Below are 71721 nucleotides of genomic sequence, written 5' to 3'. Positions count from 1 at the left end.
CTATCTCCCCATGTTCAGTGCCAGACCAGAAATATATCTTTTTCTGTGTATTTCCCCTCAAGCTAGTTCCTCCATACTCCCAAGTATTTTATTGCTCTTCTCTGAGCTTCACTCAAATCATCAATACCTTCTTGTTAATGTGATACTCAGAATTTTCATGTGTTCAAGGCAGATTTTCATAAAAAAGGAGTCCCACCTCTTTGTTCACACATATGGTACCTTTTTCTTGACAGCTCAAGCACAACTCATGCTGTTCTGTAATCAAGTCACACTCCAGACTCACATATTAATTTTTAATCCCTTCCACCATCATTATTACCATCAGTAAGTTCCTGATTTGATACCCCCCGCCCCCTGATCTTGCCTTTTGCTCGTATTTGTTTCCTTCACTCTACTATCCTGTACAAATTCTTTTGAAGTTCTGTTTAGTCCAAAGCAAAGACATTAGTTTCAAAGGTTATAGGTTTTGCTCAAGGCCCCTATTCAACAAAGCATTTAATTACATGCCTAACTTTCACCACTTGCTTAAATCCAGTTGATCTCAGCAAGCAGAGATGAGCTTAAGCATACATTTTTTAAAAAAAAGTTGGGTGTGCAAGCCAGTGCTCTGCTGAGCCAAATCCTCAGTTTCTGTAATCACTTGGATGGTTTATTTTCCCTATTTGGCAAGAATTGGCAGCTCAATGTTTTAAGGTTACAGGATTTTAAAAATGAAGCTTCAAGAGAGTCCACAACTGTCATCATGCTTTGTTTCTTTCTTAAAATAAAAAGAAATAAATACCTAAGTAAATATGCCCCAGTGCAGTAATCATTAAACTTATAGGATTAAAATATGCAGTAAGTAACTCTATATTTTCATTTCTGCAGTACTCTCTTAAAAAAAAAAAAATCCCTGTGAAAAATTTCAAAAAGTACATGTATCTCAGCAAGATTTGCAGCACATTCCCAGTAGGTCATTAGCCACAACCATCATTGTATAGTTAAATGGAGACAACAAAAGTGTCCATTTCTTAACTGTTATCTACCAAATGCCTTTAAAGGGAATGGACATAACTCACTGTTCCACAAAAGATGATCTGTAGTGGGGAGAAGGGAGAAGAAGGTACTAGTATTTGGTTTCGGTCATGGGTTGACTATTTCCATCAGTGGCCAACCCATATTACAGCAGATGTAAATTTTGCATTCATCACCAGCAGCAAATGCAGTTGGCATAACAGGAGTTTCATGGAGTATTTAAAATCACTTCCAAATGTCTTCCATTGTTTACACAGAGAATACTTCATGACCTTTCTCTCCCCCTTGTTTTTTTCTTTGTACTTTTTGTTTTCTTTGCCTTCTCTCATTCTGCTGCCTGGTAAACACAGGCAGAGGCTAAGTGGGGACTGCAATTAGGCTGCCATATCAAGCTTCATCTGTAGACTACCTAATTGTAAGACTCAAGGTTTGGGAGGGGTGCCATCTGAGAAAGAAACAGAGAAGAGAAATTGGAAAATAACTACTTCCTCTCAATCCATAAAGCCTTCCAAAAGTCAATTAACATGTTCTAAACTAAACCATCCACATATGCTATGGCACTAAAATGCATCATTTCAAACACAGACAAGAAAGTAGCTCCTTGTAGATATTTATCAGAATTATAATATTCTCTGACCGTTCCACTTCCACCTTTTTTATTGAAGTGGTATCTGTTGTAACCCTTTCGTACCTCAGTACTTGTGATGAACCAGAAAAATACCTATAGGCAATATAAATAAATAGTCTGTGACAGTATATGGTATCTCTTAAATAATGCTATGAACCCCTAAGTCACTCGGAGAACACAACTCTCATGACTAGCAAAAATGCTGTTGTTTAATAATGCATACATGATTAAGTTCTCTGTCTTCCCCACAGCAAATTTTTCTTGTGATTTTACAGTTTCCCAGACTGCAATAATACCTTCATTTTCACAGACTCACTGGTGCAACCAATAGGAAAACTATCTCTGTTTCAATTTACAGTGTGACATCTGTAAATACCACTGGATAGCAAAACCTTGTAGGTAAAACTCTGTGAACAACTTTTTGCCGTTTTCTTTCGTAAAACCGAGACAAAAGCATAGAAACTTCTCTGCTGCACTGAACATACAGTTACACATCTGCGCCTCCTCACCTCCTTTCCCTACGGCAATCAGCACCTCCAGCAGTTTCGTGAGCACTAACACCTGCACCCATCCCGGGTCAGATCTCACTTGCACTAATGGATTTTTTCAGATAGATGGCAGTGCACAAAGTGCATCCCAGATTGGTCCAGGGTCGAGATGCGATTTCAATGCTCAGACACTGAATAAGGGAAGCACTGCATTATCAAAAGCACTTTAGAAAGATCATGGCTTAGGACCCAATCCTGCTGCACGGTGATAGCACTGGCTCTTTGGACGGGCTGAACCGGGTGCCAAGAATGGCAAAGCAGCACTAAGGATTTTACTTTCCATTCCTGGGAGCCACAAAGGATTTTTCTTTCAATATATTCTAATAAACATAGTTCTAAAACACAAAGCTAAAGGATGACTAACAAAACAAAATCCATAAAGATAGTGCATGTTGGACACAGGAAAGGATATATCTGATTTTCAAGGGTCTGTAATAGCACAGATTTAGAAACAGTCCTGCAATAAGAACAGGCTACTCCAAATCACTTACACTGGCAAAAATTTTACAGTTACTACTCAATTTTGTGTCCTCTTTATTTTAAGAGACACTGTTATTAAGAGAGAGGAGCAAAATTTTAACCATTTAGCCAAATTTACCCCAGGAAATCTCTTTCGCACAAAAGGAAAAATATTAACAAAGCAGCTGAAACAAACAGGAGTGAATCTCCCTGCACAATTAATACTTTGGTACCTACTACTTGGGGATTTCGATACTAGCTATCATGATGTGGAAGCATCCACCATCGTTTTGTTTTCTGTTTGCAGTAGGAGGTTGCTAGGAAACAAAATACTATTGTCTGATTTCATGATCTATTGCCTGGTTTGCCTGGCAATAAAGTCTTCGAAATCTATTATCAGATTATTTTGTATTTTACAGTAATATTAAGACTAACATTAAAACACATGCACGCAGAGACAAACAGTAAAAAAATGCCTCAGAATTCAGGGGCAAGTATGTATATTCCAGGCTGAGGAAGACAAACTATCCTGAAGAAAAATGAACTCAAACAGTATGGTGCTATTTATGTATGCACACACTCACACGAGTATCAGCTTTCCTCAACTGTATCTATAGTTTTGCTGACTTGTCAAAGATGCTCTCACTTCTGAGGATACAAAACGTTCTCTTACTACTCGAGAGCTACTGTACACTGCAAGTTCTGTAAATACCACATGCTGCAGAATGCCTGATGCAGGCGAGCACGCATGCCACAATGATTTTTGTTCTTGGAATTCAGCTCTGGGTTGTTTCAGTGACTTAATTTCTTTATGCAATTTTTTTTTTTTTTTAATATTTGGACAGATAAAAGATTCAGAGAAAATTCCCAACTCTCCCCTTCATGCTTCCCTCTTCAGCTATAACATAAATAAATAAATAATAATACAGATAGATAAATAAATACAAGCACCAGGAGAAGAGATCCAAAATTGAAAGCCACAATAGCAAATTTCACGTACTTTTGACAGTGGTAAGTCTTTGCAAAGCGAGAGATTGCAAGATGACGTGTGCCAGAAAAACGTGGGTGCCTATTAGGCATTGCCACCAATGTGACAGGAGACCTCAACTGCAAAAACCAATCATACTTAAAAGCTGAGAGACAGATGAAGAGAGTTCATCACAAAGTCATAGAGAAAAAGGTTTTAAATACAAACTGCAGTAGTTATTACTCTTTTATGTATATCTATAATTTCACACCATGCACAACATTCACTATTTCAAAGTCCTTTCAACTTATTTATTAATGTCTATGCATTTTATCACTCCATTTTAAATTTGAGAAAAAAATGAACGAGTTACATTGCAAAAAAACCACAACATCAAAGCTTTTGACACGTTACAACAGAACTTCCAGTGATAAGAAAAAAAAAAAAAAAGAAGTAATAACACACAACATAGAATATACACAGTTATTGGGAAGGACCTTAGAGTATCATGTCTCTCCTGCCCAGAGATGAATTTATTCAGCCTCTAATCTTCCTATCAGGAACTAGGAGCGCCCACCTAACCACATTTAGAATTAAAGAACAAAAGAGTAAAATGCAAGAGAGCTTCTTCTACCCCAAACAACGGCAAGCTACTTGGAGCGATTAGATCAAAGCAGCGAGAGATGGGCACGACCCATCAACCAATCCCTCTCCTCGCCAGGGTCGGATACGGCTGTTCCCCAGCTAGTAACCCGCTACAGTAACGCTGCTAGTTACAAAACGGTGCCGAGGTCTCGGTGACACCGGGATCCTGTCACCTACAGCTTCATTGAAACCTGTTTTAAAGCACGCACTCAAGGAACGGGAAGACAGAGGAGAGCGATGGGACAGTCTCTTCCCGAGCTGCTACCGAAAACTGTTCTGCCAACTGCAGGGGGGCTGCCGGGGACCTCGCAGCCGCAGCCACCCAGCTCTCGGGCGCGGGCAGAGCGTGAGGGACCCCGGGTCCGGCCCCGGCTGCCCTGGGTGCGCTGCCTGCCCGCCCGCCCACGCGTGTGCGCCGGGAGAGGCACACACATCGCGGGAACCCCGATCTCCCCGCGCCGCAGCAGCAACTGCAATTAAAGAGGGGGGGAAAAAATGAAGAAAAAAAAAAAAAGACGAAAATAAAAATAAAAAAATAAATAAATAAATAGCCCTCTAGCGGGAATGGGGAAATAAAAGCCCGGTCTAAACAGGCGGACCCCAAACAACAACAAACACCGGGCGCCCAGGAGAGCAAACTTTCTGACTCACCGGGGAGAACCAGTGCCCGGGGGGCGCCGGGCAGCGGCAGGGGCGGCGCGCAGCCCCGGGCTCCGGGGCAGCTCAGCTGGAGCAGGAGCCGGAGCCGGGCGAGGCAAGCGCCACCGCCGGGGCTGGGGCAGCGCGTGTCGCCCCTCTCCTGCCTCCCTTCCCTCCCTCCCTCCCTCCCACCCCGTCCCTCCGCAGCGCCGGGAGCCGCCCGGGGTGTGCTGCCACCGCGGGACCGCCGTACCTACCGGCTGCCGGTGCGCGGCCGCGGAGCAGCGGAGCCGCCGCCGCCGCCGCCCCCCTTCGGCGGCTGCCGGGCCCGGCGGCGCTGCAGCAGGCGGAGGACGCCCCGCGGCGGCGGGGAGAGCGGGGCCGGGGTGCGGAGAGGCGGCGGCCGCCGAGGCACAGGCAGCGCGGTGCCTCTGCCCGTCCGTGTGTGTGAGCGTGTGTGTGTGTGTGTGTGTGTGCGCGCGCTGGGGAGGGATGCTGCAAGGGACCGAGGGAAAATTCTCCCCTCCTAGCAAAGCCGCCGACAAATGGCAAGGCAGGTGTGCATGGGAGGCAAGGCTCCCGGAGGAGGAGAAGGAGGAGGAAAGGGGAGAGGGGCGGTGAGAAGGGCGGGGAGCGCACAGCCGTCACGGCGTCCCGGGGACAGCGGCCCCGCCGAGGAGGTGCCGGGCGCGGCCCCTGGGGCGGGCGCTGGGGCCGCACGAAGCCGGGAGAAGCCCCACCGGCATTCGCGGAGATCGCGGCCCGCTCCGCCGGCGGGGCGGGAAACTGGCCGTGGGTGGGCATCGGGGAGCGGGCCCGGCGGAGGGAGGGGTACGAGCAGGGGGTGCTTCAGGCACCCCGAGCAGAGCATCTTGCCGCAAGTTTTCCCCGAGGCCTCACGCCTCAAACGTCCCTGGCCGCTACCCTGTGCAGCTTGTGCAGCTGCACCCCATCCGACGGGATCGATGCTTCATTTGGGAATCCTCTCACCTGCGGAATAGCTGCATGTGTTACCTGCAGAGGATCCGATCTCCCAGTTAACTGTGGCTTCAAACCAGCACCATTCAGGGTACACTCTTAGCTGTAGGGTCTGGTGTTTTGCTTATTCATTTCCCGGGCAGGAGACAACCCTCAAGTGTGAGAAGAGCACCCTGACCTTACCTTTCATCCACGAAGCCGTGGGGCAAGTGGCCAAGGACAGGTCTTCCCAGGACAAGGCGCTGCGCCCAGGGGTGCTAGCAGCAACAAGTGTTTCCCCAGAGCCAAGCGGGGCTCCCAGAGAGGCCGCCAAACTCCTCACATGAGCAGAGAGTTAAGGAAGGCTTTTGCAGCTGCATCTCCACTCCCACAGAAGGTGCTAGCTAATCTGAACTCTTCCTGTTATTTGAACGGGAAAAACCTGCTCCTTTCTTGGCCTGAATTACCATGCAGGGCTGCTGTAAGCAGTCCCTTTCCTCTGTAGAGATGGCTGTGATTTAGTGCCAGAGAAAGCCTTTGTATGCCCATTTGTAATGCGTTTCAGCATACTTCTAGGTGACGATTAGTTGGTAAGTGAAAAGTGGCTGTGGCTGAAAGGTGGAAACTAACATCAGGTATTAAATATTGCACACGGCAGCTATGATTTCTAGTGGTAGGAAGAAAATCTGATAGAAAAATCTCCTGCCTCTTATTTTCCACAGCACTTCTTTCACCAAAGCAGTTCGGAATTATATCCACAGGTATTGGGCTAATTATGTATGCTTACCAGCCCATCAGCTTGAGTCTACTAGCAAGCACACTTACGAAACAGAAGCAATTTCCACACCACTGGGTTCATCTGATTTAAACAATACTGGCTTTTGTTGCCTCTGTGTGTAGTTTTTTTCCCTTGGCTGGCAGGGTTAGTGTCACAGCTTCAGTTTGAGAAGTGACAACAAATAATACTGACACATACTATACCAAGCAACACAAGGACGTGTATGGAGGACGAAACACAGAAATTAATGCATTGATTTAGGTAAGGAGCAGGAGTCACTCTTGGTCCAGCTGTGCGGACATGTATTGTTTATTTCCAAACTGGTTCTTGCTTTGCTTTTTAGTTGCAATACAGTTAGGTGAATAAAGCAGAAGTTGCTGAAAGTATTTCTATTAAATGTAGCCCTGATGGAAGTAAGATGTAATTATAACTTGGACATCCTCTTCTATATTATTTACATTAAAATACATCTTTTCAGTCCTTTAAGGACTGGCCCTAAACCTGTTCATCCTTAAGCAAGCACCTTTTAAAAAGCACACGGAAAACCTGTGGGAAGTTCATGCACAACTTGTATTTCACCTGTAAACTAGCTTGCAAAAACAAGGACTAGTTAAAAAAGACCACACAAACTCCACTGCCTGAATATATTTCTTAAGTATTTTGCCTTTAGCTGCATTAAATTTGCTCCTTCATCTCTTTCTCCTAACACTGAATGCAATTGTACTTAGAAAAACACACAGATAACAACACAACACGGTTTAAATACATTTTTCTTTACTGTTGCGTAAGCCTTGGTATAAACAGAGGTAAAAGAAAATCTTTCTGCCAGTGTTGGTCTTGTTAAATGTAACTGACTGAAGCAGGGAAACACTTGACAAGGTTGTTTCATTATGGCAATTTAGGATTGTCCCCTCCTTCCCTTCCACAGACCTGCCTGGACAAATGCAAGTACACAAACATGAATGTAGAAATCTGCATTTGTTTTTGTGTGATTTTCACTAACACGTTTAGCATTTATTTGCTAATTGTAGGTCAGTACAAGACCCATTTCAGCCAAGACCTCACTTTGTTATGTTCTGAATAGCTCTTGGGAAGTTGCTGGCTTGACCCTGGAGACTTTACAGTCTAATTTTTTAATAACTGAAGGATTATTTTTTTTAATTTAAAAAAGGACTCATTTTAGCTGTCACATAAGCATGCATTATATCCCAAGACTTCAATCGAAGCTGCACAGACATATCTGAGAGCACAATTAGGCCCTCTGGACCTTTTAAAGCTTCAAAAATAGTCATGTGTAATTCCTTCTTCTGTGGATCCTGCAAGCTTTAAGAGAATTTTTGAAGGCTGTAAATTCCTATTTATCCACTAAGAGGCTCACGGGCAATCTTCCCCTAATGGAAATAGAACTGTAAAGCTGAAACATTAATATACAGAATATGATACATTACGCAGGGAGACTCGTCGGAGCCAACAAGAGGGCACAGTGGCCATGCCGCTATGGAGCCAGAGACAAGCAGGTTCACTCCGCTTTCCTGGCTTCCTGCGCACAGATTTCGCTGTCTGATTTATAATAATACTGCACATTTCTCTCCTTAAAAAACAACAACAACAAACAACAATAACAATAAACCCATCTGACCTTTGAATCCCTCATCTGCATTGGCTGGCAGCCGGCACTGTCGAATCAGAAGGCACAGTTTGGTCTAAATACAAGACAGCTATTCTTCAATAACTGCGCTGTTAATATGCAAATCTCAGTCCGCCGCCGACTGTAATCTCCTGCCTCTGATTGGCTTCAGTGATGAAAAAGGTTCAGGTTGTTCGTTAGCAGGGAAAATACGCTCTTCAGGTTCCCCCTTAAGATGAAGTATTAGAAAAACTCAAGAATGTACAGGCTAGAGACAAACAACAACAAAGCAAGACAAAGAGGAGCCAAGCAAATAGGATTAGAAATGTGATAAAAGCAGAAACTGTGCATTTAAAATTTTTCATGATTTCTTTTCCTCTTCCTAGCTTTCTCTCGGGAGTTTTTCCAGTGACTGCAGATGGGCCACTTTTGTTTTGTTTGGTTGGTTGGTTTTCAACCCTTGCCTTCTACATATGATCTTGTGGTCAAGTTCATGGCAGAAGACTTTGTACTGATAATGTAATTTCTGTACTGGAAGACATGCATGTGTCTGTCTTCCTGAGTCAGCTTTGCTGGCTGGCAAACAGAATCCTAGGAAGCAATATATCAACATGTATTGATAAATATCTTGATAGCAAAAAGGTGAACGGAACAATTGAACAAGAAGCAGTCCACAGTTCAACTCTTCAAAAGCCATTGCAAAGAACAACCACCAATATCAACATGAATATTGGCATATCCTTCACAGAAGGCCAGACTTAGCTAACCTCTGAAATTAGTGTTAAATTCTGAGGAACCTTTGGAGTACTTGGAAGTCTTCAGAGACCCTGAGATTAGCTGAGTGCTAAAAACACCAAGTTCACAGGTTCGATCTCTCCCTGTTGTGGGCTAGTTGCTTTAAGAGTTGGACTCAGTGATCCTTGTGGGTCCCTTCTGACTCAGCATATTCTGTGATTCTGTGAAAGCAGATGTGCAGCCACACTGGTCCTCCCTCTTTGGCTTTATTTTGTAAATTTTCCTTCATTCTTGCAATTCAGTTTTCCTGAAATATTGCACCTGAAAATGCACTGTCTTCATTCCTGTACAGATGCAGCCAGCTCTTCTGCTTCCTGCTCCAAGGTGGCAGATGAGATCAAGTTGGTAATTTCTTAGATCAGTGTATCTAGGCTGAAATCGCAAAATCAGCGTTAATCCCAGTGAAATCAATATTAATTTTATCATCAATTTGGTCACAACTGTGATTTTGGTTCTCAGAGCTGGCAGCAGAGTATTTTTGGAGGACTAGACATTGACTCTAATTTCCAGATAAGATGAAGAAGGCCAGGTGTTGCTAGCATTCAGTGAGTGACCCTTTTCTTTCCTCATGGTTTTTGCCAAGGGGTAGCTAGATAATTTTGTGTGGATGGACAAACCCTTTGACTAAAAAGAAGCAGAGCTCTGAGAAGTAAGTTAATCTTGCCTGTGTTTCCCACAAAGCAGGTCAGGCAGCTCCTTGTACAAATTACTAAACAAAAAGTGAGCACACGTACCTGTGAGGAACCTGCAGTGAGAGTGTGATAGGGTTACCTGACTGCAAGTCCTTGAACACCTGGGAAGGATGGAGGATTGAGCTCAGAGGGGACTTCACACAGGGCTTTTGATTAAGTTGCCACAAATAGAGAAGTTGTAAAAAATAGAGAGCTATGCCACAAAGCAGCTTTCCTTTTCTATCTCACTCATTTCAGATAAAAAGATAATGGGAATAGCACAGAGAAATGCAGGCCAATACCTGAAACTAAAGCTTAGAAGGAAAAGATTTTGACAAGAACCACATAAGCTTTCCACAGCAAAGGTCAAACAGTGACCTCCACACAAATTAATGCCACTTCAGCTATTATAAAGGAACTTTAATATTTCAGTTTCAGCAAAAAGGCTGAAAAATGCATTATGCAATCCATTTATTCTGTTGGGTTTTTCTCCCAAGTGATATGACTATCTCTTTCAAATATATATAAGGATCCTCCTTTAATAAATAATAATAAAGCTAGGAAATAATTAACTCTTAAATGTGTTCTCCCTGGTCTTGCTTTAAAGAAGGGAAGAAAAAAACTCTACATGCTTCACCAGGCAGAGCTACAAGCACGTCCAACCAGATAATTGACACAGCCATTGAGCCAGCACAGTGTTAACTCTGTTTTAAGCTTCCTCAAATCATCTAGCTTTAGAAACCATGTAACTTAATTGGATTGCTACAGACCTGACAGCTCCTGTGTACCGTATGCTAACGGATTGCATCGCTACTGTATGATCGGATACGTGAGCTAATGCTGTCAGTCCTGAGCACTGTCACCACCTCTGAAGCTTGCTTTTCATCTTCCAATCACTATAAAAGAATGGAAACAACTGTGTTCCTCTCGTTAATGTGAAAAATTAAATTTGGGAGAATTTAAAACCACCACTTACGGGAAGCAGGATATTTGGGCCAAGCCTCACATCCTTGGTCACGTAGGTTATTTTCCACCATGTGGCTGGTTCCACTGAAACTCCAGTTAACTCAAACAGGTTTGTCAAAATAGTCAGTCTTACTTAGATATGGAAAAGTCTGATGAAAACAAGGCCTTTATCATCCCACAGGGGAAAATATGAAGACAATTTACAAGGCAATACTATGTATGCACAGTAAACACAGAGAGAGAGAGAGTGTGGATAATAAAAGCTTAATAGCAGACTGATAAATCCAAAAATGCAGTTTCAATTTCTACTTTAATGAAGCAAAAGCTAAGAATATTTGTAAGCTGGAGATGTCCACAGGGCATGAGTGACAGGTAGGTGCCAAATCATCATCAAAAGTCTGTGGGAATTAGGTACCTCTCTGCCATTTGAGTCAGCAAACACCTCCCTGGCTTGAGAGATCTTTCAAAAGAGAAGATTGGTAATTTGATCCTTACGCTGTCTCTTTGCTGCTGATTTCCTGAATGCCTATTGTACTCTATTGCTATTGCGTTTGTTTTGCAATTTTTATTTAGAAGTCACCCAAAGCAAGCATAACCCTAGTTTTTACCTCTTACATGGACTATTTAGATATTATTGCCCTGTCTTGGACAGGGGGAAAGTGGATGCACTGAAAGCACAGACTCGCTCAACCTTTCTCATGTTTATGTCAATCAATACTGAGTTAAAGCTGCTACTGACTATTTAGTGGACAAATGTCTATTTATTCAACAACACCATGGACAATTTTCAAAATAGACAAAAGTAGACATTCTGGAAGAACCAAATACACTAGGCTAGTCCTAACTCTTTTTTCTTTTTTTTTTTTTTTCTTTCTGTCTGTATGTGTGTGTGGGGGGAGGTGTTGGTGTTTTGGGTTTTTCGGTTGTTTCTTTGTTGTATTGTTGTTTCAGGGTTTTTTTTAAATTGCTCATAATGACATCTTTGCAGAAAGCGATGAATAAAATTACTATGTCCAGACACTCTTCTCTGAGGGCACTATCATCATTTTTTCAGCAACTGTCCCTCTTTTTTTTGCCTTAGGTGATAAGTAGTCCTTGTGCAAACCTATCAGATAGGCTGTTAAAGGATTATTTTTCCCAAATCAGACCATTCTTCAAGACTCAGCCTGACTTACCTTGCTTGTGAAGATCTTCCTGCATGAGACTATAAAATTCTTCTACTGTTCTTTGTCAAAACCACATTACTATGCAAAGTTTCCACAAGCCATTACCTAGCAATACAGTCCATCCATGCTTTCCATGCATACTTCCATCAAATAATTCAAGCTACTCTCAACCCCAACATTGATCTTTGATGTTGTAAATAGCCAAGAATTTTACTAGGACTTTACTAGATTTTTAGACTAGAATTTTACTAGATCCTGATTTTTTTCCTTAGTTTAGAGATCACTATGATGCAGCCACGCATAGGGTGGCTCTTTAGCAATACAGAGCAGTGCTGTATAATACGATGATTGGGAATGGAAAATAAAGACTAATGTATTCAGCTGGAGTGGCAACTGAAATTTCCATAGGCAGAATATAATTACCTAAGCTGGCATTTTGCCAGGAGACTGATGTTAACGCTATTACTCCTACAATATTCCTATTTATGAGCAATATGGTAAAAAGTAACAACAGGATTTTTTAATTGAACCAGTGTGAACCCAACTACAGTGGCTTGCAGTCCAATTAAAATTGACAACCCATTGAAGCGGATACACATAACACAGAGATAAATATAGAAAATCCAAGTTGTTCTCTTTTTCTTTGTCCTCTCCTCTTGGTAGTTCGGTTTGATTATTTTTTTTCCTGCTGGATATTTCATTTCATTTTCTGAATCTTTTGATGCCAGGAAACTATCATTGACTGGAAACACTTACTAGCTTTTTGCAGCCAGCTTTTATAACTTAAAATAAAGATGGAAAAATATATCCTGTTAAATGTTACAGCACTGCATTTCTTTCCTTTTCTACAGCACACAGTATTAAAATTACACTGGCTGTGCAGCAGGAGATTAGAAAGAGCAACTGCTTTTAACCTTTAATAGTAAATGACACTGAAGTCGCTAAATCTGCCTTTGAATCCCACAAAGTGCATTGCATTATCAATTGGAAACTTGTAGCTAACCTTGAAGCAAGCAATCTGATACCCCATCAAAAATACTGCAAAGGCTAATTCTGAAAGGCAAAACTCCTTCCTTTTCTCTTTTTTTTTTTTTCTTCTGGGAAAAATTAATGCTTTAAATGGCATAAAATATATTAAACTTTTTACTCCTGGTTCTGTATTCTTTACTCACATGCATATGTCTTTTTCAGACATGTAGAACCATGCAAGCACTCACAGAGGTCAAAGGGAACCCTCGGGAATTAATATTCCCTGTCTGACAGAGGTGTTGCGAGGCACACCTCGTAAGTGAACACTCTGAGAGCCCTAGATAACAGCTGCTATATGTTGTAATAAATTAGTACTATTCATTATTACAGAAGAGCTAAACCATGTTTGTAATTGAACATTGCCTGAATCTTTTCCGAAGTTATTGGAGTTTGGAGATATGCCTTAAAGTAAATCTGTTAGTTGAGAGAATGAAGGAAGTAAAGCAGCAACGGGCTATGTTTTAAGAGCAAAACAGAAGAAAGTTCCCCTGGGCTGTATCCTATTGACCTTTAGTTCCATTATTGTTTCTAAAATGTTCTTCCATTTAAGGCATTGCCAATGAATCCTTCCCAAGAAGCTCTGGGAAAGGATATAAAGTGAGGTCTCAACTGAGCTTGTAAGTGACATCTCTAAAAATGGAGGGTTGAATTATGTTTTACTGACAGCCAGGTTTTAAGGGGGAAAATTCTCCAGGCTTTGGTCATGAATCTTCTATAATATAATAAATGGTGCCATCTACTGGTTCTCTTTTGCTTTTGATCAGTGTCAGGTTTTGATTGTGGAGCATAGCTACTCCAAGTAGCATTAAAACACCAAAGCATCAAGCCAATATGACTGCAGCTAGCATGCTTCCTGGATCTTGGAATGATCTACAGGGGTTTCCATAAAGCAAACAAGCCTAAAATGAAATAAGAGCAGTAGGAGAGAGAAAAATAGTGAGAGAAAAGGCAGCATTGCAGCAGACATGAAACTGGATTAAGGGTCGATACTGAAGACAGCTGCAGACAGCTAAGCTGAACCAGATGCAGCCATCCCAGAGGACAAATCAGTGACGAAGCTCCTCAGAGAGAAGATGAGAGCTTCTCCAATCCCTCACAATTAACTTCCTGTTAGAAAAAGAACAGCCAATCATGGTGGGTTTTTTCCCTTCCACCCACTCCAGTTTCTACTATTAAATAAAGCAGAAAATGTAAACAGCCTTGACAGAAGAAACATACAGATACCCCAAAATTTTATGGGTCAGTTTCTTTCTCAGAGTTAAATGTTTTTCCTGATTGACTGCAGGAGTGAGATTTGACTCTCTGAGTTACACCTCAGAAAACTGCATGGTTCTACTCTTAGGTATACAGTGAAATCTTGGCATTTCCTCTGGGGTCAAACTGGACTCACTGAGTAAAGGAATTGCCACAGATATTATTTTTTATTGTTGCTTATTATTGCAAAATTTAGATAATTTTCTTGAAAAATTGGCTGTAGAGAAATTTTAACTTCATTTTCTAAGAAAAAGAGACTAATGCAACCACAGCATCTGAAAACAGGGAAAAAGTCTCAAAAACACACAATTAAGTGCTTCACAAAAAACAGAATGACTGCTGGTGCTCCTTTGGAAGAAAAAGCACGAGTGAAAGTTCTTAGATATCACCCAACCCCAACAGACACAAATCCACATGAAGGTGCTCTCCTTCAGTTTGACTTCTCGTAAAATATGTTTTGTCATGATGGTCTTCACCTGGTAAGAAACAGATAAGCAGAAAAGGATGGAAACGCAGGTTATCGGTGCTTTTTTGCTACAAATAGAACCTACATCTGAGTAAGTTATTGCTTCTTGGGCTTCAGTTTTATGTCGTATCAATAAAGATCATGTTTACCTGTGCCTCATGGAGCGTTTTTAGACTTCAGAAATATAAGAAATCGTGGAAACCAGATGTCGATTTCACAGAATATTCTAACTTGGAAGGGACCCACAAGGATCATCAAGTCCAGACTCTCAAGTTAATGGCCCATATGGGAATCAAACCCACAGCCTTAGTATAATTAGCACTATTCTCCAACCACCTGAGAATCAGAAGTGCAAAGAGAGTCAAGCAGTTCTCACAGCAGAGTCCCACCTCCACTTCCGGACACCAAGTTAAGATTTTTATATATCTCTCAGGAGTATGAGTTTTGGCCGCAGCCACATACAGGAATTTCAGGCAATACAACTCCATTTGGAGTTGTGCTGGAAAGGACAGGGAACACTGGAATTACTGTGGAAAGCCTCTCAGGCAGCCCTGAGGATGAGAGGCTTCTGTAAAATCACGGAACACAGGTTGAGAATCCTATTCCCACATGTGTAATCAGGACTTCTGAAAGGGTGTAACTGAGGGCCACAAAGAAGCTTATGACAATAAAAGTGGTATACATTTTGTCATTAGCATGCAGACCCACTCTAACAGACTGTTTTCATGTCAATGTGTGCAAATATTTTCTTAGTTTAGTTTTCCCAGTAGTGGATGGCCTGATATCACAAACCTGAAGTTCTAAGGATTTGATATCCTGCTAGATACACAACAAGGTTTATAGCAGGCTTTCTTTAATCTCCCTTTATATTTTTCATCAATCTGTGATTAGCGTAAGAATTTAACCTAATGAAGAGGATATTCAGCACATTGGTTCCTCCCACCAGGCAGGGCAGTTTCTGTCCCAGTACACATGTGCAAAGGTAAAATCTCTCTTTTTGGCACCAGCTCTAACCTTCTGTCTCAAATGGACCCCAACTAGTCTGTGGTGATCTGTCACACAACTAAGTTTTAATAGAAAAGCCCTAGCTCCTGTAAAAAAGGCACTGACAATACTTCCGTTCTCCAGTTCCTGTAAGAAGTTCTGTGGACAATGTGTAGCACTGGAGAAAACGGCTACTTGCTGCTGTGCATAAAGCCCACGGCTTCCAGTTCAATTCCTGGCTCCCAGAACAGATAGGGATCAAGCATGAGCCTAGGCAGCAGATGGGGATGTTGCTAATTGGTCTGTTTTGATGCTGGGCCATCCACTGACAGTCACTTCGCACTTCTCTCTCAGCAATGATTTGCCATGTCAAAGAGCTACAGATATGGAAACGATAACAAAGAAAGTGGAAACAGCACTCACTTCAGTGCAGACAATCCCTTTTCCTCTACTGTGCTAACCAAATTTGCTGCAGAATGTTGAGGCAGCTTGGACTCGGCAGATGCTTTGCAGACCAAAAGATGTGATTTGTACTTCTTACAGTGTCAAGTGACAATGATTATACGTGAGTGTTGCCATTTCTAATGCATTTTTGCAGCTTTCTTGAAAAGCCTGGTGATGGTTATAAATGAAGGAAAGCATAACGGTCTACCATATGTGCAAAATAATATGGTGGGTGAAAACTACAGTGGCTCATAAACAAGGGATTAGAGCTCAGTAAAGGTTGTGAGAGTGACAGAAGTTTTACTGCAGAAGCAGTATTCACAACCAGGAGCAGGAATAAAAGACTGCAGATGAAACTAGAAGAGAATTCAGGAGCATGTTGGAACCAGTGGTAAAGTTTTGGAGCTGTTAGATCAAACTGCTCCAGTTTAAAAAAATAGCAGCAGATTACAATCTTTATACTATGGAAGAATTCAACTTTCACATTTTCTTCTTCTCCAGAGATTACTGACTACAAATCTTAGTAATTTTGCAGTTACAATTGTAACAATGCTGTAATGTCTCTGCCATATTTTACAGGCTATGGGACAGTAAATGACTGTGATAATACTGCTTTATGGGAGGTACCATATCAGAGATTCTGTCTGCATTTCACTTTTGAGCAGAGTTGCTAAATTCTCTCTGGTTTTTAAGAATTTTTTCTGTTTTTCATTAAAATGAAAGAAAATTACCAATTACAGATCAGCCATTTAAAATGCAGTAAAAGTACCAAATTGTTTATTGAATTGAAGGAATAGGTGTGCCTAAAAAGGAATTTTACTGTCTATGTGGATCTGTTTAATTATCTTAGGTAAAAGTGTCACCCTTTAGAGGGCCAAGTTCTATTCTTTCATTTTTGATGGAGCTGTATATTTCTAAATATAGAAGATTGTCCAGGAAAATCCAGGCACAACATGCAGTGGAGTATCTTAATACAAAAGATAATTTGAAATTTAAAAGCAACTATTTGCCTTGACTTTTCTAAATGTCACCACTTCTATCCCAGAAAAACACAGGAAGAAAGACTGTTGCTGTAGTATTTCCGGTGCAGACAAACAACTCCAGCGAGGGCATCGCTGCAGGGCAATTCTGCTTTCTTAGAGCCATTAATTTCACCAAAACACTTCTCTAAGGAGAGGATGAATCACCTTGTCAATCCACGTCTCTTTCACACAGGAAATTTAGATATTCATTTACAGGTTTGGTATGGTCAAGGTTAGGCAAGAAGAATCCCACACAGATTCAGCAAACTTCACTGCAAGTGGTCTGCCTTCAATTCCACTAATGAACATGCTGGACAGGGGCTGATCAGCTAACACAACATCCAACGAAGGGTGTGGAGAGAGATGTTCTGCGGACATATTACTTGGAATTCCAGCATTAAACGTCACTAGTGTATCTGGTAGGGAACATCATTCTCAGTTGGAGTTCATTAGGCACATCTGTAAAAGTAAGAGATTTAATGACTGTGAAACAGATCATTCGCTTTCATGACTGCTAAATCCCCACTGGAAGAGTACTCCCACTTGGCTATTGATTCAAACTAACTGTTAGGTTTAACAAAAATGTCTTGAACGACATCCCAAAGGCAACTGCCATATAAGAATGAGGAAGAAATAAAGTGGACATGTATTTCACACTGGTAATTTGGTCTCAATAGCCAAAACATTCATTTTGTTATCTCTAACAGGTATACCTCATTTTCCATTCAAGAGAGAAAAAAACCTCAACAAATGTATTGCCAATCAAATATCTAATCAGAATTCTCTGGTTTTCTATTGAACGTTTCTAAACTTCTATTTTTAATATATATATTAGCACATGTTTTCCATTTCCTCTTTCTCATTTATAATTGATCTTCTATACATCATTAATTAAAGTTGTTAGCATCACAATATGTCAGCTCTTCCTGTGTTCCATTGCTTCTAAAAACAATGTTACATTGCTGTTTCTCTGATCAGCTGCTCTTTTATGCTTTTATGCCAGCTTTTCAGTTGTTTGTTTCCCAATGTACATTATTTTCCACTCGTAAGTATTAAAAGCAAACATAATTATAATAAATGATATCAGAAAATTGAAGCATTTGGGAAATACACTAATGAAAGTTCAACACTCCCTTTGTATGATAAAATTAGCACTCTTAAAGATCTAAATAAGCATGGCTAAGAATGTCTCTGGTGCCAATAACCTAAAAAGTAGTCAAAATCCCCTGTGCCACATTGCAAAGACATTCAAATGGAAAGAAAGCCATCTGCATCTGTCTAGGCACTACGAAACCAAAGTGAGTTAAATTAAGTTTTCGAAATGACATCTAAACACCCTACAGGTGTAATTGCCAACGGGTGGTTCCTTTTTCAGCTCCAGACTTACTGAAGTGAGAAGGGTTAGACTAGACAAAAGCTGCAGTGAATCAGCAACTGATCTATTAGCTCCTACTTTTCAACAGAAAACCAAAATGGCTTTGAAATTCTTAATTACTGTATTTCTGAAAATAGAATAAGCATGGTCTGTAGCTTCTTTTTAGATATTAAAAGAAATGAGTCAAACCCACCAAAACACAGTGATTGCTACTTCAAGAACTGAAGTGGTGTTAAAGTAATGATTTACTTTTGTAATGAGTTACTTGTGATTTCATACTTTGATCCCTCTTTGAGTAGTGAGGTGATTCTTTGTTGTTTTGTGAGTGCTAATTGCCGCAGTGCTGTGTTAAATCATTGTTATGCTGGTTTTCTTGAGCAGCAGGATGAAATAATTGGAAAATTAAAACGAAGAAGTTCATTAAAACTGGTATGGCTATAGAAATAACATTTTCCATCAATTCAGTGAGGGGTTGTATACAGTTATGCAAACAATCTGTTGAAAAACGTGTGGTTTTTTTCCTGTCTAGAAGATCAAATCTTTGGTGCACACAGCTTTTCTCAAGCAGACCAGGAAATGATAACTACACTGGTGTGATTTACCTCTCCACATACTTCTCTGAGTACACTTAATTCAGGTATGAATCAAAGTTCAGCCATATAATTCTGCTGATATGATGTGTATCTCACCAAAACTCAAATTCTATATGTAAAACTAGATCTCAAATGTATTAGAGGTTATTAGGAACTACTATACACCACTGCAGAATAACAGGATACTGTACAGAGTATTATATATATATAATATATACATATATATATATAATATAATACAGAGATACTGTACAGAGAATAACATAGAACATTAATGACAAAACTCTCTTCCACTTTGGACTTTCTAGTACAGAAGACAGCAAAATGTGATGCTCAATACACTTGAGCCATTACATCACAAACTGCAGGAGTAGCTGCAGTGCTGAGCTGCAACAGGATCTAGGTGCTACCTGTCCAGATGCTATACTTATTGCCTGAAAAAAATTTAAGCAGCTACTGCACCTTGTAAGGAAGCAGTGGAGGTGTCATGACAAAAAGAAAGAAGCTCCATGGAAAACTGAGCACCAAACAAATCTCATAGTTTACTTCAAAGAATCATTTAAGAAAAAGTAAACTTGTGAGATTCTACTGATATTCATAGAGTCAAAAACAGATCAGTACTTCAGATCTTTTGCACAGGTCTCTGTCACATGAGTTAACAAAAACTGACAGTAATATGGACTGTTACTGTTCCGAAATGGCTGGAGCATGATGGGATTATCTGTTGATTAGGAAGGATTTTTCTGATTTTGGAACCTCACGTTACACTACAGGTTCTGTAGTATAAAATGAACAAAAGCTTCTGTACTACTCTTCTCCCCTTCCCAATTTTACTTCCACTCATTGCAGCCTGTGTCTGTCTCCCATTCATATTCTCCTGATATCCTTAAGTTTATGACTTATGTTTCCAACTTCATTCTCATTTTCAAGGATCTGCTCAGGGCTTTTCTGGTCATTAGATACTAATTTTAAAAGTCTAGGTGACAAAGGGGAGATTGGAAATTCTCACTGATGCAAGTATTACTAGCAACTGATGAAACAGTTCACATGACTGGAATGCTAAAGATTTTTAGATAAAATTTGTTTAGTGGAAGAGGTGAAAGTAGTGAATGATGTAGTGGTAGTATCACTACACAGTACCACAAAGACTAGTCAGTCCATAGATCCTGATAATCCAGAAACTAATTTTGAATGTGCTAAGGCACAAAAGACAAGGAGAGAATACAGCAGAGTGGGAAGGAGGGAGAGTCTTTATAGACCATGAAACCATAGCAGAAGTATTTCTTATGACTTCTCTGCAGTGAGAGGCAGACTGCAGGGGAGCAATTGTCTTGCCATGGGAGAATTCAATTTCAGAAAAGTAGCACGGAGGTCACACAACTTATTAGAGTTTCTAAAATTATTCCTTGTGATCCTTTAATACAGAAAGTATTATTGCTCTCAGTGCAGAGCAACTCAATTATGGTCTCACTACGATGGATAGAGCTGTATTAATTCCTGGCCTGGAGTCAGTGAGGGATAACTGGAGATAATAGATGGGATTTATGTCATGTAATTTTAATCATCTGCCATGAGTATAGAACTATTTGCCCTGGACTCCTTCTTCAGGCAGCAAAGGCAACTTGCTAGAAGGCAAGTAGATGCCACCTATCTTAGAGCCCTAGGAAGTTGAATCTTACCTCATGTTAGTTATGCAAGAGGTAGATTTGTTCCCATCCAGATCCCCTCTGAAGTCACTGCAAAGAGCAAGGTGACACCACCACAACGTGAATTACTGAATCCTATATAAGTGTCCAAGACAGGCAAGGTGATCTCCCCAAACGTTAGCATGCAAAATGGCTAATTTCCCACGGTTGATGAAAATTGTGAGTAAAGTCTTCTGAGGAGAAGCCGATAGAAAAAAAAAGCAAACGAAAGATGGGGGTTCTATGAAAGAAACTAAAAAGATGCTTAAAAAGTAAAGAGGACTCCATCACAAAAGAGAAAACCTTTAGCTGAAAGCCTACTCTGGTTCGCTGGTAAACGGAAAAAGCTGTTAAAACCAGCCTCCCACTATTCCCTAGTGTAACATATGGAACACATGACAATATTGAATTGTTACATTATTGAATGTAATATATAAATGAGAAGCTTGCAGCCCAGGAAATCAATAGGGAAAGCTAGAGAAATGCGAAGGAAAATATCCTGCCAGCAATAAGACAATAAAGAGCCTTTACTAATAATGCTATTGTGGCTGTGGTAGCTTAAGAATTTAGGTTTAGGATGCCTCTTACCTTACTTTAGACATCAGAATATAGTTATTTACACCTGAGATAGTGACCATTCACTCCCTTTACAGTCAATTGAGAGAAATGGGTCTTTTGAGGGCACAGTTCCTATCATCCTAACGCAACTATATAAAGCAGTTCAGATTAAACATCCCTACAAGTGTTTCTTTCCTTCCATGGCTATAAAGAAAGAACCAACAGATGTAAATGGGAAAAAACTTGAGACACCCAAGCTCTCCTCTGCAAAAACACTTGCTTTCCCAGCAGCATCAGTTAACCTAAACCAAAACATTAGCAATTAAAGAAGTCTTAGCAACAATGTGAACTCAAAATTTGAGAGATGATAATTTTAGTAGAGATGCACAAAAGGTAAATACCATATTCATACTGCAGCCGAGGCAGGGCGTTCCAATTCTTTAGTAACTGCAAGAGACATGACAAAACCTGAGGATAAAATTTTAATCACAAGCCTCAGATAGCTTTTATCCAAGTTGGTTGAGAAGGCCACTGGTCTACTGATGTGAATTTTATATGAATGTTAGAAAGTCAGGATTCAATAGATTAGAATTCTGTGCCAATACTTAAAAAGAGAAAGGTTATAAAAGTGAGTAATTACATGATGGAGCCCCCGGTGGTCTAGGGGAAAAGACACTGCACTGTCACTGCAGAGACCCGGGTTCGATTCCCGGTCGGGGCCTCTCCCCAGGCAGATGGAGCTCGTTAGCCCTGTAAGGCAATCCATCTACGTCCTGAGGACCTCGCTGCCACTGTCCAAGTGTGCTTGGCCCCGGCAGATGAACCTTAGGATTAAAGGGTGGGCTCAGTTCCGCGCACACTGTGTCTCACCTAAAAAATCCAATGCGCAGGCTGGAAGGTGGAAAGACCTTCCCCGGTTCTTCGTTCGCGAAGACTGGCCATTATTACATGAAACTGTCCTTCCTCTCTCACCGAAATTCCCTGCCAAAGTTCAGTCTTTTGCTCTAGAACATGTAGCCATAAAATAAACCTTTGAATATGGGTAAAACAACAGACTGGCTGTGCTGTTTCTGGGCTTATAACACACAAAACAAGCATTTATTGAGTCTTTTAATTTAAGGGTAATTGCTCTAAGATTCCTTTGAAGTGACTGGGAAGAGCCAAGCTCTGCCACAAGGCATGCAAGGACTGCATGAGCTGCGGGAGCTGTGGGATGCCTTTTGCTTCTCAAGTGTATTGGGAGCCTCAAGCATTGACATTCATACCTTAGGTTTCAGCTTTCCAGGACACTGACCTTGAGACAGAACCGCAGTTTCAGGCCAAAAGATTCAGTTCAGCTATTGTTATTTAAGAAGCCTGAAAACATAGGTTTACACAATATGTTGTAAATCTGTAACTACCAGCAATCATCAGTTTCAGTCAGCTGGAAATCTGACCTAATCATTCTGAAATATACTCTCAGCAAAAAGCAGGAAGCCAATGATCTTAAACAGAACAATTCTTACTAAGAAGATAGTGACCTAAAGAAAAATTTGTAGTAGATTGCTTTTAGCTCACAAAACCAAACTTTTAATTATTTTTAAGAAAAAGTTAAGTTCTTCTCTTTAGAGTGTATGTGCATTATAACTGAGATTAGAACAGAAGGTCGAGAAAATTTGCGAAAATCTTCCTCTTTAAAAACAGATTAAAAATTAAGAATAAATATATTGAATCCTCCAATTGTCATAAGAGCTGGAATACGTAGTATCTCCTTTTCATCCTGAATTTTTAGAAATAAAATACAGTTTATGTTTATACATCATGTTCTGTAAAAATATTTACTATTCTCTGAGTAGGTATTGACCTTCAAAACCGAAACATGAAAGGTGCCTTTACCATATGAGAAGACATTTAACCACTAGAGGGAACTGTTAGACTTCATTGTCAGTGGGGGAAAGAAGCAACTGCATTTCAAACTGTCGGTGCTAGTCCCACACCAGAAAAATCTTCATAACTTCACTGAAAACACTGCAAGGGATAGATTACACTAATTAATGTAACGTGAAGATGACAGAAAAACACTGAAGCCTTTATGTGACAGCCACTAAGTTCCGAATATATGTTATACAATATTAATAACAAAAGGAGAGATTAAGAAGCTTGCTGCGCTTGGAAAGATTGTAAGTAACCATCTTGAACCAGCATTATATTTAATGACATGGTAAAGCTGCGTCCTCTGTTTGATTTCACAGAATCATAGAATGGTTTGGGTTGGAAGGGATCCTTAAAGGCCATCTACTCCAATCCCCCTGTGCAATGAGCAGGAACATCTTCAACTCGATCAGGTTGCTCAAAGCCCCGTCCAACCTGATGCTGAAAGTTTCTGAGGATGGAGTATCCACCAACTCTATGGGCAACCTGTGCAAGTGCCTCACCACCCCCACCGTAAAAAACTTCTTCCTTCTATCTAGTCTGAACATACACTCTTTCACTTTAAAGCCACTGACCCTTTGTCCTATCACTAAAGTCCCTCTCCAGCTCTCTTGCAGCCCCCTTTAGGTACTGGAAGGCTGCTATAAGATCTCCTCGGAGCCTCCTCTTGTCTAGGTTGAACAACCCCAGCTCTCTCAGACTGTCTTCATAGGAGAGGTGCTCCCACCCTCCTATGATGCTGGTGGCCCTTCTCTGGACTTGCTCCAATAGGTCCACGTCCTTCTTATGCTGGGAACCCCAGATCTGAATGCAGTACTCCAGTTAGGGTCTCATGAGAGAAGAGCAGAGGGACAGAATCTCCTCCCTTGACCTGCTGACCACACTGCTTTTGATGCAGCCCAGGATACAGTTGGCTTTTTGGACTGCAAGGCACATTGCTGGGTGATATTCAGCCTCATCCACCAGCACTCTCAAGTCCTTCTCATCAGGGCTGCTCTTGATCTGGTTATCTCCCAGCCTGCATTGATGTCCAGGGTAACCCTAACACAGGTGCAGCACCTTGGACCTGATCTTGTTGAATGTTATGAGGTTCCCACGGGCCCACTGCTTAAGCTTGTCCAGGTCGCTCTGGATAGTCCCCTTTCATCCAGATGGGACATGATTCTATGGTTCTATGTGCAGTTCAATTTCATTTCAGGGGTAGGGAGGGTAGAGATATTTTTGTTTATCTTGGTTTGCCCTTTGCAATATGTGGTTAATGTTTTTCTTAATTTTGTTAGGTCTTTATACGCTGCATTCTCTAAATGCTAGAAAAAGCCAGATGAAATTGTGGTACTTTAAAGATGCTGTGAATTATTTTTGCTCAATCCATGTTTCTAAGGTAGTTCATTGCATTGCCTTAACTGTGCCCCTGAAAAAGTGTTTGCGTCCTGCAAAGCAGACAATTAAAAGGGAAATATTTCAGTACTGCTTGGAATTCCTCAAGTCACTGCCTCCACATGACTCAGATCTACATGCTACAGCCTCATTTTAAAAAAGGATCTAATAGTGACTTTGGTAAAGATATATTCATCCATTTCAGAAGACCAGGTAAGAGTTCTGAAATCTGGGGGTTTCCCCACCTTCAGCAGCATGATGTACCATCAATGCACAGTGTGGTCATGATTTCTTCTTCCTCTGAAGCATTGTGTAAGAACTCTAGTAGAATAGCACGCACTACTTACTGTTACACTCACGCACACAGCTCTCTGCAAGTGACTCTCCTGAGGGCCAAAGCAAACTGCAACAGGGGCAAGGCAGTACAGCACTGGTGTCTACCTCTAACCCACCTTCCCTCTTTTGTTGTCTATCTTATGTAGCCTTGGGAAGAGCAGTGATCTTAGCAGGTATGTCTGCATTACCTGACACACTTCATCTGCTTCAGCACCTGAGGTTGTTGAGTCACTGAAAGGGTTTCCTGCAGAGCATTAGCTTAAAACATGGGGAAATCCTTCCCTTTATCATACACCAGTGCATTTGCTGCATGACAAGAATGATTCAACAGCTGTATTGTTTCCCTGTGAGCATGGAGTTCCCCCAGTATTTTCCTGATCATTACATTATATTGTTGGAATAAATCCAGTTTCCTGTGCTTTAGACTTTTGCTAAGTGGTGGGTAGGTTGGTTGGTAAGTTTTCCTACACACTCAGTTATTTACATGCCTATTGCTGCTTGGTGTTTGTTTTGCTTTTCAGAGCGGGCAGTCACTCCTCTTGCTGTTGCCTGCAGAGTACATATTCCAGACACATATTACATATTTGAACTAGAGCTACCTTTTGTGGCAAGAAAGCTGAGCAGCTGAGGCATACTTCGATTTCCAAAGCTTCCACCATTCATTTGGGGATACAGCTAAACCACACAGCAGCTCCTTTCTGGCATGCACAGATGAGTTTGAATCACAAATGGTCAGGGATTTTTTTTGATATAGAGTTAGCTATTACCAGAGTAGTTACCAGAGTATTTGAGGCACAACTGAGATAAGCTGAGTCCATTTAAATATGTATTTTAAAAAAGCAAGTTTTGCACTGAAGAAAAAGGAGGTATACACCTTTGTTAGCTGAGATCCCATGAAGGGGTCAAGGGCCCCAGTAGATGAGCTCTCCTGCAAAGAGCAAAAAGGAGTATGACAAAACTTGGGCCTTGACTGATAGGTATGCCTCTGTATAGGAGAAGGGAGCACTGACAGGAGTATTACATACAGCTCTTGTAAGCATATCTGTTAAATTATATTAAATAATTTCAAAAAGTACAAAGAACTATGAAAGTAATTTGAGATACTGAAACAATGAGATTTGTGAAAAGGAACAAGGAAAATGTAAGTCCAAGGTATTTAGCTGATATAAGTGAGTCATACTGTACATGTACTGATACATAGAAACCGCCCTAACACTCAGGGAAGTAATAATGAACATCTCCATTGGTCAAAAAGAAAAACAAAGGTGTGATATTTTTCTTACATGAGAAGGTTCGGATTCTTTGCTAGAGTTGTTTTCAACTGGTAATAATGTGCAAGATTAAACTGTGATTTTATAACCACGGTAATAAATGTCAACGTGAATTTGGTTGAAGTAATTTGTGTGGCTGATACAAAACAAATTTTGATGCATTAATTGTTATGGATCTTAAATAATTAGAAACTAAATAGGAAAACTAGACAATATTAGTGGTAAAGGCACATTTAAGGGCATACAGTCTTAATCCCCTGAAAATGTCAGGTATTTTACCACTTTTGAGGGTATACATTAAGTTAAAGCTCTTGGTCAAATCTGACAGTCAATAACTTTGAAAGACTTAAACTATTTAACTCATCAAGAAGACAGAATACAATATTTTTATGGAGAGAAACTACTTCATATAAAGTACATTCATTTTTCTGGATGGCTGAATAAGTTGAAATTAGAAATCAGGCAAGACAAGAGAAGAAAATAACTGTAAGAGTAAATTCTCTGATTTTTTCAAATCTGGATCCCTTTCTAGAAGATACACATGCATCAAGTGCATGGTATTTTGATCTGTGTAGGGATAAACAGTTGTAATGCTACATACTTGATAAGGCTCAATATTCAGGACATACTGTTACCATAACATAGGATATTGAGGTTTTCATTTCTACTTTATTGTTTTAATGAAAGCAGACTGGTTGATACTACTGCAAAGGAAAACGACCATTGCAAAAAACCTTCAGAGTCTAACAATGTTGAGAGAGAGCCTTCATGAGTCAGGATATTGCTTAAAATAACTTTATATTAAAGGGAAATAACATATTAAAGGAAATGTAAATATACTTGAATATATGAATGTAATAATAGTACTGCATTTTAAGCTTTGCTTTCCCAAGCTAACAATATATAGGGAATTTTTACATTTTTTCAGAGTAAATAGTCAAGTTGCTTAAGTCTTCATTTTATATTCATGAGTAAAGATAAATCAAAATTATTCAAGATAACACCTTAAATAAAAAGCTACTTTTAGAGGAGAGATAAATTTTACAAGTTATGTCCAAACAGAACTACTACCTTAAGTGTAAGAGTAGAGAAATTAATGTAAATTCTTCAAATGCCAAACACATGATAAAAAGAAGGCAAAGGAAAATGGCTACTGTTCACTACTATTTTAACAAGAATTTTTAATAAGTTGTCATTTATGTTGAGTCATCTTACCAAATATTAAGCAGTTAGATGCTAGATGGCTGACACTAATTAAGATCCTCTAGATAATAAGTTCCTCTATAATCAGTCATCTAGAACACGTTCCTATCTCTTGAGGGTGAGTTGTTCCATTTTAAAAGCTATCCAGATGTATTACTCTCTTAACCTACTCCCTTCTCTTTGCTAACATATATTAGATCAGTTGAAGTCAGATTATTTGAAACCCATTTCTGAATATACTTGTTTCTAAGCCTTTTACAGCTGGACAGCCTATGTCCTCCTTGGCCTCTTGCTAGGACATCCTGGCAGACACAGAGCAAACAGCCTGTTACATCAGCTGTATGAATTTCCCACACAGCAAATAGAGGCCACCAGAGCTTTCAGAGCACCTTAGTACGTTGCAGTGAAGAGGGATGTGGATAAAAGATCTAGAATTTTGGTCTCTCAGGAATGCAAATATACACAGATATTCATTTCTCTGTAGGAAAAACAGTGTAGATCCTAATCTTCAAAGACCAAATTAAATAAACAGGAACTTCTCAAATTTTGCTTGGTTGACTTTCAGAAAAACTAACTTTTTAGATAAAATTGGCACATATTTTGAAAACACCTGGAAGTGTCAATAGCTTTCTTCCTGGATGCTCTCTGGTTACAGTAAAAAAACCAAACAAACAAAAACCCCAAACAAACAAAAACAAACAAACAAACAAACCCCCCCCTAAACAAACAAACAAACAAAATCTTAGTTTAGGCCAGAAAATGAAAGTGATAAAAACTTCTAAGAGAAAGAAATCAACAAGCTCTGGCCCAGCTATTATGCTATTTAAGAGTTGTAGTATGTCCAGAAAAAAAAGCTCCCCTGCTTGGAAAATATTACCCACATTCCAGCTTTGTTAAGTTTGTTACATGATATTTTGTCACTCCACTACTCCAAGACACTTTCTTAGTTCTGCTGCCTTCTTCTCCAGCTGCTGAATGTTCCAGTGCCACTGTCTTTTATTTGAATGGGCTTTGTTCAGTTGGCAATGCAAACGTTTTAAAATAGCATCGTATCTTTTATTCTGTACCTAAAAAAAAAACAACAACAAAAAAAAAACCACAAAATTCACTTCAAAATTTCATTCAAGTAAAACTATTTACAGAGCTGGGTTCAGCTCCCTTACCTGTGTCCAAGGGTACACCTTAAAATTTTACTAAGTCATTACACATTTACTTTCTGCTGCTGAAGATACGGATATCTAGGAAGACATTCATCTAAGTCTGCTTTAGGACAATATGAATCATGCCTCACTTTTCACATAAGGAAAGGAAAGCTGTGTCTCACTAAGACCTTAAATGAGGAGTTCAGTGTGGGTATCTACTCTGTAGACGTCTAAAATTTAACAAAGTAAATCTCACCCAACGAGTCAGCATCTCACACTGTAGCAACACTTTGTAAATGGAAGATTTCAGGCTCCAGAATGAAAGGAAAAAAAATTCATTCTTTGACAATTGTGTTTGTGTATTAATGAGAATACAAATGAGGTAACATAGATGGCTATAGTAGCAGCTTTGTAGCTGCACTGCATTTAAAATGGTACATTTCTCTTAGGCAGGCAACACTGCAGCAATGCAGTAGTGTATCAATTTTGCCCTCATTGCAGCCTTACATGGAGAACAATGGCTGCTGCAGATGACTCTCCGAAGATTTGCATTCTGAAGTGTAAGAGCATTCACTATAATCAAAATGGAAATAACGGGTATTCCCTTAATGAAAATTTGGGCTTGCTTACCATAGTTTGAATGGCATATGAGTGGTAGTGTATAATTACTCTTGTGTCTGCTTATTGAAATGTTATTACACTGTTCCTAACATACACATGATGGTGTACAGCTGCATCAGAACTACAGCACTGCCAGTGACTTCCTGTAAGTCTTACTGCCTAAATTTCACATAAGTAACTTTCTCACTAATGTTTTATAAATTACACTGCCGCCTTTCACTGCTGATGGGCTGTCTTCCTTCATGTTGCTTTGCTCTTCACTATAATCATTCACAACTTTTCGAGGGACGCTGTCAGATTCACTCATACGAGTGACTGCTTGGGGGATCTGAACGTCACTAGGACTACGCTGTATGACACAGAACCATCTATGATCAATGTTATCTGCTTTTTTTAGAAATGTGTCCTCAGCATCATTATTGGGAACTGTCTGGCACATCTGCTGAGGGAAGGAGCACTAACATGCTTACTGGACAGAGGGGAGGGAAAAAATTGCTCTTTTTACTGTCCTTGTGAACATATATGTCAACCATTAGAAAAAATTGTCTGGGCACTCGTGATATTTCCACCACTGGAGTCGTTTAAGGACAGAATAGGCAAGTATCTGCCAAGAATAATATAGTTGCACACTGACATAGGGGAAAGAGGGCAGTATGGGCAGAGACAGTCTTTTGAGCTTTCTTTTTCTTATTATTTTTACATAATTTTTTACATTTTTACATAATTTTCTATTATTTGCGGATATCTTGAATTAGTCCTTATGCCCGAAGTCTTGTCTCTACACAGATAACCACCCTAATTTATTGCTGACATCCCTGTCCAAGACTGGGAACAGGCTCTGCTCTTCAAGAGATGGGTGGTGGGGATGGTGCTCAGGAAAGGAGTGAGAGAAGGTACACAAGCTGCCTTAAGAGTCTGTCAGTACCCTGCATGATGAGAAGCATCCCAGGTATGAATTAGTTGTAGAGTTCATTAAATAGCAATGTCAGATCACTGACTTTACTTGGGGTGGGGGAGAAGGACACAGGCACCAATTTTTTTGCAGAAAGATATTTATCAAAATTTTTTAAATTTCAAAAATTCAGCTGCTTTAGAAAGGCATTCTGAATTACATTCCTGCATGATGTGCTTAGCTGAGGAAATCTTTGTGGGAAACCAGAAATAATACTGAAGCAAAGTGGGAGCACCAGGGCTATGAGAGTCAATCCATCCTGTTTGAGTGCCAGTTTAGCCATTAACAACAGGCTTCAACAGGAATTCTATAGGCATTTAAGAATAAGGCTGTATAGGGGCAGATTTGGATGAGTGGTTAAAATGATTCCTGAATAAAGGCTCCAGAAGTCCTAAAGCAACAGCAAACTCATTGATCAGATGCAATGACCTGCTTGTATCTGAAGGGTCAGAAACCTGGAAGCTCGTATATTCTTTGCAAAATTTATTAGTCATGGAATCACAGAAAAGTTTGGGGTGGAAGGGACCTTCACAGATCATCTCGCTGAACCCCTGGCCATGGGCAGGAACATTTTTCACTAGATCAATTTGCTCTACCCAGTGCATAGCATAAGTCTAGAAAGACCAGACCATGCAACTCACCCTGCTGTAAATATGTAGGTTTATGGACTGAACTGATCTCAAGAATACATCAACTGCACTAACCACAGCTCCAGGGACTATAATGGGAACTTTCCTGAGTCATGTGTAGTCACTTACATTCAAACAACCACATTTAGCTGTCAGCAGTCTGTAGCTGAATTCCACCACTGCAGCTAAATGGAACCTCGTCCATGTGACTAGTATCTCACTTTATTCCCATGCCTGACTTCAATGTTCTTTCTCAAGTTGTGCTGAGGACTGCTGAGTATAAATGTCTCTGCCTCTCCATTGTCAGTTTTTATATTAAAAATTGGACTGTTGTCAAGAGAGTTCTTAGTAGAAAATAAAACCCTGAAAGTTTTAGGTTTTGAACCTGCTTCCTTCTGAGGCAAAAAGATTGTATAATCCAAAAAACCGAAGAACAGGTTAACCTTCACTATTTATTAAAATTGATTTCAGGGACAGAACAGAACATTATTTTTAGGCTGCCTAATTTCACTTTGAGTTTAGAGAACTTTCTTAGAAGGATGTTGCCTTGGTAATAAAATATTTTCGCAGATGCTGAATAGCACAGACCTGTTCTAAAGCAGCTGTGTTTTGCTTTTCAGATTAAAAATTCTCTGCCATTCCCTATCACATGAAAAATGATTCTTTCTTCCTCCTAAATTTTACAATGGGCAATAGAGCTAACCTAAGATCAGTTAATCTTTACATTATCAGGCTTTGCTAATTAAATTTTGTGGCGTTTATTTGAACTAACAAGATAAACTATGTGAAACTTCCAAACTAAAAACTATCTAGACATACAGAATATTTTAGTAAGGAAGAAAATATAAAATACAGCTCAATTATTTAAAAAAGAAGGTTTTAACTATTTATCAGAATTTTATCTTGGCAGTTAATTAGGAGCTTCTGTGTTATTCCTAATTTAATGTCAGTTCAAATTAGAGAGATTCATGGGAAGTCCATTTTCTTCGTGCAATTGATTGTCCCACTGATGAGTCATCAGGAACCATGAGACAAGTCATGAATAATCAAATCAGCAGTGAAATTTAAAGTATTTCAGAAGTATTACAGAAATTTTAAAAGGTGCATTTTCCTTTATTACCATTCAGTGACCTCTTTCTTTTCAGGACATCATTCTAAATTTCACAACTGAATTCCTTCTTAAAAGACTTCAGAAAAAAACGTTCTTAACTTCAATTTTTCTCAAGATAGCAATAAAGCTCTGAATTTTAAAAAAGGTATCAGTACCCAGAGTTTAAGATAGCATAGTTACTGTATACACATGGCCAGCAATGATGTATAAAGTACTTCAAACTTCATTTGCACTATCTACATTCTGTCAAGAGAACTGTAATTAAATTTTATTTTAATTACTCACTTCAATTTCTTTTCTAAGCTTAGCATGCTTTTTTTTCTCTTCTTCCAGCAAATCTGTTCTTTGATCGATGAAATCTTTCAGTGTTGTGATTTCACTTTTTAAAAGTGTAATTTCTTCCTGCAGATGTAAGTCAAGATACAGAAATCCACTCCTTGAAATGTGGTACAGAACATCTGTTAAGCTTATTAAAAATGTCACATTTTAACAGTCTCACTCCATTACTAGAGATTAGAAAAAAGGACTATAATAAACAATTTCACAGTAAACCTATGAATAATAATTTAATAATAATGTAAGAAGACTAATTAAAATTAATAATTAAATATTTTATAACATGGGTGTAGACATATAAGAGTAGATACTTTTGATCTGAAATACGAAAACTACAACAATATAGGACTTTGAACTCAATTTGAGAGTCTTTACTTTGTTATAAAAACTATGTCAAAATTATTTCACATAAAAGGAAAAAAAATTAAAAAGGAAATGTAATACCTGTACTTGTTTTATAACAGATCCTTCTGGATTCTGGAGATCACGCATTAACTCCTCTTTCTTTGTCTTTAATTCTTCAACAATAGCCTTCTTTTTAGCAAGCTCAATCATAACTGGCATTTTATTTTCCATCTCCCAAAAGAGATGTTTATGATTCTCTATTTTTTCCCTATATTCATTATTTCTTGCAAGTATCATCTCAAACTCTTCTTGCACTGTTTCTGCATCACACCTCAGCTTTAAATTTTCAGAATACTGGGCTCTGACTTGGGCCTCCAGATTCTTACAGTGATATTTTGTCACTTCTATGGCATCATCTTGCAGATGTATTTCCTTTTCTGTTGTTTTTGTTTCTAACAGAATAGAATTAATTTCTTTTTCTAGTTCCTGAAACTTTGCCTGTAAAACATTTCAGTGGTATGTTAAGAACATTTCTTCAGGGGAATACGAAGTGTCTAGTTAAACACTGTAATTAATTTATATTTATTCAACAGAGTCTTCTTTTTAACTTGTGTAATAGGGTTTGAATGGAAGATAATTAGAGTTCTATTTCTTAAGATCATCACCTTAGAGGCACAATGCAAGAATACTTAGTTTTCTCCCCTTAGATTGAGTCTAAAATATGAAACTTTAAATTACTCATATTTGCAAGATACATAGGGTGTGGTAGATCAAACCTAATCCTAGTGTTTGTTTAGAGCTGAAATCTGGTGAAGTACTAATAGGACTAAAAATAACTAAAGATGCCAAAAATCACTTACAAACCCACACAAACACACAGAGCGGTGTTCCAGGTGATGGAGCTTAACTAGCCTGTTCTGCTGAGGTTTTTAATCCTGTCTTCATCACAGTAGTATTTGAGAGTTGGATTAATCCCTACTATTTTAAACCCCACAAGAAATATGTATCAAGCCGTAAAAAGGCCTCTTCATCTCACTGATGGGAAGCAAACAAAAGCAGGAAGCAGTATTTCAATCCATCATAAGAAATCACAGAATCATTAAGGCTGGAAAGGACCTCTAAGATCATCAAGTCCAATCCTGAACCCACCATGAGTCCACTGCTAAGCCATCTCCCTGATCACCACATCTACACGTAAATCTAAGATGGAAGGTCTGAAGTGCTGCCTCAGAAATGTTTTTCTCTCTTAGACGACTAGCAAGGGAGCCTAGATGACTAATGCAGGCTTAGCATCTGATTTGTAGGCCATGCAAACTAGCTATGATGAATGCCGCCCAAAGTTCCTGCCAACTGTACTGCACTGAGATGATTAGCATTGTGATTTATGTCGCCTATTATCTTTTCCCTAATGGAAGCATTACGAGTGGTATGAAATCTCTTACTCAATGTCTTGAACAGATTAAGACATTATTAACTGTTATGAACAAAAGTTCCTGCATAGTTTTTAATTTAGAAATCTTTGGCTACAGTTTTAGAGGATTTTATAACTGCCAGCCACTTTTACTGAGGATAGGAAAGCAAAAGATCTTAGTGGCAAAGATGGTAAATTTTGGAAAGGAAATTATTGGTTTCCATGTCTTCTGTGACATGCACACCTGGGAATTGATGTAAAGATGAAAAAGCAGTTCTGCATTTTGATGTAAAGTTCTTAATTATTTAACTTTGCTACTCTAACATTAATGTTTGTATGGAATATCCTAGGGTTTGGGCTTTTTTGAAAGAAAAAGAAATAGGTACAGAAGAGGAAACAATAAATGAACTAACTTAATTACCCAGGGCTCTAAAGTTCTGTGGGTTTTTTTGAAAACCAATGCCTTTTTTTAAATTGTTTGGTGACAAATTATTGTTGCATGTCATCATACTATATTATGGGATGTTGTATCAGTAGAAGGAAACTTGCAAAATGTGGCCAGTCCATGGACATTTCTAAGCAACATAAGTTTTCACTGCTATTTCAGAGAACTTATCTTTGTGCAAAATTTCAAACATCAATTATTTCAGTTGCAGAGCTATTCACAGATATTATAACTATTGGAACGAATATACCTATTATAGGCATATTAGTTATAATATAACTATTATAACTAATTGGAACTAATAACTAAATATTGGAACTCTACTATTTCCATTTACATTCTCCCATACTGAAAAATGTCAAAGGGTACCGTGTCTTTCCTCAGAATTAAAAGTAAGTCACTCAAAGGAAATCTGATCTCAAAGGTTAAATAATAATTGAAAGCTAAATAAATTCTCTGAGAGATTAGGAAATAAATGATCACACAGTCTTCACCAAAACTACATGTATCCAGTGTTCTAATTAACAGTACTGAATAAGGCAGTACTTAATGACTATTTAGGATATCCACTTCAAACATACATTTAAAAAAAAAAAGGCATTTTTTTCAAAAAGATTATATGGGCTGGTGAAAATCTGCCAAAAAGAAAAAAAAAAAAAAGGTTTTAAAATCCTTCCTTGCCTGCTCTCCCCTTCTCCCCCACCAAATTTCTTAGGAGATCACTATAAAAAATAATTTTAAAAGACCTAATTTTGCATTTAGCTGCTGTGGATTTGCTTCGTGTGTTCAGCTCAGTATTTGTTGGGGATTTTTTGTGGTTTTTTTCCAAGTAAAAACCAAAAGTTTCACCTGCTCTAACAAAGTCTTAGCTCTGTTGTGGCCTTACAAAAAACAGTACACATCCACAGTTTTGACTAAGCCTAAGTGTATCTAAGTATCTGCCTTACAATCTGGCACTTGCCCCGAAAAATATTTTACTATTAGCATCTCTTTTTCATAGGAACACTTCTTTATCTAAGAAAAATTAAACAAAAAAAAAAAAATTAAACTGCTCTAAACAAGGTTTATTACCTGCAATTGGAAAAGAAGTGTTTTGCTTTTTTCTATCTCTGATGCCTGTAAATGCTGCCGCTCTGCAACTTCTTTTACAACTTCAACCAGCGATGGAGAATTTTGCTTGGCCATTTGAGGCGAAAGTGAAGAACTACAGGCGGGGGATAAAAAAAGAGTGAATTGTTTTACCTTAATTTCATTTAATTCCTGTTGATGAAAATTCCTGTTGGTGAAACAGTACTAAGGGATTTCCCCTGGGATGGCAAATCAATACCTTATTTCATTTGGCTCCCTTTTACTTAGCAAGAACCGGTTCTTAATGGGTAGACGTTCAAAGCTAATCACTGAGAATTAGAACGCTTGCTTGCGGAATTTTACAAAATACACTAGTGCGGCGCTGATCCGCAGCACAGACCCTGGGTTTGCGGACGCAGGCCCAGCTCTCACCGCACCTGCTGCACCCACAGGGCCGCCGCCCCTCAGGGCGCAGCCACGGCCGCGCCTCCCCCGCCCGGGGATCGCCGGCCAAAGGCAGCCCAGCTACGCGGCGGGACGGGCTCGGGGCACGTCGGAGAACCGCGGCCAGAAGGGCACAGGAGCCCGGAGAGGTGCTGATCCCGGCAGGAGCCCGAGGAAAAACGTCGGGAACAAGCCGTCGCCTTCAGGAGCAGGTGGCTGCTTCACCGCCCGCTGGCGGTTTCACCACCCCGTGGCTGAGGGCGTTCTACTCGGCCTCCTCTCGCTTCCAGGTTCGCCGGGTTACCTAATTCATTGAATTAAACTGCATTTGCTGCCATAGTTTGTTATGCAGAGAACACACGTTTTGCTGAGAACCACTGGGCTTACGACGGAGAAGAGACGTGGCCCAGTTTTTCCTGCTCTATGTGGTGTCCTGTGCTGTAGGCACAGACTTGCCTGGTGCCCACTCGTATTCTTCTGAACTCCAGGTTGAGGGATTTTAACCCTATATTGCACTTCTTTTATAATTCCATTTTAGAATTTATTTTATAATTTTTATATTTATAACATAGAACAACTTAAATACAGAAATATTATGTTAAACAACTTACACAATAGATATATTAAACAACTTAAATATATAAATGTAAAAATATATATTTTTATAACAATTTTATAATTTAACCACTTATCTCTTCATATGATCTGTTTTTTTCACCTCTTTTTTTTTTTTTTTTTGAAATGTCCTAAGCTGATTATAATACTTGAGCCAGAATTGTCAATTTCTCACTTTTCAATTATTGTTTTGTAACCCCGGATATTTTCTGACCTTTTCCTTCTCAGCATTCTGCACCAAAAATTACCCCCATAATTAGTTTTTCTTCCTTAGTCTGGCTGAAGGAAAGAAAATAATTGAGTTGGTCTCTCTCCACCGAGTAGTCCTGTTAATTTTTAATGACCTAGTTCAGCCACAGTGGGGTGGAAAGCCTCAGAGATGACCGACTTCAGCAAACTTCATGAAGGGAGACGTCTGTATGGGGAAGGACAAGATAGCCCCATCAGTTCTCTTTAGGAAGGAGAACAAGGAGAATTCAGCTCTCATCCCTCTGCCCAGCACAAGTTGGAAGGAAAAGCAGGAGAGGAAATGCCAGAGCACTCCCCAGGTGTGTTTTGGACCTGGTGGTAATATTTGTTTACTGGAGTTGCAGGGAATGGAGGAACAGGAGACAGCAATTAATAGAAAATGAGATTTCATTAATTCCTCTGTTCCTTTTTTTTTTCTTGTCCTGATCTTCAGTTGTCATATACTTAACTGTCATGACTATGATTTTAACACAGGTGACAAAACATATTTATTACCATTTGATTTTTGTACAAAACCTGATATAAATCCCTCTTTTCCCCACTTGCCTTTTTAACCTTTGCATTGTCCTGTCAAAGGATTAAGACTTTCCCACTACATTCTGCGAAATTTCTGACTGCTGCAACAAGAAATTGCCATTGTCATTTGGGGCTTGTGGCCCCTAAAGCTAACCTCTCATAACCTCTCTCTCTGCATCTGAAATATACATTTCCTTGACTGACTGCCAAGTTCTTCACCGGAACGTGCAGCTAAAGCCCAGAAAAGGAAACTCCTTTGGTCTGCACAAGTTTTCCTTGAACTTCTTTGTGTTCTTGTTGTGTTTTGCTCCACCATACGTTTCTGAGCGGGTTTGAGGTTGTGCAAAGCTGGTGTATTAGAAGGTGCGATTGCAGCAGGGAGTTGCATGGCAGGGTTAACGCTGCTTCCGGGTTCAGCGCTACCCAGACACTTGTTAATCGTGTTGGTGCCTTGCGGTACAGTTTGTTCTTTCCGGTGGAATCAGCAGGGTCCCATCAAAAAGAAGAAATACAGGTTCCCAGTGCTATCTTACATAGAATAGGAATTTCCATCTTGTACAAATCATTTTCAAGGCTGAAAGAAGTGAGATATATAAAGCCAGAAATGTGTGTGTATTATATCAGTTGGTATCTTGCAAGAGTTTAAAAGGATTGTCTATGTGTGTAAGTAAATTCCTGTATTTTAAACTCGGAGTTTGTTTTTGAAAACTGCAGGTACTTTAATATTTTCATTGTATGAGGTTCTCTCTCTTTCTTCAACCTTTCCTAAATACACCTAAATTAAGAGGGGCAGAATGTTTTATTGTAATTCCATTTAGGAGGTTTAAATATATTTTTTCCCGTGGTTTTGTTTTTTGTTTGTTTGTGGTTTTGTTGTTTATTTGTTTGGGGGGTTGGTTTTTGTTTTTTCTGTTGTTGAAACTTTTTACAAATGTGCTCTTATCCCTGTACATTTGGGCAGCTTTAATGACCTGTTTTCTTTCTCAGGGCATCTCCCTCTTTCAGGTGTTAAATATCTCTTGCCTTTTTAATTTTCCAAAAATGATGTAATTTCTCTGCGTTTCTGTACAAATATAAGGTGACCAGCAGGATTCAAAGGTGCAGGAAATTGTCAGCAATCTTGTCTTGACCAAGAGGGAGCTTCTATAATTGAACTGCTGGGGTTTTTGAAAATTGGGGGTTTTTTGCATCTTTTTTCTACCGTCTTTTCTCTGCAGCTTGATTTTTCTTCCTTCATTGTTGCTTTTCTACATTCACTTTGCCCTTCTACTTTTCACTCTTCTTACCCTCTTTACTTCTCTTCTCATTATTGATCATTTTCTTTAATTTTCTTTTTCCTGATATCGGCATATGAGAATCTCTTTACCCTCCAAATGTTTTGTACTAACAGTTTCAGGGAGTGAGCAAAACAGCTAATGGGTGGCCTTGGCTTCAAGTTTGTGGAATTATTTGTCTTGAATTGTGTACTAGTATGATCAACTCAGTAAATCGGTTTTTTGATATGGTTTTCATGGAACACTGGGACTGTAGGGCATGTTACTTCAAACATGGATAACTGTGAATGCATTTCCTGTAAGCTAAAACATTGCTGTGCTCGGCAGGCCTGTACTTTGAGAAGGGTTTCCTTTTTTTTTTTTTTTCCTTTTTTTGTGGGGGGGAGCTTAGAAAGGAGTCAGTTTTGCTACAGTTGTAAGCAAGTTTATTTCTGACACCGCTGACCTCACTAGGACTCTGTGATGCAAAACTGGAAGGATGAATCATCCCCATTTTTCCTATGTGTACATCCCAGTAATTGCCCCTCTGGACTTTTTGCAGTACACACACAACTTAACAATGTAGGCAGTTACCTCCCCCTCAGCAAACACTTTCCTTCCACCCTTTCTTTGCTGGTATTTTTCTGGGGAAGTATGAGGATAGCAACGAACTCTACTTACCTTCCACTGTTGACATATCTGAAGTGGAGCAATAATCTGTTTTTTATGTACAGCCCTCTGTTGTACTGTCTTTCCTATATAAAACTGTTAGCTCTACCTAGCTTGTGATCATATCATATTCTGACAGGCCTCCCACAGAGAGTGTCAGGGTAGGAAAGGAAATACTCTCATTTTCCAAGACATGGTCTTTGACATGAGCCTGTTTTGGCACTGTTTTCTTAGCAAGCTGTTTTCTCTAAAATCCATTATCAGCTGTGTGTAAATAATACTCTGAGCAAAATCAAGAGTCATAAATTCCCTGGCAGATTCTTTTATCTGCTGTCACATTTTGATACTTTCAGTCTACCTGTTTTGATAGTCACTAGTTAATCTTTGTAAGTGTTCAATTCGCAGAAAGGAAAACATCATTTTCAGTCAGGATTATTTTTCTTCCAGTCTGGGGAAAAGAACAATGAAGAAAATACAGAATGTTTTCTGTAAGACCTTTGAATAAACTGTCCCTTAAAACCAGAAAGGTCTTTGACCTTTCATTTGAGTGCAGAGGCTCTGGAAATCCATTCTAAAGCATAAAATGCCAAGGAGTACCCCAAGGCTGCCATAATGGTAGGCCTCAAGTGCACACAGAAGTAGTATTTTTGCAGAACAATGAAGTGTTGAAAAGCCAGAGCGTGAATGTAGATACAGGAGAATGAGGACTTGGAGCAGGAAAATAGTGCCGGGCACTATGTTAAGCAGTTAGCTCTGGTAGCAGAGCACTGATCATGAAATCATAGAACGTTAAGGGTTGGAAGGGACCTTAAAGATCACCTAGTCTCAATCCCCTTGCCTTAGGCTGGGACACCTCCCCCTAGACCAGGTTGCTCAAAGCCCCATCCAACCTGGCCTTGAACACTGCCAGAGTTGGGGCATCCACAGCCTCCCTTGGCTGTGGTATCTCACCACCCTCACAATAAGGAATTGCTTCCTGATATCTAGCCTAAATTTCCCCTCTTTCAGTTCGTGCCCATTATTCTTTGTACTCCTAATGGTTACTCCTGTACCAATTACTTCTTGATTTCAAAGACTCAAAAGAGTTCTCAATTTCTCTGTTTCTGCAAAGATATGAATTTTCCTACAAATAAATTAATATCCATGAACAATTTGTTGCTGTACAATAAATGTCAGTGTTAAAGAATACTCTAAATTATTATGGGGTCTTAGAACTGGTGGCAAAGCTATGTGTATTTCTCCCAGATCAAGCATAGTGCTTAGTCATGAAATCTAAATAGATGTCATCATGGTTCCCAAAGTAGAGGGTTCTAACTTCTTGTTCCAGACCTCGGAAGGCTTGCACTTGAAAATGAAAGATTATCAGAGGGAGAGAAAAGAAAGTAAGACACCTCTGGGAGGGCATAAAAAATAGGCCCTCATAGCAACAGTGAGGAGAAGAGATGGATGGACAAGTTTTCACAGGTAGGCCTAGCTGGGCCTGGATCAACAAAATTCAGAAAAGGGAAAAAAGCAAACCACCAAACCTGGAATTACACCATGGGCCACAAGAGAAAACATGAATGATAGGATGATTTGGGATAAGCTTAACACATCTTGATTTCAAAGCAAAGAGTGCAGCTAGCAGTGTGATAAAACTGAGGCAGGAAGTTAGGCACAGTATTTCATTATTTTAATTTAGTTCTAAGTGCTTCATGTGTTACTAGGTAAAGTTTCAGTAACCTGTGCTGACTTCCTGTGCGTGCTGAAAAGAAGAACTATACCAATCACGTTCCCCTTCACACAGAAGTTAGAAATTAGCAAGTCAATAATTTTGGTAACTCAAAAGGGAGAAGTACAAAAGGTCTTGTGGGAAAAAATGTCATTGAACTCATAGCCCAGCACTCTGCTGCCAGGAGGGGTAGAAGACATGAGCTCCACCTCAGCAATGTGTTAAACAGCTCCAAAAAAATTGTTACAGAAACTCCTCCAGTCCCAGCAAACTAAGGAACCTCTGTATTTGCTTGCCCTCTGGAAGCTGGAGGAGGGCCCATCAACCAGATGTCAAGAAGATCCATTAGGCTAATGTGGGTTAATTGATTCAATAAATCTAATCTTATGTACCAACCTTTCATCATCCCTGACCTGGGAAAAACCTGAGGTAGGTGGGGTGGTATGGAAATACCTAAATGCCTAATATACATAATAATTCCTATTTCCGCTTTGCTGCAATTTCTTTGGATGCAGCTAGGAAATCCTGAGTTAGTAGTTAACTGCTCTGTACTTGCTCTACCCAGTATCACTGAATTCATTACCTTAATACCATTATTTTGTGTTTGGACTAACAGTTGTTTCATGCCTTTTTGTTTATTTTTCATGGCTTTCAACTACTTGACAGTTGTAGAAACTTTTAAATATCCTGGAATATGGTGGAAGCAGTACTAATAGATCTGTTCAGCCTCCCGGACAACTTGCAGAACAACATCCAAGGATTACTATGCAACACACTGGAAACTATTGAGAAATGCTCTTCCATCCATGCTCCATTTGTTTATGTCATGTGTTGCCAGAGGCAGGGGAGTGAAAGGAAAGGTGAACAAGAGTTCTTGCTTCCAGCTCTGGGAGGTTTTCAGCGTCTGAAGAGAAGACTGGAGGTGGTACATGCTCTGACTACAGCTGCTGCTTTGTACACCATCAAACAGAGACTGGATGAAAAAGACCTAAGCATCATTAAAGTTATTCTCCCTACCTTAAGAAAAGACCTAATGAAAGCATATATAGACCATCTCTTTACAGCAGTCTACCAGTTTGAATATGAGGATTTACAGGCGGTATTTGTCTCTGAAAACCTACCTGAACCTCAGGGTGAAGGGCAAACACTTCCTTCACAGGACATGGCACTCATCCAAAGTGAGATTCAGAGGCACCTGGAAAGCCTGCCAAGCCTGAAAGGGGAGCTCACCATCCTCAGATCCTCCCTGATTCCAGGTAAAGAGAGTTCCAGCTAGTAGTTTTACAGAGACTGTTATCAAGTTCAAGGGAATTGCAAAATGGGTAAGATTTGGAAATGTCTTCAGGCAACAAATAACTCTATTTGATGTTGTAATAATGTATCACGACTATGAGAGGGAGACATGTCAGTAGAAATACAGCAAAAGACTGGCAAGTCTGTTCCAGGCCTGTGCATGATGAGAGGAAAGACAGTCCTGGGTTTAGTGAGGGCGTTACTGCGGACAGTAAAATCTCCTCTGTGTGTGAATTACACATTTGGACAGTTACCATCATCATCTGGAAAGGCAGGGCTAGAGTTTCTCCTGGTCTGCAGCCCCAAACATGCCTCATCTCAGTGTCCCTGCCATGGCATGATTATGAGCAAGAAGTAAATTAGAATCCTAAAACGTAAATGCCACAGCTAAATACAAGGTAAAGCAATACTCAACTTGATTGGCTGATTCCAGGTTTCTTCAGCATAAAACCATGTAATAGCTGGCCTGGTCTTGTGTTGAAAGCAATTATTTGTTATGGTTTTTTTGCCTTGCCAGCTGATATCTTCCTGCACGGGTTCACCACAAGGACAGGTGGGATCTCATATATACCAACTCTAAGCTCCTGCAATCTCTTCAGCAGTTCCAAGCGGAGGGACCCACACGTTGTTAAAGAAAATCTCCGTCGGCTAGCTAACGCTGCAGGATTTAACCCAGAGGCTTTTCACAGAGTCAAGGTATCTTATAAAACAATGGATTTAAGTAAATGGATCAGATCTTCCTGCATGTGTCACTGGCTAAAACTGTAGGCATTATTCTTACCTTTGTCAGCAAGAACTTGTGAGAACCAGCTGGCAGCTTATCTGAGGGAATAGCCATTCAAACTATCAGCCATTTGGCACAATGTGGAGAAGCAGCGCTGATTCTTCCAAGTCTGTTCAAACATTTAACTTACCACAGGGTAGAAAAATCAGATAAATGATCAGAGCAGTTCCTCCTAAAAGAAAAATACACCATCACTTCTACAGTGGCTTTCTACTGATACATCTGCATGGCATTTGAACAAGGGAGTGCCTGATTTCCATGCATAATCAGTTGGTGCAGAAGAGTGTTTCATGCCAAAGAAAAAACCTTGTACTAGACAGAACTGGGTTGTTTTGCTGCCATATCACTGTCCATGTTCTGGTTTTGTTTTGACAGGTTAATCACGCTAATGCTGTGTGTATTATGGGAAAGACAGAGCCTGACAGCTATGATGGAATAGTTACGAATCAGAAAGGTGTTACACTAGCAGCTCCAGGTGCTGATTGCATACCCGTTCTATTTGCTGATCCTGTCAGAAAAGCCTGTGGTGCTGCTCATTCTGGTAGGAATTGCACTCCCTGTGCAATGCAAAGATTTCCCAGGACTCACATTGATATACAAGAACTCAAAGCTGGGCTTTCTTTTCCCTATTCCAAACAATGCCCAAGTGCAAACTTGGCTTCTGTCTGTTCCAAAAAATGTCCCTATCTTGAGCCTCTTCTTTTTTTTTCCCCTAAAGTAACATTAAAACACTATAAAAAAGATTTCTGACATATTTCTGACATATTTCTCTTGTCATATTCCCATTTAAATGTTTCAAGCACAGAGGAGCTATAAGGTATGCTCCAATTGCCCAAACCAGGACACTGGGAAAAAAGAATTCTGGAATTCTAGACTAAACACTTCTCTTTAGTTTCCATCTCCACAAAATTATATCAGCAAATTGATAGCTGTTAATGTGGTTTTGTTTGTTTGTTTGTTTGTTTGGGGTTTTTTTTGTGTTGTTTTTTTTTAAGACAATTTATTATTAGATATATTTTTTTATTTTAGGTGTAAATATATTTCCTAATTTATATCTTTAATAATAGCGTATATTTCTAGAATATACTAGAAAATGAAAGAGACTATTCACACGATTTTTTTTTTTCAACCTCTCCTTTCTCACAGGATGGAAAGGCACATTGTTAGGAGTGTCTATGGCCACAGTAAATGCTATGGTATCTGAATATGGCTGTAACGTGAAAGATATCCTTGTGGTGCTGGGCCCGTCTGTAGGGCCTTGCTGCTATAAACTTCCTCATGAATCAGCAAAAGAATTTCACAGAATTGATCCAAAATGTGTGAGACTATTTGACTCTGCAAATCCTTATATTGATATTAGAAGAGCAACACGGTAAGCCTCCTGAGTGAACAAAAGACTAATTTCACATTAGTTATCAATAATTATTTTGATATTCTGTTATTCACCACTTAAACTACTCTCTAGTACTTTGCAGATCAACAAATGATACCTTTGAATGAATGGTATCTGCTCACTTTTGCTGTTTCAACCATTATTTTATTGTTATACTGGTAGCTTAAGGATTGTAGACAAAACTTCAATTTTAATGTGGCTTTACTGGTTGCGGGAAAGTGATTAATTTAGTCTAATTCTGGAAGAAAGAAAAAAGAAAAGCAAATGAAAGTCCCAATCACAATATTGGCACAGTTTGTTTAGCTGGCACTTGATGTTCTGCCTTAAAAATAATGCCTTACAGAATGTGAGGATGTACAAAAAAATATTATTTTCTGTTTATCTTTCTTTTTTTTAAGGATTCTCCTTGAGAGAGGAGGGCTTCTTCCTGAAAACATCCAAGATGATTCTGTCACAGACCAGAACCAAAATGTCACTTTCTGTACTGCATGCCACCCTGATAAATTTTACTCTCACGTTCGTGATGGCACTAACTTTGGAACACAGATTGGCTTCATATCAATCAAAGACTGAGACAGTATCTCTTACTCTGGAATAGTATTAAGACAATAAGTCTGCTGCATTGTCTGGCATTCTGCTCTCCTCATAGAAGTTCTTCCTCCTTCCTTTCACAGCCTTGCAATAAGGAATCCATGGGTCTTGAGATTATCCTGCTTCTTCCCTTCCCTGCCACTCTGAGGCAAGAATAAATATCTAGGGTGTGGGACAACAATTCTTGTGTGAGACAGGGTGCAAATGAAACAAGGAAAAGCCACACAACTGGCAAAGCCCTTCTGCAAGCTCCATATTTATGGATCCTCCTTGACCAAGTATTTTCCAGAAACTTCACTATTTTAAGGTGGTGAAAGCACAAAAAACTCCAGTCTTCACTAAATTCTGGGTGATACCGTTGAATGAAGTTAAGTATGACCTGAGTAATAGAGGAAGAGAAGCCTGTATGGCATCTTAACTGTTTGAGAGCACTCAACTTGGGTAGTTTCAGCTGAAGCCTTACAGAATTTTGCGCATGGGATTGATTTTCTACTTTGGATTACTTTAAAGAAGAGCTCCAAAACACTTAAAGGACTTTTCCTATGGAAAATAACTTGAAAGTGAGAAGCAAGCAAACTGCTTTGGGGCAAACCTTGAAAATATATGAACATTCACCATTCTCTACTTTTTGATTGTAATAAAAATAGGGCTAAGACTCTTAATATATGACATGTATGTTCATATTTCAGTGCCTTGATAATTTCCTTGAAGACACAGTCTTCACAATGCAGGTTATTAAATAAATATCTAAGAAGTTGAGTGAATTTAGCCTCAGTTAATTTTATGGACCAGTAGTTGGACTTCTGTGTCTTACTAAGCAAATTGTAAGTGTGCACTGTTTTCTTTTGGCCATAAAAAAAATTGCCTCTAGATTTTACAATAGACATGATGTTTTCTGACACACAGACAGTGAGAGATTCCTAACGGTAGAACTATGCCGACTGTAGAGGTGCCAAGCACAAGCCTTGGGCCAGCGGTGCCCATGACGTACTTTCTATTTTGAATTCAGCGACTGAATTCAGGTCTGACTGTTCTGCCCACTAGAGGTCAGTGCTCGCTCGCGCTGTGCTTCCATCCTTGGAAGCACGCACAGATTGGGGTCCAAACCATGCAGTTTGCAAAGCACTGTACGGCATACGATGCTACTTTCGTCTCTGTAATCATCTGCCAAGTTATTCTAGTGTCCGTGCTTGAAGAGTAATCTATTTTTCGTTTTGTTAGGTTGTGATTCGAAACTGACCAAATTAGAACTTTCCTTGTCCGCTGGGAGAACAGACTTTTTAAAAAGAACTTTCTTTTACCTGTGAATGGTATTTCTCAGAGAAGAGCCTGGTTCTGGGTATATTATCCTCTGACTGTAACCACCTACCAAAAAAAATTCTTCTGCCACCTGTCCTACTTAATCTTTAGAAATATTATTCCTCTTCTGTTGTAGCACTGCTGTTCTTGACAATAAAAATCCTTACATTTTCAGTTACCTTTCAGAAACCTCACCTCACCCTTGATTTCACCATTCTTTGTTTCTTTTGTGGCTTCACCATGGTGATGTTCACAGGTGGCTTCAGACTGGAGGTTCAGGATCCAACCAGGGCAACAGTCGCACTGCTCAGCTTAATGCTATCAGGCACATTACTGCGCACCAGCTAATGGTGTATATGATATGTATATGTATTATGTGCATATGCATTATTGACTTGTTCTATATATAGGAGAGTGTAATTTTATGGACACTGACAAGCTTGCTGCACTGGGTAAAAAACCAACCCAACAGCCTACCTTTACGTTTTAGTTCTGTTCCTTTGCCCTGGTATCGAAAAGTGAATCACTTTATGGATGTTAATTGACATAGCAGTGAGGTGAGTAAGGTATCTTTCCTTTGTCTATGGGGGCAGTAGCACCATGTAATCTTCAGTTCCTGCACGTGAAACTCAACCAAAGCTTGTCTGTCAGTGCCCTTCACTTAACCCTCTTCCCTTGTGGATTAAGAGCATGCCATCAAAAACAGCTGAGTTACTCGGTTTTGCAACATACTTGACAGCTGAAGTATCATAGGTGCCCATGTGCCTACTGTTATCCCATCTCACCTCAAAGGTGTTTTTAAACTAATTTATCTTTGCAATAAGGAGAAAGACTTTGCAGCCATGCTACTCACTAGAGTTCAAATCCTCTCAGCAGTATATTAAGTCACAGTAACGTGATACTCATAGTAAGCCCTGGCTTGTTTGTACCTGCTCAAGAATTATAGCAGAGACTTTCTCTTTAGAAAAATACCATTTACAGGTCATGCTAGGACTGCGCGAGCTGGAGGAATATAAGAATGAGCAAAAATACCAAAGGCTTTACCTTTTAGAAGACAAATTGTTACCGCAATTGTTCTTTTTTTTTTTTTTTCTTTTACAGGAATTACCTAAATTGTAAACCTGTCAAGACAGGAAACAGCCTTTTGCACATGAATGACTGAGGCAGAGAACTCCATGACCAATAGAAGATATTATAAAGTTGAGTCCCAAATCAGGCTAGGCTCTGAATCATACTTTCTTTCAAAAGTCCATGCTACAAAGGCATTTTAATTCTGGTATTAAAAAAAGAAAGTAGTTTAGAGGAAGGGCATGATGAAGAGGAGACTAGGCTGTTTCACATGTCTATTTATTTACTTTTTATTCCTGTTGCTCAGTAAAGGAGGCAAGCACATCAGCCCTGCTTCATTACCTCTAGGGAAGGTCTTTAAATGCTTCAGAAATTGCTCAGCTGTACCTAATAATTACCAGATCCCATTTATTAACCTTGCTATTGAATTTATAAGCTGCATTTACCCTCTGTTGTTATTAAATAACATTATTAATTATGATAGCGGTATGCCCCGAGGCCAGCACAAGACGTAATCACATTGAATATTGTCTTTGATAACTATTACTGTGCAATTAACATTTATTACTATTGTAGATTATGAATATGGGCCTCTTTATTCACATTATATACTTGACTGGAGTCTACTAAAACATGTTTGAGAAAGGCTTTATTCACTATCCCAGTAGAACAGGGCAGCTCCAACACAGACTTCTAGTTCCAGTGCCTGGGGAAGCAGCATGCAACTTCAGAGGCATAGATCAAAGCCTGAGATAATTAGTGAAATGTTTATCCAAAGCATGGCATTTATTGCCACAGGTATGGCAAAGGTGAAAGCTATTAAGGAAGTTAGATGTAAAATATTTTTAATAAATTTGTAGAAGCCAGTTCCATCGGTGACTGTTAGTCTTTTTTTACTGACAACCTGAGGAGGCAGGGTGAGGGCAAGGCACTTCTGCATTTGACAGCTGTGTTTAACATTGGTTGCAAACTCGGAAGCCGTGGGCCTGGACGTTCAGCAAAGCATTTGGGCACATCTTGACTACCAGAAAGTGTGTAATCCTTCCTAAATTGCAGGCATTCAATTATAGGAGGGTGTCTCCTTTCCCCAGCAGAACATGGTTTGCAAAGTGATCATCTTTACCTCCAATCTGATTTTCCTCATGCTTGCTTATGTCCTGTGCATTGCTGTCTTTCTGTCCAGCTCCACTCACAATCACCCGACACGGACTGTGAATCTGGTCATGAGGTGTTGGAGGACACAAGTGCCATTCTGTACAGAGTAGCACCAGTGATGCTTTCTTTTGTGTGCGTGTGTCTTCTTTTCTTTTAGCAGCAGTGTGAAGCTTCCTGTTCTCAGCACAGGATCTTTATCAGTATCCTCTATCCCATTCCCATTTTACAGGTTTTGGTAAGAGCTCCCAATGTGCAGCCTACCCATCAAAGAAGTCAATATTCCTAGGTCCCCTCACTGCTGTCCTCATTCCACTCCATGCTCAATTTGCTGCTGAGAGATGCAAAGAGAGAGATGAGCTGCACTCATTTGTCCCAAGGCCCAGAGGGGCTGTGTGTGTGCACTCGCCTTGATGTCATGTGTGTGAAGCTTTTGTTCTCTGAGTACCAAAGCCCTTCCTGAACTCCAGCCTCTTGTGCAACAATATTGACAGGACGGTACACTGACAGGAGCAGTAAATCCTATCTGTGACAAAGGAAATAATGTATTAACGTGCTGAGGGATTTACATACCTCCACAGACTGACAGCAGGCTCTGCCTGTAAGGCTGGCTTGTTCTACTTTCCATTTCCAGCAGATACTATCCAGTGTTTACAGATGAATGACTTGGATAGATATATATGTGGATTTAAGAACTGTCCTAATCAAGTATATTCTGGTATCCACGGTGTTACTTATCATTACCCAGTGTCACACCTCTGTATAAGACACAGAGATTTTGCTGTTGTGCTTGCTTTAAATATACAGTGCCTGTGGCTGTGCTGCTAAAAAGCATGATTATGTATTTCCCAAAGGTATGCAGAGAAATAGGAAGCTAGCTTTTTAAAGTGATCCTTCTGATCTTTCATTAGTAAGCATTTAATTTACAGTAGCATCTCACATTACAAATACTTGGCTGGCTGTCTTTGTCTTCAAGCTCTCAGGTGTCAGAGGAGGCCCACAGAAGAATTTTGGGAGCGTGGTCCCCAAAGAACAGCAGGGCTCAGTTCTCTCTCTTATCCTTCGATGAATACAGCATCATGTCTCCAGGGCAACCTGAATTCTGACAGTTGTGGAAGCAAGGACATGTCATGGATTTCCATTTAATTCCTGCGACTGAAAAGAGATCTGAGACACAAATCAATATCTGACTAAACTATGAGAGTTTGCTTCACAAACTAATTTTATCTTTGAGTTCATTTCCTCTCTTTTTGTGCAAATGTAATTCACAGCTTCTAAGTACTGTGTTTGTTTTCCTAATGTTGTCTCTTCTACATGTAGCAAAGCCTTAAATGTCTGAAATAAATAGGTTGCAACATAAAAATAAGGGATGTACCTACCATAAAACTGAACAAGCATTTTATAAGGGAACTTGAAAGCAATGTTTGTATTTCAAGATGTATAATATCATTTTTTCTCACGTGGTGCAATATTTTTAGGCAGCGAATCATAGTTCTGGTCAGATGTTTCATTTCAAAGTGATTTTACCAATGACAACTGTAGAAACCTCTGCCTGTCTGCAATAAATACTTCAGCATTTCTCTTTGAGGCACTGAGCTCTATCCTAAAGCAATATTCAAGCATATGTTCCTGCTAAAGGAAATATTTTCTGTTCTGCTTTGGTTACCTTTCTTTGAAAGATGTGAGCTTGATTTTCCTGCCCAAGAATGAATCCCAAAAATTGCAGTTGTAAAAACAACTCAAAGGGTGACTCAAACCCTTTCAGTTGGTTTTAAGAGGTGCTTTTAGTAAGTGATTCATAAAATTAATATTAAATAAAACTGGGTTATGCAGATTTTATTTTGACTCTCTGCTTCCTTTATATCATCCCCATAAAAAAGTGCAGGGTTGAATGAAAGGCGAGTCAAGCAAGAAGCTCGTTAGAGAGGCTCCTTTAGGCTTGTGGATGTTTGTTGCTGTGTTTTATACTTGCATCTTCTTCAGCTTTTTTTCAGATTATATGTTGCTGGCGTAATGACATTGTGACCAAAATATTATGGCACAATGATGAGATATTTTGAGAAAAATCTCCTGAAAAGCTCTGCATTCACTTCGGATTTTTAGGGACTAGATCAGTAGCAATTTTTTGCTTTTTATGAAACTAGGAAAGTTAAAGATAATTTTGCACAATCTCCTTATCTAGTAGAAGTGTTCATCAGAGCAACATGGTTTGGGTTCTAGAGTTTTGTCCTGTGTGCAGTTATATTTCTGTAATTTCCTTTAATAATGGCTTCTTAAGAAGGGACTGACTGCTGACTGTGTGTGCGTTTGGCAATGAAGCACAAAATTCTGTTAACTTCTCTTCATTAGTTTACTTAACTATTTAATGTAAAGGTCTGTCAGAAAATACGGGCACCACAAAATGGGAATATCAGAATGCTCAAGCTAAAATGTTCTTGTAGGAGAAAGGGTAAAGAGAAAAGGCTACTGGGTAGTTTAAATGTCTTCAGGATGACACATTTTAATCTGACTTTTGAAACAGCCCCTTATTTCCTGTTTTAAATATTAAGAGTGTTCTGAAATAAACTTTAAAGCTGAACAAGTGCCATTGCAAATTACAACACTTATTAAAATCTCAATTCATGTTGAAGGGAGAGCCTGACTTCCACAGATCTTGTCTTACTACTTATGTATATCTATCTGCATGAGCCAGTCCTCTTATTTCTCCAGTAAATATTTTCTTCGTAGATTGTAGATTGTTATGTTCCCTTCAATAAATGTTTAGCTAAGGTTTTACATGCAATATTTAGCTCCATTAGTCTTTCCTAAGATGATCCTTCAGCTCTTAATTCTCTAAATTCTGCCTTATTAATGTCAATTAAGTGATAATCAGTTTTCCCTTATATGCTCTTTTAGAAAGAGAGTGACATTTGAACTTTGTTCAGAGGCTTATTTTTTCTGGTAGGCTTGCAAAGTTGTGCTTTTTGTTAAAAAAAAAAGCTTGAAGCAGCCTTAATTGAATGACCTTGGTCTCCCTCTATTCCCTCTTTTTCAAAAGAGTCATAACCTATGGCACTTCGATCAGGATTTATTTTAGGCTTCCCAGGTATAACTCATATTCCATCATGTTGTTCCAGCAGCAATCTTCACGAAGGAGGCTCAACATAGAAAATAGTTTGCATTTTTGAGGCTAATATAGGATTTATGGTAGGAGAGCATTTATAACTTAAGCAAAAACTTTTAAAATGTCTGATGTTGGAAAGCTGACATAAGGAAACTAAAATATGGAAATAATTTCATAGCTTTTGCAGGGAGAAAAAATATCCAAATGTGTGACACTGAATATTCATCCCTTGAATTATATTCAAATCAGGACTGGATGCCTTTGTCTGTACTCATTTATTCCCAGTAAACTGGGCAAAGGCTAGAAGAAAAGAGCGAGATTGTTTGCCTGCTGTAATAAATGATATCAGAAAAGACGGATACAGCAGCATTCTTTTTAGCAAGTGAGTTAAAGAGTGCTCAGGCTAATGATCAACCACTTTCTGCTGAGCCAATATCTGAGACTGAAAAAGCAGCCAGTCATTCCTTGGCTCTGCAGCAGTCTTGGAGGCTGTTATACACAAACAGAAGCAGGGAACAAAAATCTCCTTTGGGATGCAGCTAGCCTGGAACAGATATCCATGGTGAGACACTGTTGGACAGAAGAGGCAGGAAAAGACAGAATCATGATGATGAAGAATTTCTACACCTGCCTATTAAAGATTTAGTGCAAGAAGAGTTTATCCATGTGGAAATATGGTCCCCTACCATAGTGACCGAGCAGAGAGTGGTTCTGCCAAGCATCTTCCTATGTGTATTTACCACAGTTGCTAAAGCTATCAAGGCTTCTCTGTGCAGTCAGTATTTTTCCCCAGAACCTGGAAGGGTTGGAGTATTGAATGCTTGTGAACATGTGTCAGTTCTCTTCTCTCTTCGTCCCTAATTTAAACCCTGCTACAGGCATACCATGCACTCACAAGCTTCCAATCTATGCAAGCAGGGAGAGGACCACAGTTAATTGTGGGTGGCAGATAATGACGACCGTATATATTCTCTGAATGCAGGACTCTGGGAGCTCGCTGGGTCCAGAATAATTGCAATGACAGGCAAATCTGCCCTCGCCCACTGGAGATGTATTTCTGGACTGAAAATATGGAAGAGAAGCTGATTTTTGAAATTTCACTCAGCTTGGCTAATAGCCCAATTCAGCAGACTTGGAAGATTTTCTATCATAATATTTCTCTGAAGCTAGCTGTAAGAATAAATGGCATAATGTATGCTTGGCTCAAGAGATGGGAGTTTAGAAATTCTGAAGAATCTTTTCTTGTTTGTTATGGAACAAATCCCAAATTTCTTGCTTAGAAGTCCAGGCTCCCTTCTGCTATGAGGCCCCATCCGAACATCTTGATATAGGAGACAAGTACTCTGCTGTGTGAATAATTATTAACATTTCAAATCTCAGCTGTACTAATAACTATGGCAGAAGTTATTTCACAGTGGAAAAGGCAGATTGACCTCCTGGTCAGTCCTAGGAAGGCAGAGAGGACAAGGGGGATAAATATGGTAAAACTACTTATTAATTACATGGCAGCCACCTAAGACTCTGGGCAAGGCTGTGGTGCTGGGAAAAGGCAGAACCTGAAGAGGGATTAACCCATTATTTCAAGTTCTGATAAAAACATGTGGAATGTATTTTTTGCACCTGTCTGCTGTATTTTTTTCTCCAGTTTGTGCAGTAGGAAGTTACCAAGCATCTTGGACACTACTGCTTTTGAAGCAATAGACATTTCTGATATTCTTGATCCTACCTAGCTCTAAAGGATAGTCTCAACTACATTGGTAGTAGTAAATTCTTCATGATTTTGAGTGGTCAGTTAAATATCCTGATTTATTCCACACTTCTCATAAAAAACCAAACCAAAACAAAACAAAAAAAACATTACGAAGAAACTTGTAATCTGTGAATTTATGGTGGGTTTATTCTTCTTTCTGGGCAATGTCACTAGTAGAGACAGCAATGCCATTAGAATAGCTCACAAGATTGGCAACTCTGCAGACATTGCACAAGAATCTGAAGGGATCCCCTTCTAGATATTTAAGATCTACAAACCAAGAGGCCTGTAGCATTGTGCCACAATTCCAGGCCCTGAAAACACCATCCCAGAATTTCAAACCATGAGACACATACCAGATGCTCTCCAATCTGAGGAAAGAAAGGGGGATATTTCTAGGAGGTACACAAAGAATGGAAATCCCATGGCTTTGCCTAATAATTGTTAAATGGTGTTTGCAGCATCTACAATAAAAAAAACAATGTATTTTCATGAGTCTTGGGAGATAGAATTGGTTTTGAAGCTATGTTGTAAGATCTTGTGACACTCTTGGATGCTGTAATGCTCTTTCACATTTTCAGACTGGCTACTGATGCTGTTAGAAGGCCCACTGGGTGAAGTGCACATTTTTTTAAGGGATAGGAAAATCAGGATAGAATATCACTTTTGTTCTAGCAAGAAGCACACTATAAAAAAATTATGTAAGCAGTCAAAATTTCCAGTTGTGCATATGGCCCTTCGTCTCAGTAAAAGTCAGTGTTGTTACAATAATGGAGGAATTGCATTCTGAGTTACTGTTTTCACAAATCATCTGGTTTAATGAACAAAGCAAAACCAACTTTGGCCATTTTGTTCTCGGATTCTGAGTATGCAGTTTCTACAGACCAACTCAGGAAAGTTTGGACTGTTTCCTACTTCCTGCCTTATCCACTGTGGGAAGCAGCATTTTAATTCTTATTTATTTTGAAATGAGCAGAGGAAACAATTTGAAATTGCTGTAGCATTTTTTCTCCTGTTTGCAGATTGCAGATTTCATAGGTGTGCTTTTAGTTGGAGAGTATTTAAAATGTTCAGCTTGCAGGATTGATCACAAGCAAATGTTTTGTTGATGTCATTGTTCATGTTTTAAATTTACCGATATGCTGTGATTAATTCAATTAGTCCTTTGACTGGAGAGTGTGAATTACCTTCCCCCATGTATAGAAGCTTGGGAACTGAAAGTGTGTCTTATGGACATGTGTTCAAAATCCTCCTGATGGGAGAATAATGCCAGCAAAAAAATGAGTAAAACCTTGTGAAAACAAGAATGCAAGGGATAAAATCATTACCAGAGGGAGCGTGTTAAAATGCTGAAGTGAACAATCCCAGATAGTTTGTAGTGGAATATTCACTTTGTTTATAGGGAGTGCAACATCTCTCATAAAAACCAGGAGGAGGATGGAGTATTATTAGTCAAAAGCCTAATGGTGGCCTTAGGACCACACAGGAGAAGGGCCGTGGTGTGTCTTGTTTCCCACAGGGGTTTGAAAAAAAGCATGAAGACTACAGGTTACAAAGGGCTGTTTCCTTTCTCTTTCCATGCAGAGCTTCATCTTAATGCAAGAAGTGGAAGAAAACGCAAGTAGTACACTTGAAGGAGAGAACTTGGATGCTTGAAAATAAGATCCCTTTTAAAGACTCTTTTCTGTCCTCAGAGGCTGACCAGGTGGATTCACAGACTGAGATGACTATTAGAGATAAGATTCTGATGAAACCGTATCCTGATGTGTCAGTTATACTGTAGAACTGCTGCACTGGAACTAATTGGAAAATTACCTCATACTGTTAATTTAATGAAAGAAGCTTCCTTCGTTTCCAGTCACCTGAGTGCCTGGATCAATATTTAGCATCTAATATAATGTACTTATTTGTTTGTGAGTAAACTACTCTGATGTTTCTTCTGTTTTCATTTTACAGCATCCTTGGTATTCCTATCTGTTAAGATAAATTAGACTGATTAATCCTTTGGTGTCCCTCTACATGTCTGTTGTCATATTTTGGCCTGTGGAACCGTCAGTAACAATTACAATATTTTATTCATTTGAACACTGCCAGAGGTTCTGTTCTTTTCTTACCAGAAACTCTAGCACATCACTCTGTTACATTTCCTTAACATTTTCCAAGTGCTCACTTTTTCCAGCAAGTGATCGCAAAGAAATCTACCATGGACTTTCTCTTGTTATTTCTTTGTTTAATGATGTGCATTGCAGTCTTTTTTCTGCATTATCTAGTATTAACTTATATTTTTTTTTTTCATAATATCAACAAAGAAATTAATCCTGAATGTAAACAAGCATTAGTACTTTTTTTGGAAGAATACAGTGGTATGATCAGTATATGAAAGTCTCATACGGAAAATATTTTGAGCAGGAGCACAGAATTATAGGCAGAAAATATGAAACATAACAACGAAGTTGAAGATCTCCAGAAGAAATTGTTTTGTGCTTGAGAACATGTACAAAGCTAAATCCAGGAAGAAAGATTCTAGGAATTTAAAGGGAGTCAAGGCACATACAGATTTCTCTGTTCTTTGAATAGAGGTGCCAACTCATTTGAATGCATATGCTTCCATCCATATTTTTATCATCTATTTGAATGCATAGGCCCACACTTTCAGCTATGCATCTGTGTTTAAAAATGCACGGAAGAGCCATGTATGACTCCAGGCATGTTTCTGTTAATATATATATTAATATCAGGCTAGCTAGCCAAATAGCAATAATATTTCTTCTACTTGCTCATCCTTGGATGGCTCATTTACATATTTATGCAGCTCCTATTTTCTTTTTAAAATAAAACCCTACAAAATTATCTGCCTAGGCTTTCACAAGGACACAAATCACTAATCTGATTCCTTTATTAATTCTATCTGCTTCATTTTTGCAATTCTAGACTTTCCTGAACATGAGGCTATGCCATCATTCATTTGCTTTCAGCAAAGGCATAACAGCTCCAGAATAAGGTCTTCATTATGGCTAGCATTTATGTCAACACCATCCATAACAAAACAAAAATTGATTAAATATCAGCTTTTTTATATTTAAATTGTAGAGCTGACTTACTGAACTATCATACTAAGTTCCCTAACAGAAACAGGAATAGATTAGGATGAGTTTTGATTGGTTTTATTTGTTTATTAATTTTCTTTGAAACAACAAGCAAGTCACCTCTAGAAGAAGAAAAGAAATGGAACTAATCAAAACGAACTGCAACTTAAAATCAAAGTACGCTCACAGGATTCATTACACAGTCACACAGTAATGTAGTTATGACCTATGTGCTCTTTTTATCTGCTTTGTACTCAGCTATGCTGTGCTTTGTACAGACTGAAAGACTTACAGGGAAAGAGTTATAGCCTGAAATGTAGAACAGCCTTTGTGCTATGCCTTCAAGAGCAGAACACATTTGTACCAGCATTAGATTATACCAAGAGGTGTAAATCCAGATCAGTTATCAAAGGAAGGATGAACCCAAAGTAGAAAATAAATTAGTGGCCTAGCATAAATCTTCCCGTTTCAACACTAGTGTTGGATATAAATTCTGATGGTCAAAAAAGCTTTTCCCAGCGTTTGAGCATGCACTTCTTAATCCAAATCGTTTTGGGGGTTTCTAAGTTGTGAAAAAATATACAGCTTATTGCTGCCCCATGAGCAGGGAACTGAGGATGGGATTTGCTCTCACCTTTTATAGCCCTCCCTAATGAAGGATTTTAGAGAAAGTCAGAGCCAGACTAACCCTGAGTGAAAGGATATACCATGATAGATCTCAAAGGGCTCTGCAAAGGTCCTTTTATTGAATGAATTCAACTAAAACTAAAGTTTAATAATTTGAGTGAGGTAGTGCATCTTCTGAGGAATTTCCAGTTTGATTTTGGTCTCATTCAAAGAAAATAAATTTTAGTACAGAATTCTCATGAAATTCTACTTTTTTGGAAACTCGGAGGACCCAAATGAGGGTTGAATGCAGACAACAGGATTTTGAAGCTCTTTTATTCATATTTGAATAAGATGATCACTATTTTAGTTCCATTGCAGGTCTGAAAGAAAGGGAAACTGAGAAAAAGAAATATTTGCATCATAGTCAATTTGTGAACCTGACTGATAAATTAATAGTTAATGTAGAAGGATCATCCTGCTTTGTGCCTGGTTGAAAAAAAAAAATATATTTAGAGATATATTCAAGTGTAGTAGAAGGAAGGGTAGAGTGGAAACACCTAACAAATACCATACTAAAAGTGTGGCCTACATCTGCAACCTCTGAAATCTCACCTAGAGGGGCTTTCTTACCAAGCTGGTCATGAAGAGTAAAGTTATTTTCTGCAGCCAAGGGATACTCTCCCAAGAGGATTCAGAGTCCTTTTACTGCCTCTTGATTAAACTCCGTTTTGACTCTGGCAAATGGAGATTTGGCATTTGCTAAAACAAGGACAGTAACAGGCATTTGTTGTCAGCATGTGGGAGCAAAGCCATTAAGATTCTTTTTTTCTAGGAGATACTGGTATGTCTCCACAACTGTACACAGAGTTTTAATTAAGATATGATGTTTACTACCATCTTTCTGAGGCAGAACAGATGTTGCACTCCAGAAAAAGACTCTTCCAAGATGACTGGAGAATTCAGTGACATATGGAAATTAATGGGATTTTTGTGGTCAAATTTATCTCAGCACTGCTTGCCACAAGGAGGTCTTGATTCATGAGTACACTCTTTGGGGCTCTTCCACCACCTAAATCCAATGGTATTACTAAAAGTAATGACAGAGCACTTATTTGAAGGTGCTTAGAAACATTAGTGACTATAAATAACACCTGAGTGATGAAAAAAACATCTTTATGCCAATAAGTGAACTCTCTTTCTCCTTAATGAAGAGACATAAACTTGCCTGAAGTGTGGGAACAATCTGGTAGGAGCAGTGGGAATAGTGTCGACTAGTATTTGAGTGTGGGTGGATGCCAAGCTGTGCACTTCCTACTGGTGGATGGGCTGAGATCTCCATGAGAGGCCAAGGCACCAAGCTGTGCCGGGCTCTGTATCCTTTTCTCCCTATATGGTTAGCCTGCACCGAAAAGCCTATACCTTAGCTCAGCCTGGCAGTCTCTTTGTTGGTAGGACCAGCGCCAGCTGTGATCTACAAGCTGGGGACTTCTGCTGGCACTGAGCCTCAGCTCCCCCATCCCAGCTGCCAGCAGGACTTCTTAGAGTGCATCTACCCTGGATACGTGGAGTAGGGTTACCCAGAGCACAGGTAACATCAGCTCATGAGCACAACATACCATGCACCTATATCTTGGGAAACCTGCTAAAATCAAGGAGATTTTTTTTCTCTTCTCTGTGTGGACTCCACACTGAAGGAGAAAACAGTTTACGGCATTAATAAGAACACAGCTTGGTTCCTTGGTTCTGAAGCCGACAAATGTCAAATGTGTACAACTAAAGGAGCACTTGTTTTGAAGGCAGATCAGCTGCAAAAAATGAATTGGCTTTGCTTTTCACATCCTCCTACGAGTCCCCAGAATAGTTCATGTGGTTTGCAGTTATGCCGTCTTTTTTCTGAGCATATTTTCTTCACTTTTGCACTGTTAAAAAAAAAAAAAAAAAAAGTCCTCTTCATCAATAGAAACAAGAGTCTCCGTATGCTTCATGTGGGTAAAATCAAAAGGGTATATGCAGGTACCACTGTTTTACAGCTACATGCATCTCCGTCACAGGATAAAGAGGGGTTTTGTAAATAGCCTGGTGTTCCTGTATTGACATTTCCTCTGCAGGCAGTGCTCCAGCTTTGTGCGGGCGCCTGGCACTTGCACACAGCTCTGCTCTGTTATGGAAAGCCAGTCATGCGTGAGCTGATCACTGGAGACAGGCGAGGAAAAGGGGGACCTCGGCGAAGATGAGTCAGTTGGGGACAGGGAACACTGCGTCTTTTGTGGAGCGGTGTTAAGAGGGAGAGAAGGAGGCTAGAGCAATGCTTGCACGGCATCCCCAGGGCCCCTCCTTGCTCTCCAAACCAGTGTCAGCAAAAGGCAGACCTGCTGGAGCACGGCGAAACTATGCAGCAGGAAAATGAAAGCCTAGGGGTGAAATGTAACTCTTGAGCATTTGTGGAATACAAGTGCTGGGGAGGAAGAGGGGGGGAAATCACGCCATTGCTGCTATGGAAACCAAATCCTCCCCATCACAGGGAGGAGATGTGCCGAAGTCCTGGACAGCCTGGCTGCTGCTTACATCACAAATCAGACCCCCTCCCCATTCCCCACCTCTCTGTTCTCTCCTAAGAGCTTAACAGTTTTGAGGCCTTGGGTACAGAAACGAAGGGTTTATGGAGCTGCAGCGGTATTCAACCAACTGTCCTGGCAAAAGGTTTCAGGTCATTCTTGGAGGAATGCCAGAGGCTTTCTGTTTATTTTTTGCCACTACAGGAATGTGCTGAGCTTTTCTGCTCTCCTCTGAATCAGATTGATGGGGAAAAAGGAGGTTTAAAGGCATCACCTGTGATTCATGTCTGTCTCTGTGACTTTTTCCATGGCTGAGGTTGGATGAGAGATATTGGCTGAGCAATTAATTTTGGAATGGGACTCCTGGTTGCAAGAAATCTAGCAGAGAAAATCACACTTGCTATCCATGCTATTTCTACTGCATCCATGTCTGAGGAAACGAGAGCAGGGTTTTACTGGTAGAGGCAAGGGGGAGCGAGGATCAAGGAAAAGAAAGCAAAAGCAATAGCATGAGAAGGACTGAGCAGGCCTCTCATTATCTAGGCTGTGTCTATGCTAGGCTGTGGGGTACGAAAAACAATTGCTCTCCAAGCTCTGGATATAGAATTTTTTTTTTTTTTAACAGCAGCTGTGCTCATTACAGCGTGTGTTCATGGCAGTTATGTATTCATCAGTTTTCTTATAGCAGAGCCAGAGGCATTTTGCTCAGTGGGTTCCTGCAGATAGGAAAAGCTAGCTACTGCATCATCTATATACAAGCCCTTTATTTCAGAGAAATCTCTTAAACAGGCTAATCTGCAGATATAAGTGAAGTAAAGCCTATGGCATAAAATGATCATAGTTGAGACCCCTGCTTGGAGGGAATCCTGGTACCTGCTGGGATGAGGACAGATGTGTCTGCTGAATTTCTCAGGAGGTAAAAGAACATTCCCTATATTAGGAGCCAAAAAGCCAGGTACTATGCCAGTGGCATAGGATGTTACTGGAAACCGGGAAAATACATCAGGGAGATATGTCTACCCTACTTTTTTATCCATTAATTTATTACCCTTTATCTGTAATTAGCTGCTCTTGGAAAGCCTGAGTGTGGCCATTCTGATAGGCTGACACAGTTCCTTCTGCAACGAGTAGTCCCACTGAACCAAACAACACCAGTCATGGGTATATTATTATTAATTACTGGCAAGTATTTACAAGATTTTGACTTTATTGAGGCTTACAGGGGTTCTACATTGTTGTAGCTCCTTGGACATCAACGGAGATACTCCACATTCATTGTGAATGCCAGCATCAGCCCTGCCTGCTGCTATTGGAAGTTTCTGAGGGCACACTTACCAGGCCTTGCTGTTCATGTTATAAGGCTGCTGTGTATTTTAACCATGACTTAAAAAAAAAAAAAATACATCTGAAGACAGAGACTTGGCTGAGACCCAGAAGAGGGGCTGAAGCTGGGAGGAATTTCAATGCTCTAATGATCAGCATGTTCTTCAAAGACAGGAGCAGGAAAAATGTTAAGTATTTGTCATATCTGCATCATTCTGTGACAGGGGATTCGCCCTCTGTTATGAGCCCATTTTGGTTAGAATAAAACTCCTGCATGCCTCACTTCAATGATTTTCAGTGAAAGATTAGGAGGAGGTGAGCACTGGAGCAGCTAATTCAGCGATTGTGCACTACCCGCTCTTAGATTCTTGGGGGTTTATTCTGTATTAAAAATAAGAAGCAGTTGTTTACTCCGGGATTACTGAATGGCCTCTGTTCCCATGATACCTAGAGGAGGCTGACAATTATTCTCCCTGGGTTCTCCCTGGAGCTATTTTCTTTGCTGGCAGGGAGGAAATTGTTCATGTTTCATTTGCGCTACTGTTGTTCCAGCTGCCAGAGCAGGAATGTTTGTCTGCCAGCCTGCATTGGTGGCAGCGTCTCCCCTTAAGACCTGCCATCTGTTAGCGTTATTCCTATTGTCATCTGCGTGACGGCAGCGTCTAGATGGATGTCCCTCTGTTCTGGGCACTGCTTTGGTGTGTCAGGAACAGCAGAGGGGCAGAATGGAGACATGTTAGGGACACCAGGGTCTGGAGAGAGGAACTTGTCTGCCCAAGGCCTCTCAGCAAGCTGGGAACAGGGCCTTGAACTACATCCTGCTGTCTCTGGCTCCTCTTGGTCTCTTACTGAAATAACTCCTTAAATATCTACTGTAAATAGCAGCTGCAGCACAACACAAGGGTCTGTGAAGTCCCAGGTTTACAAAACAAGGTTTCTAATAAACATCCTCATCCTGAATCCTTATATGATCTGGACAGATAAAAGAAAGGAGAGGAATTTTCATTTAATTTCACCTGGTTCTTAGCCGACTGGGATCCTCTGGATCATGGGGTCCTCACTGCTCTGAAGGGTATTTTTTTGTTGGCTCATGGGTTCCATGATGAACCCTTTCAGGCCTGGAGTTTTGCATTCTACAGGGCAAGCTTGAGACCCATCATACTGAGCCTGTGTTTTAAGAAATGAAACCAAGCCCAGGCTGGCCAACCCTTGGCACCTTAAGCAACTGTGCTCAGACACATCCTTGGAGCCTGGCCGTGCTGGAACCCCCGCCCAGAGATAACTCCTGTCATTGCACCCCCTCCGGCCTTTCGCCCTCCCTTTGTGCGGAGCCGGGGACGCTGCCGGGGCCGGCTGCGCCCCGCCGAGCCTGCAGTGCCGGCACGGCACCGCCGAGCGGCACCGTCCGCACGGACACGCGGGGCGAGACCGCCCGGGGACGGCACCGCGACCGCCCGGGATCCAAACCGCATCCACCTGGGAATGGCACCGCGACCGCCCGGGGATCCAAACCGCGACCCTAAGGGATCAGTCGCAGGGATGCTCTGAGCGGGAGGGAGGTGCCCACACACCTCGGCTTGGCACATACACAGACAAAAAAGAGCATTTCCCGGTAAACTCAGCCCCAAAAGTCGAGGGGCTCTGCACATAAGCCTATGAAACACGAGTGTTTACATCACAGGTGTCTGTGACGGGTGGGTTGGTAACTCAAAACACTGCTAAACCATCCGGAGTTGCATCCAAACACAGCAATGAGTTTTTCATCGTTTACATTATTTGGATTTGGTAGGAAGTGTTTGTTTTGTTTGGGTTTTCCCCCTCCCATCTTTTGGTCTTGAAATTACATTTGTGCTTCCAGATGCTCAAATTCAATATTAAAATGTTCCCAGCAATGCTGTAATTTTTTTTTTTTTTGAGATGAAACTTAGCAGCAACATTTTTCAACTTTAAATTAATTCAGTCTTTGCTGTTTGCCATACTATGAACAATGTTTCTTGCAAATGGCTTTATAGATGTTGATATCTAAATCATGCCTATTTTCACTTTATGAAAATGACGGTTCTTTTTTTAACTTGGAAATCTGGACATTTAGTGATTAGCAGTTATGTTTTTAAGCCAATTTAATAAGTCTTAAGAAGGATATAAAAATAAACTAGTAAAAAAAGAAACATTTCAAATCCTGTCAAACAGAAATTGGATTTGCACTTTCCATTAGTTCAGTTCCTTCTTTTTTTCTGATCACACATCATCCCAGTAGTCCTCCCAGTCCTTATATGAGCACTTCTGTGGCTGTTGTGGGGCTACCTGGGACTACATAGGAAGATACGCCAGTGCCGCAGCCCCATATCATGTGGACTAGGGACACACCTGCAAGATGCCACATCTCCTTTCCAGAGGAGACTGAGGTGATGGGAATGACATCAAATGTGCTCCACCATCTCACCCTGGTCATGATATATGAGTCCAACTTCAGAAACTGAGAGTCTCCCACATTTACCAGTTTCTGTGTGGCCACTGTCTGCTTTGCCTGGCAAAGCCACTTCCCTCTCCACCTTTCCCAGCCCAGAACTGCATTTTCTGTCTTTATTTCCCTATGGGTTTTAGAGGAGTCAGTTGGACATGATGTGTTGCCATTTTTGAGAGAGGGCTTGCTCCTGCAGCCTAGCTCACTACTGGTGTATTTTGAAACAAAGGGCTTTAAGCAAGACAAAGGAGAATTTGCCAGTCCTTTGGTAACAAAATGGTTTTAGCTTGCATACATTTACAGAAGATAGTTCTGTGGTTGACAGCCCGAGGAATGCTTAGTTTTCGTTGTCAGAAGACTTGATATATCACACACACACACATGCACTCCCCAGTAATCAATAGCTTAAAGCCAGACGCTATGCTTGGAGGCAAAACTCAGAGCTGCGGCAATTGGGGACACCCTCCATTCCAGTTTCCGAAAGTTATATAGGGTACCTAAATCTCACTGAAAACAGTATCCCTATGTTATCTGTGAGAACCTTGCATGAAGATCAGTTGCAATGTTTTCATTGTCTTTGCTCTCTGTTTCAGCAAGTTCAAAGTAGACTGGACCAGGCTGAACTCAGCTGTCACAAGCTGGATGGACACCCCATGAGCATGTATGGGAGTCCATAGCTGCACATCCCTGCTGAATGTTGTTTTCTCTGTCTTTTGTGTTCTAAGAAAAAAAAACTCAAACAAAACCACACAAATAGAATGTGGCCTGCTTTCCCTGTCCTCTCAAGATCAGAGTCAAATTCTTGTAGTTCTGCCTCTTCCTTCAAAGGCCCTTGCCCCAAGACTGGTGGCACAACAAACAAGGTTTTTCTAAAGAAATACAGTCAGCAAAGAGTCCTTTTGTCAGTCCCATCCTTTCAATGGCTTTAAATCAAGAAGGACTACTCTCTGCCAAGCCTAAATGAGCTGTGTCAGCTTGGTTTTGGATGCTTGCCTTAGTCCCAGGCATTTTCTTCCACAGTTGTTGTAGGGCACAGGTAAACAAGGCAACTGCTGAGGGGAGTTGATGGCCAGACCTGCAAAATGGGCCATCAGCAATTTGCCAAGGCTGCAGGGCTAGGTGGTCCATCATAGCCAAAGCCAAGGCCAAGGCTGCAACAATGAGGACTGTGTTTGCACCTGGAAGTAGAGGCAGCCTCTCTTCCAATGGCCCTTCATGCCCTATGGAGCATGAAGGAGCAACCACCCCCTGCCTTCCCCTTTCTGTGGCAGAAGCAGACCCAGCAGCTGCAGTCCTTGTTCCCCTTGTTCCTCAGAGGAGCCAAATGAAGCCTCGTCTAACTTTTGACCAGCCTTGAGCTTGATGTCTCAGTGGGAACATCCTCCATGTGATGCATCACATTGTTTCTGAAACAACACTGTGCCCATCAACAACACTCCTCTGCCCTGAATTGCTGGGTGGAGGATGAGGACAAAGGAAGAAAGGTCAAAAAGATCCAATGAACAGCACAGATGCAACCCCGCAACAGCTGCCTTTTTTCCATGTGGTCTGAGCAATCTAAAAGCAAGGACCAACATGTTTACATGCTAAGGTGCTGGTATGAAAACAGCAACTGACTGCAAAAGTTTCACTTGAACATGGATCCTGGTGCAAGAGTTGAGGAGTGACAGCCAGCTGTGTTCCACCCAAGGCTCCCTGACCTCCTCATGCTCCTGCTCTCCACAGGGAAACTGAGGACACCTCCCACACCCCAGCAGTTGCTGGGCATTATATATTTTGTCCCTTCTGCCCTTGTAGTTGTCATTTTAAGGGCTTTTTCCCAGCTGAAAATAGAGGGCAAGGGAGTGACCTAGCTGTCTGTCCAAAATTACTTGGGAGAGTAAAAGCCTTTTGTGTGTACTTTGTTTTTTTAGGATATCTTTGCATTTGCTTTTCTATGATGGCCCATTTGAGGCTATATTAGGGACTGTGCCAGCACTTCATAAAAAGTTGGATGTGTCCAGAAGACCCTCCCAAGAGGAAAGGACAAGCGATACAAATTGATGAGAGCATAGACAGGATGTCTAATAAAGCACACTGAAATGATCATCTGCTTTTTGGCAGGGGTTTCATATAAATAAAGTAAAACTTGGTTATCTCTGATTTCTGTGCAGTCATTGCTTCTTGCATGTATTATAACTGAGAAGGCAATTTGAGAGGGGAGGAAGAGCTCATTTCTATCACTGTGGCTGAAACCACTATTACAGCAGTAATAACAGAAATGGATTTTCTGCCTTCTTAAATTTTCAGGTTAGGACTTGCTATCTTCTCAAAATACAAATAAATGCAAGTCATTTGGCTCACCTGGAATTGCAAAATCATGGAATAGTTTGGGTTGAAAGTGGTCTCACTAAGTCATCTACTCCAATCTGCTGCTCAAAGCAGCACCAAGCTACAACAGGTTGCTCAGAGCTGTGTCCAGTCAAGTTCTGAGTATCTCCAACTGTACTTCAGAGACAGCTCCTCTGGGATTCATTGATAAGGCTGAGTGCCTGTGGATCAGAATCAAGGGGAAGGCCAACAAGCCTGACATCCTAGTGGGAGTCTGTTATAGACCACCCAACCAGGATGATGAGGGTGATGAATTATTCTACAGGCAGCTGGTGGATGTCTCAAAATTGCCAGCCCTTGTTCTTGTCGGTGACTTTAACCTGCTGGATGTCTGCTGGGAGCTCAACGCAGCAGAAAAGAGGCAGTATAGGAGATTCCTAGAGTGTATAGTGGATAATTTCCTGCTTCAGATGGTAAATGAGCCTACCAGGGTTGGGGCCCTGCTAGACCTGTTTTTCACAGACAAAGAGGGGCCGGTGGGAGATGTGGTGTTCGGAGGCCATTTGGGGCACAGTGACCACAAAATAACTGTTTTCAATACTCAGGGATGCAAAGAGGACCATCAATAAAATTTCTACCCTGGACTTCAGCAGGGCAGATTTTGGCATACTCACAAGGGTAGTTCAAGAGGGTACCTTGGGAAACAGCTCTTGAAAACAAAGTTTCCAGGAGGGATGGACATGCTTCAAGGAGGAAGTTTTGAATGCTCCAGAGCAGGCTGTCCCAGTGTGCCGAAAGGTAAGCTGATGGGGAAGATGGCCAGCCTGGCTGAACAGGGAAATTTTAAAGGCAATTAGGGTAAAAAAGAGAGCTTATCAACTTTGGAAAAAAGGGCTGGCTAGTTTAAGAATATAGTTAGGTCATGTAGAAATAAAATTAGAGAGACAAAGGCACAATTTGAACTCCATCTTGACATTTCTGTTAGGGATAACAAGAAGTGCTTCTACAAATACATCAATAGCAAAAGGAGGGGCAAGGAAAACCTCCATTCTTTGTTGGACATGGAGGGGAACATAGTTATCAAAGATGAGGAAAAGGCTGAGGTACTTAACACCTTCTTTGCCTCAGTTTTCAACAGTAATACAGGTTGTCCTCAGGACAACTGGCTTCTGGAACTGGTAGACAGAGACAGGAAGCTGAATAGGCCCCCTGTAATCCAGGAAGAAACAGTGACTTAGACCCTCACAAGTCTACAGGACCAGATGGGATCCATCCTAGGGTGATGAGGGAGCTGGCAGAAGAGCTCACCAGGCTGCTCTCCATCATTTACCAACAGTCCTGGCTTACTGGGGAGGTCCCAGAAGATTGGAAGTTGGCAAAACTCACTCCCATCCACAGAAAGGGCTGGAAGGAGGACATGAGAAGCTACAGACCTGTCAACCTGACCTCAGTGCCTGGCAAGGTTATGGAGCAGATCATCCTAGGTGCAATCACACAAAAGCTACAGGATGGACAAGGGATCAGACCCAGCCAGCACGGATTTAGGAAGGGCAGGTCCTGTCTGACCAACCTGATCTCCTTTTATGACGTTGTTGGCTTGTGTTAAACCTGCTATCCAAGAAATCAATCTAATCCTTCTCAGAAAAGATGCTTTCATATCCAGTTGAACCCCAATCTATACTGGAGCATGGATTGACTCTGTCCCAGATGCGGCACTTTTCTTTTGCCTTTGTTGAAGTTTGTGGTCTTGTCAGCTCATTTCTCCAGCCTTCTGCTTTTCTTCCAAACAATACCTCCGCTCTTCAGCTTATCAACTGCTCTCTCTAATTTAATATAATCCACGAATTTTCTGAGAGTGTGCTCGGTCCTCTCATTTGGGTCATTGCTAAAGACATTGAACAGAGGAGTACCACAGCTACGTGACCTGGCTTCCAAGTGGACTTCAGGCTGCTCTTCACAAGCCTTTGAATGTAAAGATAAAGCCAAATTTTAGTCTGACTTACTGTCAGCTTATTCAGTCAATGTCTGACCAATTTAGCTGTAAGGATACTTTGGGAGACTGTGTCAAAGATCGTCAAAGGTTAATATCCTCTATTCTCTCATTGTCCCCTGAACCGATCATCTCATCGTACAGGAAAACCAGGTAGGTGAGATATGATCTGCTCTTGGTAAATTCATGCTGGCTGATCCAAATCCCCCTGTTGTCCTCTGAGTACCTGGAAATGTTCTCCTTAACCTTTCTGGGGACTGAAATGTGAGACTGGCTTGTAGGGCAGGAGGTCTCACCTCTCAAGGGGGTCTTGCCTCCTAAAGAAGGCTCCTGCTTCTTGACTTTCTTTCAGAAGGCATTTGTGAAGTTTACTTTTTTCCAATGATCCCAAATCTTCTCTGATTGCTATGGCCTCTCAAGGATAACAGGGAATGCACTTGCAGTGACATTCACTACCTCTCTCAACCCCATCTTAATAATCACATTTTGTCCTATGGACTTGTGCATGTCTGATTGACTGAGGTGATCACCTTAGCCAAAGGTCCTGCTTCCACAACTTTGCCACATTTATTAATGCCATAGAATAAAACTAGCAGCTGCTACCTATCCACCCCACAGTCATTTTAGATGTCTAATCAGGAGTAAAAATTTTATTGTAGACAGCATTTGTGATTGTTTAAATTTTTGCTCACCCAAACTTCTCTATGGCCCTATCTTAATTTTCTGTTAACTGATGTCCCAATGTTTTTTTTTAACCCCAGCAAAAGACAGGAAACAAATTAAATACCTCAGAACATTGAACCTCTGTTTGAGTAAGGAGCCTCTTTGTTAGCTCCAGGCCTTCTGTTGTGTCATTCAGATGCTCTGTGGAAGTGTCCACGACCTTCACTGTCCTCTCACCCTAAACATCATATAATTCTGATGCCAGTACGCTGGTTTTGAATTACCATGTAATGATAACTGGAGACCAGGAGCAAACAGCTGCTAAAAGCAGAGATATACCTGGGAAAATAAATTAGTTCTGAGTTGTTAGCAAACACATACACTCAAGATCACTTTCAAAGAACATTCAAAAGAATGCATGTTACTTTCTTCAGAGTACAAGTGAGAGTGAACAGTTCTTGAATTCACACAGGATAGGACTCAGTAACACCATATGGTCTTGGTTAAAATTATTTTATATTGTAACAAAAGCAAAACCATCCCACTGAAAGCACACCTTGAGCCAGTTATGTGAGTGATGCTGAGGGACTGAGAAACCTGAATTTGATTTTCTGACTGACTTTAGTGCAAGTCACTTTGTCAAGATACCTTATCCGTATCCTTTGATAGCTTTGAGATTTGGACTTTCATTTCTTCATCGGTAGAATTATGATGTTGGCAATAGCACCTCTGTGTTGTGAACTACTTGGATACTCTGTGACTGGTAATCCTGTCAATATCAAAATATAAATTAAATAGAAATGCAGTCCTTAAGATCAAAAGGTGGGTTTGCTCATTTTTAGTGTAAGATTTCCTATTCTTTAGTTGGTTTTTTTTTTTTTTCCTTCTTCCGGTAAATATTGCAAGAAGTGCCACACCATAGAACTGGTCTCTTTAACTCTGAAGAAAATAGGACTTATCCTGCCACTTCCTGTTTTTTTTCACTATAAGAGCTACTCTGGCTATATCCATGTAGAATAATTCAGCTTTTTAATACATGCCAGCAAAATATTATACTGTTCCATATCACAGCTCAGTGTCCTGATTGTATTTTAATATCAGAAGTGTCTTTGTTCTGAAAATGAATTTCCAAACTTATAGCCACTGTACGCTTGGCCATAGTTGGCTTTTAGCCATGGCCGTTGCTTGGTTTTTGAACAGTATGGGAACTATGTCAGGGAAGTAATTATTCTAAGTAAGGAAGAACTTGACTGCATAGAAAAACAATGCCTGTCATAGAACTGCATCTATTATTTCTATCTTGCTATAATCACGTTACGCTAAAGCAATGGTGTGGGCTAGATGGAGTAGGGGACCAGCAGTCAGAACATCTGGCTTCTGTTCCTGGGTGTGATGTCCCTTTCTTCAGCTCTAGCATGGACAATCACTTTTAGTTTGTTTCCTTGGAGGAATGTTTATTGATTAGCTGTGGGAGATGTTCTTGCTGATCTGTGGAATCAGTGCTAAGGTACTTGATAAAATGCAGCTATTTTTTTTTTCTCTTCCTGGGTCCTCTTTTGATCTTTGCAAAACCAAAGATCTATCTTAAAGTGTGGTTTGTGACCAAAAAAAAGTTTGAACATTGCTTGATTAGATAAGTTGGGGAGTTATTCCTGTAATTACAACAGGGTTCAGAAGCCACTCCCAAACCTAAATCAACTCCTAATATGGGGCTCCATACTTCTGAGTGAAGCACAACATCTAATAAGGCGTTATAAGTCTATTTTTTATTCTTAGTGATTACTTCAATATAAACAGATTGCAGCGCTTTGTGTAGTGAGGAGTGTGAGCTTCAAGAGCTGATGAGCCATCAGAGATGATAACTGGAGTTTCTGGCTGCGGTCAGACACACACACACACACAAACACACACACAAACACACACACAAATCCCCACTGCAAACTGAGTACAGCCTGAGCTGCAGTTATGAATGTCATTGCTCTGTGCTCATTTTCATTTCTAGCCAGTAAAATAATTCACTATGTCAATAGTACATAGGAGGCATGGATGCTAATTTACATTCCTTTGTAAAGGGTTTCAGATGATTATACTTCCCTCACAGCCAATCCTATGCTAATGAGAACTCTCTGATTCCAAAACACTGCCAGGATTAATGTTCGTGGACTCTGCACCAGGGTAAATGACCTGTGGCATAGCTTTAATTAAGGAAGACAGCCACATAATTAGAATAACAACAGCTTACTATCAATTTTTGCAGCAAGTCTCAGCCCCCGGGTGATACGTCATTTGTGTTCACTGCCTGCATGTGGGTGGACTACTACATGAAAGGCCCAGGAAAGAAAGCTTTGTCATTTTTAAATGAGTATTACATAAACTGCACACTTTGTAGAATCCCTGAAGCAGCAGTTGCAGCTTATTATTGCAAGAAGAGGAATAGAAACCAGCATTGCACAACAGAGACCTGAGGAGAGATTCCTATGAACTGATCCCTGGTCTTTTGGCCTGCCTTTCTGAACAGATGTAGTAAAAGATTTGTTTATGTCTCATCCTAGGAGCTGGCAACTCTCTGGAGAGAGGACTACACCTCAAAATGTCCGGATGCCTGGCCCCACTCCTCTCCTTCAAGCTTGGTATGGCACATTTTCCAGAAACAGAGCCTACCTTTGATATTTTAGGCTAAGTTTTTACTTGCCAACTGTGTGAGCAGGGACCTGCTTAGAAAAATAAGTAATCATTATTCATTAACCATTGTGCTTTGCAGATAAAGCTTTATATGAGGTTATTTGGATCTCAGCACCCTGGTACTGAAGAAATTGGATGTGTACTTTTCTCTGGCAATGACTAGCTTTCTTTTTTGTGTTTGCACAGAACCAGAGTCAGATAAAGGCCTGCTTTTCAAACATAGCATGTGGAATCAAATTCTTTTACAACATAGATTCTTTAAAACTGCATTTTAGATCCCCACAAACCCCAAATCTGGTCCTAAAGTAGTTCATCTCCTGACATACCATGACCAGAGCCTCCTGCCAGCACCTGTCCTAGTGACCCTAGACAACTCCACTGTTCTTCTGACCCTCACCCATCTAAGAATATGTCTACTTCACCACCTTGACAGCCTGTCCAGCTATCCCATACAGTCAGAAAGCAGAAGGAATCTTCAGGGGTCATCTAATCTTGTCCCACAGCAGCATCCACAGTGATGGCAGATGTCTGTCTAACTTGCTTGCAGAAAACATCATCTGCAGTCTTCCACTGCTTCACTATCGTTGCAATTAGAGAATTTTTTCCTTATGTGTAAATGAAATCTTCACTGCTGAAGGCTAATTCTTGTCCTATCTAACATGAATATTGGAAGATTAATTCCTTTGTTATTTGGAGCAATCTTTCATGTGCTTGAAAAAGG

At 40.3% G+C, this 71721-nt stretch overlaps 3 protein-coding genes across 11 annotated transcripts in view; 1 reads left to right on the top strand and 2 right to left on the bottom strand.

Annotated features, from left to right (window-relative positions):
* The window catches only part of ENOX1 (ecto-NOX disulfide-thiol exchanger 1), a 361423-nt gene extending 353126 nt beyond the window's left edge, over positions 1–8297 (bottom strand). For 4 of the 5 annotated variants that reach the window (XM_027888872.1, XM_027888868.1, XM_027888873.1 and 1 more), the window contains exon 1: positions 8275–8297. The gene's annotated coding sequence lies outside the window, so the exon portion shown is untranslated. The remainder of the gene's footprint in view (positions 1–8274) is intronic. The other variant, XM_027888869.1, reaches the window with a different exon arrangement.
* A 19800-nt stretch (positions 8298–28097) lies between these two features.
* Positions 28098–36356, bottom strand: CCDC122 (coiled-coil domain containing 122). Of its 2 annotated transcripts, none has more exons than XM_027888909.1 (5): positions 36177–36356; positions 35432–35564; positions 32604–33002; positions 32109–32225; positions 28098–28435 (listed from the first exon to the last, which is right to left on the bottom strand). In XM_027888909.1, the coding sequence occupies exons 2-5, from the start codon at positions 35543–35545 to the stop codon at positions 28286–28288; spliced, it is 780 nt and encodes a 259-aa protein (XP_027744710.1). In that variant the 5' UTR covers positions 35546–35564; positions 36177–36356; the 3' UTR covers positions 28098–28285. The 2 variants fall into 2 exon arrangements, with proteins under 2 accessions (XP_027744710.1, XP_027744711.1); XM_027888910.1 differs by lacking the exon at positions 36177–36356 and adding an exon at positions 35866–35961.
* Positions 36357–36514: 158 nt separating this feature from the next.
* On the top strand, positions 36515–45510 carry LACC1 (laccase domain containing 1). Of its 4 annotated transcripts, XM_027888912.1 has the most exons (7): positions 36515–37035; positions 40881–40990; positions 41552–42141; positions 42696–42874; positions 43338–43503; positions 44109–44334; positions 44754–45510. In XM_027888912.1, exons 3-7 carry the CDS (start codon positions 41580–41582, stop codon positions 44926–44928), a joined length of 1308 nt encoding a protein of 435 aa, XP_027744713.1. In that variant the 5' UTR covers positions 36515–37035; positions 40881–40990; positions 41552–41579; the 3' UTR covers positions 44929–45510. The 4 variants fall into 4 exon arrangements, with proteins under 4 accessions (XP_027744713.1, XP_027744714.1, XP_027744712.1 ...); XM_027888913.1 differs by lacking the exon at positions 40881–40990; XM_027888911.1 differs by lacking the exons at positions 36515–37035; positions 40881–40990 and adding an exon at positions 37742–37915.
* Positions 45511–71721: the final 26211 nt, after the last annotated feature.

This window comes from Empidonax traillii, unplaced genomic scaffold (assembly GCF_003031625.1).
Source record: "Empidonax traillii isolate 1590-97213 ecotype Southwest subspecies unplaced genomic scaffold, ASM303162v1 scaffold247:size2371522, whole genome shotgun sequence".
Lineage (NCBI taxonomy): Eukaryota > Metazoa > Chordata > Aves > Passeriformes > Tyrannidae > Empidonax > Empidonax traillii.
This window is presented reverse-complemented; position numbering and strand designations above follow the sequence as displayed.

Coding starts and splice junctions, on each gene's coding strand:
- CCDC122 (XM_027888909.1), bottom strand. CDS start 35,545: ATGGCCAAGCAAAATTCTCCATCGCTGGTTGAAGTTGTAAAAGAAGTT. Junction 33,003..35,431: donor CACTTCTTTTCCAATTGCAG/GTAATAAACCTT, acceptor AATGTTTTACAG/GCAAAGTTTCAGGAACTAGA. Junction 28,436..32,108: donor AGCTTAGAAAAGAAATTGAA/GTGAGTAATTAA, acceptor TTTTTTTTTTAG/GTACAGAATAAAAGATACGA.
- LACC1 (XM_027888913.1), top strand. CDS start 41,580: ATGGTGGAAGCAGTACTAATAGATCTGTTCAGCCTCCCGGACAACTTG. Junction 42,875..43,337: donor AGGCTTTTCACAGAGTCAAG/GTATCTTATAAA, acceptor TTGTTTTGACAG/GTTAATCACGCTAATGCTGT. Junction 44,335..44,753: donor GATATTAGAAGAGCAACACG/GTAAGCCTCCTG, acceptor CTTTTTTTTAAG/GATTCTCCTTGAGAGAGGAG.